Below are 72,089 nucleotides of genomic sequence, written 5' to 3'. Positions count from 1 at the left end.
TTAATAACCTTATTTTTTATAAGTCACTACCTTAAATTAATAAAAACTAATCGTAGATACATATAATCTTAAGTCAGATACGTGAACTCTTAATTAGATACATGCACACATGATATCCACCATTGTTCATATCTAATGGTGTATTTGTTCTGTTACTTAAAACTTGACGTAATTCTTTCATATTGATCCTATACTTAGATCTTTTATCGGCTTGAATGTTGATGGATGAAGAGTCGGTCCCTGCAATTTAATGAGTAAAAATAAACAAATAAAAGTTGTCTTATTTAGTATAATATTGTTAATGTGTAGTACCTTTAACAAGAATAGTTCGATTTTGAGAATAGTCAGCCATAAAAATGTTTGAGAAACAACAAAATCAAAAAATATATAACCTAATTTGTAAAACTTTTTTAAATTGAACTTAAGAACATTATGAATTTTAACTCAGATACAAAATCAAGATACATGAGAATAATAAAACAATAAAGCAAACCTACATGTAAAATACTGATTTGAACATGCAAACATGTATTGAGAGAATGAAGAAATAAATTAAAGAGGGAGAAGAAGAAGAAAGAAAGTGGGTTGTTGGACATGGGGGTGGGGAACGACCGGCGGCAGATGAGAATAGAAAAAAATTAACTTGTTAATGAACATTAATTAAGAAGTTTATATTTAAGATAATTATTCAATTTTAAATTTAAGATAATTATCCAATACCATATTTAAGGAATTTGTGTATCTTAATACATCTTTTAAAATATATGGTATAAATATTAAAAGTGGTAATATGTGTAATTATTTTAAGCTAGAGGTAAATATAGTATATTTGGTAGTGATGTATGTGTGGTTAGGTAGTTTTTCCTGGAAAGAATAAATGAAAGGAATACAAGATGGTTTGGACCTAAAATAGCCCAAAATCTTAATAGAGTACAAGTCTTTTGTAAAAAAATAATCTATATAGAAAAAATTACTTATATACACACATTAACTTACCTTATTCTCCATTTATCCCTATCTTTTAAAAACATTTCACAAATCCCTTATTTCTCCCAATTCCTAAAAAATTCGGATACATAAAATCCACCAGCCAAACCCATGTTTACCACTCCTCTTTCTACTCCTTTTTTTTTCTCCCTAAATTCACTCCACATTCTTAATTAGTAGTTACAATTTTTAAATCAATTTTATTTTCAAAAAGATTCTCTCTCCAGTCAATCTATTTCAAACATCTGAATAGGTAGGGATTGTCTTCTCCATTGTCGTTTTCTTAAAAAAAAAATTGTTCAGTTTTGTTCTTGATACATATGGATCAGGCTCCTTCATTTAGTAACATTTTCAAATCGATTTTGATTCTTAATGTGATTCTCCAACGATTCAGAATTTCTCACAATTAAGTAACTTTTTTGTTTGTTTGTATTTTTTTGAGTTAATCTCGTCATGGTTCCTCTTCGGCCATTGTTGTTTTCAACCTCTTCTTCCTCCATCATCTTCGTTGTACCATAATATTCTAACGATGGGTGTGTATTTTCATATTTTGTGAGATCAAATGAGTTTTTTTAAATCTGGATGTATTTTTGGTGTTTCTGGTGAAATTTTTGTGTATTTTTTCATTAGAAGATATTTCTATCAATATATTTAAGGGTATCAATTCACAATTGTATTCTTGTATCAAAGTAATCAAATGTATTTATTTGTTGATATAGTTTTGTATCAATGTATTCGACTTATACATTGATATCAAGATATTCAAAAATATCAGTTCATTTAGTATCTATTTCTTTGTTTTAAATTTCTATCTTCCCCTCTTATTAATTGCTTTAAATTTGTGATGTATCTTGTCTTAAATCTACCACTTTTACACATAAAATCCTAAATTTGGTCTATTTTGTTGATATATTATGATTAATGTATCAAAGGTTAAAGTTCAAATTATGTGATGAGATGGAATATTCATAACAATGTATCATAATCTAAAATAGTTGAACATATGATACTTAAAAATGTTTAATGAATATATGATCTTAAATTTTGTATCAGATTCAAATAAATGTCAGATTATATACAACATCATTTGGTATTGAGTATCACTTACTATTTGTAACAAATAAAACCCTAATTTTGGTTCATTTTTTGATATTTATGATAAATGTATCAAAGACTAAAGTTCAAATTATATGATGGGTGTAAACTGCAAAACAATGTATCATAGTCGAAAATAGTTGAACGCATGATACTTAAATATCATATTATGAATATATGATGTTGCATTTTGGAGACAAATCATGTGTACATATATCTAGTTAAAAGTTCATGTATTTGACTTAAGATTATATGTATCTATGAGAAAAAATTTCAGATGGTAAAAAAAATCCCTTTTTTTTGGATTAATGATAAACAGATACTCTACCATCGTGATTTTTCCTAAATTTGTGTGTTTCAGTTATATTTCATATTTAGATACACATAATTTTATGTAAATGCTTATTATGTATCTGTAATACATGTTTTTGAATGTAATGTATGAAACTAATACTTGATACATCAAATTAATACTAGATATATATAAAGATACATGAAATTAAAATTAGATCATCTAAATAGATACATGAAATTAATACTAGAGACATATAACAAATACATTAAATAAAGGAAAAATTACTTATATACACACATTAACTTACCTTATTCTCCATTTATCCCTACCTTTTTAAAACATTTCACAAATCCCTTATTTCTCCCAATTCCTAAAAAAATCGGATACATAAAATCCACCAGCCAAACCCATGTTTACCACTCCTCTTTTCACTCCTTTTTTCTCTCCCTAAATTCACTCCACATTCTTAGTAGTTACAATTTTCAAATCAATTTGATTTTCAAAAAGATTCTCTCTCCAGTCAATCTATTTCATCTGAATAGGTAGGGATTGTCTTCTCCATTGTCGTCTTCTTAAAAAAAAAATTGTTCAGTTTTGTTCTTGATACATATGGATCAGGTGTTGTGTCGTAATTTTATTGTATTCAGAAAAATCACTTTTTGAAATGATCTAAGTATAAAACAATTTGAGAAATATTAAGAAAGAGTCGCCACTTAATTTTTTAAAGAAATTAAGAGAACTTATAATTTTCAAAGATTTAAACAGAAAAAATTATTTGAAAATATCAAAGAGAGTTCGGAGTCCAACACAAAGAAAATGACTCATCTTTTTGGGGAATCTAATTAAGTCATTTAAAGTTAGAGTTAAATAAGATTAGTCAACACATAATCAAACACTTAGAATAGTAAACGAGATAATGAAATTGGGCCCCTTCTTGGGCCAATTTCGCTGTATTTTTAAGCCTTAATTTAATTCCCATTTTGCGTATATACCGGATGTAAATCAGTGTATATGAGTATATATATTAGCTCTTTTCATGTATCTCTTGCTTGCGAACACTTGTATTTCGCCTCAGACCTATATTTTCATACTTTTTGACCTGTATATGAGCGTATACCGATGTATATCAATATATACAGGTTGTATCTCAACCTGTTTTCAGCTTTCTGAAACTTTTGTGTCTGCGTACTGTTTTGTGGAATCTTCCGAAACTCGAACAAAGATGAAGGCCGACTCAATAATGGATCTTAACTCAACGAAATGTGGGATGGAGTCCCAAGTGGACTCGGATAAATTTACATACAAAAAAAAAAGAGGAAAACAAATTAGTATCACTCTAATTAATCAACTATGCATGTTTGATAATTTGACTTCCCAAATCAGTAACAACACTTCCAGGTGAATTGAAAATCACTTTACAAGATTGACACTCAAGTGACTAAATACAACAAATTGCCTCCATGATTTGGCATTAATATTTTAACATGATTCAGTACACTCAAGTAATTCCTAAGGCTACTGTTAATGTATATAAAGTTCATATCAAATTATTTTTGATAATGTATGAGGGTACTGTATCAGTTTTTATGAGGGAAATGAAACTAGATACACACTGCCAAGACATTACTGGAAAATAACAATACAACTTCTAGTATTCAAGTAATCTTAAAGCTTCGCAACACTGTAGCACAATAAGAGAAGAACTCAAACTAATTGTCTGCTTTTGAACACCCAGTAACAAGTAAATGCTTAATTTAAAGTAAACCGAGACGACACTCATTGAACAAATTCCTTTCTAATGCTTAGTAAAACTACAAACCATGAAGAGATGTAGAATCATTTACTCATGTACATCTAGAAGAGGCAGCAACATAACCATGTAACACTGAAACGAAATTGAACACTTTGAGTATGAACAAACCAGTAAATAAACTAGTGAGGTATGACAATAATTTGCATAATTTGTTAATATGAAGGAATGTGATTTAAACATTTTTTACGACTTTAGCAAAAGGAGTAGGGGAAGGGATAAACATGATTCATCAATTTCCAGGGCATCAATCCAACAACAATATAATAATACGACTAAAAAAAGAGATAAAGAAAACTACTGATCTAAGCTAAATACAAAGCTAAGGAGATGAACATTTCGAGAGGTCTGACTTTTTTTTTTTGAAATAGAGAAAACAACATTACAGTAGCTAAATAAAGGAAACCAGCGATGTTAAAAGACAGCGGAAACAAGAATATACAGATTCAACGACATCAAACCAAGCATATGAGAAGGAAAATAACAAAGCGCTTTCAAACAGAGGAGTAGAGGAGCAATGATACTAAATACATAACACAAAATTAAATCAATATAAAGACTCAATCATAGTAACCGACTAAGAATAATGCATCATATCAGCATATCACTAACTCGACACATGACAACAGACCAGCCACAAAACAAACATTTTCCGACATCGAAAAATACCACATCAAAATAAATGAATAGACGAGAATACTATGAAGGAGGAAACATTACTTTTTTTTCGGACAACAACTAAGACAACGTGCAGGGGGCAACTTTCCACGACTCTTCTACCACACTAGTGCGGACTTGAGCAGCCAAAATAAAATGAATAAAAATGAAACCAACTGACCTTTTGTATGCTATTTTCGTATGTGAAATCTTGCCCTCAAAATCCAATCTTTTTTTTTCCTCCCCCCATCACTTGAGCGTGAAGAAATATTTATAGGGAAAATTTAGGGGGAAATCCGTTGGATTTTTTTTCCAGAGAAAATTTGAATTTTCTTTCCTCTTTTACAAGGTCAATAATGAAAGACGTTGTGTATCCTGTGACACCATGAAAAGGGGGAAAAATAGACGATTGGATGTGAGGATGACCTGCTTATGGGTGGACACTGTTGCGCTGAGATTTTCTGCTGGATTTCCTTGTTTGTCAGGATTTTCGCGTGAAGAAGAAGAAGACTAACATGGGCAGTGGGGTCGGGGTACTGTTGGAATCGCTGGTTTGCAGCGTTTTTGGGCTTCAATTTCTGGGTTTCTTCGCTCTGCTGGAGAAGAAAAAGAAGATGCAAGGGTGGGGGTCGGGTCGTTTGGAGCGTTGTACGCTGCTGCTTATATTATGTTTTGTTGGGTCTTGTTTGTGTGGAATTGGCTGAAAAACAATTGGGCTGGATAATTTGTCATTGAGTTGGGCATATTTGAGCTTCTGATTTCTAATAGTAAAAGGCCTAAAACAGTCTGAAAATTAGAGATAAGGTATGGAATTGGCTAAAATTTGTAACTAGTCATGCGATAACAATCTAACCCAATAAGGTTCAAAAAAATAAATCTGTGTCCGTTAGAGGCGACTGACTCTATTGGACCAATGACATCCATGCCCCAAGCTACAAACGGCCAAGGTGAACTCATAACATTGGATTCATGAGGCGGAACTCGAATCAAATCACCATTTACTTGACATTTATGGCATTTCTGCACAAACTTGCAACAATCATGCTCCATAGTCATCCAAAAATAACCGGCTCGAAGGATCTTCCTTGACAAAGTGAGTCCATTTATATCAGTACCACACACTTTGGCATGTATATGTTCAAGAAGCTTTGCAGTTTCACTAGCATCAACACATCTGAGAAGACCTAAATCTGGAGTCTTCCTGTAAAGGATTTCCCCACTTGCAAAGAAATTGAGGGCCATGTGGCGTATCGACTTCTTGATGTCAAAATACCAAGGTAGACCACCTGGTTCCGCTTCAACATGCGAACAATGGACAGACTGCTCTTTTACCTCTATATCCACTGGATCAATATAACTTGTATCTGGATGTTTAATCATTGAGGCGATGGTGGCAAGAGCATCAACCAACTCATTCTATGTCCCGGGAGTGTGTCTGAACTCAATCTTTTGCACAACTTCCGTATATACTGCACATACGGTGTGATCTTTGGGTTCTTTACGGCCCATTCTCCTTGAACCTGATGAATCAACAAATCTGAATCTCCAATAACCAGCAACTCGTGAACATTCATATCAATTGCCATCTTCAGACCGAGGATGCAGGCTTCATACTCAGCCATGTTGTTCGTGCATTCAAATCGGAGTTTAGCCACCATAGGATAGTGCTGACCGGTTTCTGACACTAAGATCGCTCCGATTCTTTTCCCATGATGATTCGCCGCTCCATCAAAGAACACTCTCCAACCAGGGTACGCTTCAGAAATATCCTCACCCACAAATGTTATTTCTTCATCAGGAAAATAAGTCTTGAGCAATTCATACTCTTCATCAACTGGATTCTCTACAAGATGATCACCTTCTGAGTCACATACACAATGTCAAACTCACTCAAAAGCATTTGCCATTTAGCAAACTTCCCGGTCGGCATTGCTTTCTGGAAAGTATACTTCAACGGATCCATCCTGGAGATAAGGTACGTGATATAAGAAGACAAATAATGTCTCAACTTTTGAGCGATCCAAGTCAAAGCACAACATCTTCTCTCCAAAAGAGTATAACGAGCCTCATATGGAGTGAATTTTTTACTCAAGTAATAAATAGATCGTTCCTTCTTCCCAGTCTCATCATGTTGACCAAGAATTCATCCCAACGCGTTATCCGAGATCGACAAATATAGCAATAATGGACTCCCTTCTCGTGGAGGGACCAACACCGGTGGATTGGGCAAATAGTTCTTGATGGCATCAAAAGCAGTTTGACATTCTCCGGTCCACTTGGTCGAGACATCTTTTTTCAATAACTTAAAGATGGGCTCACACACCACGGTGGATTGAGCTATGAACCGGCTGATGTAGTTCAACCTTTCTAAAAAACTCATCACCTCTTTCTTGGTCTTCGGAGTTGGTAATTCCTGGATCGCCTTGATCTTGGAAGGGTCAAGTTCAATGCCCCTTCTACTGAGTATAAATCTCAACAACTTGCCAGCTGACACTCCAAAAGCACACTTGGCGGGATTTAACTTCAAATTGTATCGACGTAAGCGATCAAAGAATTTCCTCAAGTGAGTCAAGTGATTCGAACTCTCGCGGCACTTGATTATGACATCATCTACATACACCTCGATCTCATTGTGAATCATATCGTGAAAAATGGTCGTCATAGCCCTCATGTAAATAGCACTAGCATTTTTGAGACCAAAAGACATCACTCGATAATGATATACACCCCAGGGCGTGATGAAAGTTGTTTTTTCTGCATCTTCTTCATCCATCAGGATCTGGTGATAACCCGCATAACAATCCACAAACGACTGCATCTCATGTTTAGCACAGTTATCAATGAGGATGTGAATGTTTGGCAATGGAAAATTTTCTTTCGGGCTAGCTTTGTTGAGATCTCTGTAGTCAACAGAAATTCTGATTTTTTTCTCTTTCTTGGCAACCGGAACAACATTAGCTAACCAAGTCGGATACTGCGTCACTTCCTCTTTGATCTTCAAACTCAACCCGGGCTTGAACTTCCGAGTCTTTTATTTATTGGACTGAAATCTAGGTTAATTGGCAACTTGTGGGACACCATATTCGTACTCTATCCTGGCATATCTCTGTAAGACCAGGCAAACAAATCAATGTACTCCCTGAGCAAACGGACCAGGTCTCTCCTTTGAGCTTCAGTTAGATGGACACTAATTCTTACTTTTTTAACACATTCCTCATCTCCGAGATTCACCGTTTTGGTTTATTTAAGATTTTGCTTATGTTGATTCCCAAATTGTTGAAACTCATCGGCAACATGTTCAGGTACCTCATTTTCTTCTTCATATTCATTGCACTGATCATCACCTGCCTCATTTCGTTCACTCGGTTCATGACATGACATGACATTGGCAGGTTTTAAATTAATATTACTGAAATCATAAACAGACATAGTTAGAAAAGTAAAATATAAACAGATAAATAAACAATTTTTTGATAAAAGAGGCTTTCATTTAAATTGAAAAAACAAGCACAAACTTTAGCCATGGCCGAGGAACATTTTACTTTTTTAAACATCACAAGGAAATTTAAAAACTTCAAACAAATAAAACTGCATAAAGGGTGGATCTCGGGCCTCTTCCGGACTACCACCGATTTTAAAATCAATAAAGACATATGTCTTTTCTACCCAGATGAGCGGGAAATCAGGAGTGGTGTGGAGGTCCAGTTCTGCAATTGCTCTTCAGGTTCTGCATCACGGATGCCTGATGTCCCAGCCCCTTCTTCGATGACCGCATCGATCTCTTAAAAAAGGCACCAGATTTCTTCCCCCAAACTGTTGTCGATGGCATACTCCCGCACTGGGAACGACTGGTAGAGATGAGGAATTGGTCTGGTCAATGCTTGATCAACACTTTTGCTCTTCCCTCCTGCTCCATCAGCCTCTATGGAGACATACCCCCAAACCAAACTTTGCTCCTTTAAGGGGGATCTGAATAGGATTGACAATTCCTTGACAATGTTTTCCCAACTCGAAACCCGGTTCAAAACCGTTCTGGAGCATGACAGTAGCAACCATCTTGTATGCGGCAGGCATATGTGGCATTTACCAGCTTCACCGTGTAGAAATCACAACCTCGAGAGATATCATCAACGATCGGTGCATACCCATTGGAATGACTCCCTTCACCATAAATGACCAATTCCTGGTCCTTCCAAACAAATTTCAACAGTTGGTGAAGGGTAGACGGCACAGCCCCGTCCATATGGATAAACGGTCTTCCCAGAAGCAGATTGTAACTAGTGTTGATATCCAACACCTTGGACTCCACATTAAACTCTGCAGGACCCACCTGAATATCCAAGTTTACTGCACGCAATATGTCTTTTTGCACTCCATCAAAGGCCCTCACCTTGACTTGATTCTAGTGGAGCTTTCCCAAATCGGATTTCAGCTGCCTCAGAGTCGAAAGCGGGCAGATGTTGAGACCGGACCCATCGTCGACCAATACACGATTTATCATTTTATCTCGACATTTGATGGTGACATGCAGAGCCTTGTTGTGCACCTTGCCTTCAAAGGGCAACTCTTCGTCACAAAAGCTGATTCGATATCCCCGAATGACCTGGTTTATCATGGCAGCTAGATTGTCGCTGTTAGTACCCACAGGCACATAGGTGTCATCCAAAGCTCTCATCAAAGCCTGTCTATGCAACTGCGAACTCATCAATAAAGCCCTAACAGATATCTGAGCTGGTGTCTTTCTCCAAATGCTTCATAATTGAATAATCTTTTGGCTGCATTTTCATTTAAAACTCTTCGGCTTCAGCTTTACTAATCGGCCTTTTAATCTGATCCTTCTTTTGCACACCCTAGATCAGCTCTTCTGGCGTGTAGCACCTGCCAGATCTGGTCATACCCTGGTTAACAGCCATTTCAATCACGAACATTGGTCGGGCAAGAGTTTCTCTCGGCACCAAGGCAACAACCTTCACGGGTGTCAGAATCACAAACTCTTTCTTCTCTCTGATGCTCAACGAAGCTACAGCCCTTTCCAGATCATCAGGAGCAATCAGAACTATTGCCTTTAACATGCACCAATCATCATTTGTCTCTATCATATTGATAGTAACGCCTCCATGATTTGGCAGATGATTACTATTGACATTGGGCGCGACCGTCTGAAGAGAGACCATATTCTGATCGATCAGCTCTTAGATTTTATGTTTCAGGTTGATACAGTCCTCGGTATCATGTCCAACACTGTTGGAATGATACACGCACCTCTGGTCGGGTCTGTAAAACTTTGAGCTAGTATCAACCGGCTTAGGCCCCAAAGGATGAATATATCCTGCCGCGATTAATCGCTCGACCAACTTTGTTCGGCTTTCAATGAGCGGAGTGAAAATTCTAGCAGACTTCTTCTCAAATCTAGGACGGGGGTATTGTAATTTCCTTGTTGCGGAGGAGGCATCTGGCGATAATTTGGAGCATTTGGACGGGGGGCTTGATATCTGGGATATTAGTTGGTTTGGTAATTTAGTTGTGGAGCTTGGTAGTTTGGGGGTATTTTGGTAAAGTGGAGCTGGGGTTTGGTACGTCGGGGGAGGAGTTTGGTAATTTGTCTGAACATTGGCACAGTTAGGGGCGACGTTCCGGTAGTGATGATGTGGAGTTTGGTATATTGGAGGGGGAGTTTGGTAAATGGGAGGAGGGGTATTTTGATAACTGGGGGAGAATTATTTTGGTAATCAGCCTGTGTATAACAAGCCGGGTACGAACTCTGTGAAGGTCGAGAATGACCTTGGTATGATGAGGTTTTCCTTGGGGTTTTCTTCCCCTCATAGGAGATAAAAGACACATCTTCTCTTTTCTTCTTCAACAAATCGGAAGATCTGGGCGAGACAGCAACACGGGCAATCTTCTCGGTTCTCAATCCATCTTCGATAGTCTCACCTACCTTGACTATCTCAGCAAATTTTGCTCCAACGAGCAACATGATTCTGTCATAATATTTGGGCTCTTGCACCCGCACAAACACTTCGACGTTTTCCTTTTCTGATATAGGAGGTCTAACTCTAGCTGCCTCCTTTCGCCATCTATATGCAAATTCTCTGTAACTTTCAGTCGGCTTCTGCTTCATCTTCTCCAAGGAGTAACGATCAGGAACGATCTCCACATTGTAGGCGAATCGTTTGATGAAGTCCTTAGCCAGAGCGTTCCAACTAGACCACTGTCTCGTTTCATGAGACGTAAACCATTCTAGAGCCTCTTCGCTCAGACTTCGGCTAAAAAGCCGCATTAACAAAGCTTCGTCTCTCCCAACTCCCATGAGTTGGTCACAGTAGGCCCTCAGGTGTGCTAAGGGGTTCTCCGTTCCTCCGAAGATGTCGAATATCGACACCTTGAACCCTTTCGGGAGGTCCAAATTCGGATGAATGCACAGGTCTTCGTAACTCAACCCGGCGACCTCAGGAATGCAGTTCAACTCATTCATGGTTTTTCTAATTTCCTCCTTCATATCTATCTTGGCGGTCTCTTCCTTTGACCTTCACTCTCTCTCCCTCTCCTTATAATGGTCGAGCTCCGAACCAGGGGCGTCATGCTCATTGGGGACCGATATTTGGAAAGTGGCCTTTTGTGGTAGTGGTGGAGCAATAGAGGGACTCTGGCCATTTAAAGGGGCGTGATAGTTTTGGGGGAAAGTCTGGGGGCTGGTATATTGGTTTTGGTGAAGAAGGGAAGTGCGTGGGTTATTAACGTTTTGGCTGTGAGGGGGTAGGCCAATTTGGTGGTTTGCATTGGGTGGAAGGAGTGGTGCTTGGAGGTAGGTATTTTGAGGAGGGGGTGGTGTTTGATAAGAGGCTGAGGCGTAATAGGGGTTTTGGGTGGTAAAGTCGATGATGGAGGGATTACGAGCAGGGCTTAAAGGCGGGTTCTGAGCTTGTTCCACGTTAGGAATGGGAATTTGAGCTGGAGGTCTTTTTTCTGGTTGAGCGTTGACAACAAAAATCGGAGGAGGCAAATCGTGTTTTCTCTGCATCTCGACCCTTATCTCAGCAATTTGTTGCATCAACTGCAGGATTAGTTCATTCTGATCAGCAAGGGCGGGTTGAGCCACCACGACATCAGTAAGGCTGGTTTCTTCGTTGTTATCACCCATTGCCGCTTTTCCCTTTTGTGAACTTTGATTGGGGAAGGAATTTGTAGGACCTTTAGATCTAGTGAAATAAGGATGATCAACCAGCTTATCAACACAGACCAGTTCTAACTACCTGTTGAGAAAAACAACTCAAAGGCAAATCTGTTAGTTTTGATTCAGCACAAATAATGCAAAATATCACATAGAGGGCATATAAACACATAAGAGTTTCTTCGTTTAAGAACACGTTAACCCACGAATAATGGGGACTGATTTTTTTTTAACAAGCAGGAATTTGGTCATTTTATGTTGAGGCTGGTGATTCAGAAAGTCTAAATTGCGTTGAGCTAAGGTCTTCTTGCTGCATCTTCTGGCATTTGTTGATTTCAACTCAATGTTAACTTGTAGAATGAAGGGGAAAAGAAAATTTTAAAAGATAGGGGTCGGGCCTTGAAAGGCTGCCTACGTATCTCCTAAGGAGAATTCAGGTCCTACGTAGTTTGAATACAAAGGAAGTTTCATTTTCATTCATTCATTTCTTGAAGATTACAAGGAAAGTGAAAAACAGACAATAAAGCTCCAAAAAGATAAAATGTGCCTCCACCCAAGCCATTCTTCTTCCAATTGTCGCATTAATCATAGGGGGGTAAACTCATATTCTTCGAGGGTGGTTTTCTCATTCCCTTCCATCCATCGTCCCTGAAGAGGAGGCCTATAGACAATTTCTTCCCCAGTATCTTCTTCAGTAGCTTTAAGTCCGGTGCCTTCGGGACCACTGATGTTGGCCTCTTGGTTGAAGAAAGAGTGCTTTCCAAGTGGCTTCCAAAGCATCATGGTTATATCTTTGTTGAAGACATCGCGTTCCTTCCGCACATCAGCTATCTCTTTATTCATAACATCACATTTTGTCATCTTTGCTGCCAATTCCGCGTCTAGTGCCGCATTTGTTGTTCGTGCGATTGCGGTGGCAAACTCCACTTCTATTCTCCTTTCTCTGGTTTCTTGGATCTCTTGTTTGAGCCACTGTAATTTCATCCTCAAATCCTCCTCAGTTTGCTCTATGTCGATACCCTTCCCTTTTTCCATCTTAGCAGCAATTTTACCTTTCCTGAGATAATAGAGTAATGTTTTAGGATTTGGTAGTAGGCTTTTATTTCTGGTTGAGAAACTCAAGACTCAAGCAATTTTGGTCGGATTTGGTAGTGAATTGTATTTGGTATTGGAGAAATTTTTTGAAAATTTTCAAAGCAACATATCACATAAAAAGTTAAGTCACACAAATATCGCACCCTAAACATGCATGTGACCCTTTTTTGCCCAGGGTAGGCCTAGCGATTTGAATGATGTATTGCGATTTTTAAAATAAGTTGTTGCATCCCCCAAAATAAGATCCATAAACAATAGAGAGTTCTTTACAAAGTTAAGCAAAGGGATACATCTTTTAGGAAAGGGATAAAGTGCAAATACAAGAACATCAATCCCACGCAGGGGAGTAAGATAACTAAAATGCTAAAGGACCTGCTCCTCCTCTTGCTTTTTCCACTTCTTCACGAATGAGGAACTTGTTGGTTATCACATGTGGCTCAGCAAACACAGCTTTGGAAGACATCGACACGCCTTGGAGGGTGTTAAGATGATCATCCAAGTTCAAGTCCAAACGTATCAGGCAGGCTCTCGCGTCAGCTAACTCTTGCGTGGAAAAGGCTAATGCCCTTTGGCTTTCATATTCTCGATGCTGAAACTCTTGTTCTCTATGCAGGTATTCTTGCTCCCTACGTTGAAACTCTTGCTCTCTTCGGTCCCATTCCTGCTAAAAATGGTAGGCTTGGATTTGGAGCCTTACCTGGACATCTTCAATTTGTCGGCCCGTGCGTGGCGTCGGGTTAAGTGTACGACGCAGATCATCTTGCAACCATTTTTTGTATTCATCCACATACCCGACTTCATATCTATTTTCTGTCATGCTCTCTTTTAGGTTTACCCGTCCAGCCCATTCTTGACAAATATCCTTGGCGTAAGGTATCTTGTCGCACCCGTTGTAGTAAAAAATGTAGCGGCTAGTGTCTACTTTGAAATGTAGAATCTGTCTTCTACCGAATTACCGCACTACCCTGCTAGGATTGTAAGGTCGTACCCCTCTAATCCAAGGAAGGATTAGGAAAGGACACTTAGCCCCCTGAATAGCTATTTTTTCTGACATGAAATCTTGAAACATCCATTGTACGTTTCCATCTTTTATGTCGTGGAAAACTTTAGCCCATGCTTCTCTAGTACTGTGGATCTTGAACATGTTAATGCGCAAATGAAACTCGTAATGGTCAAGATGGCTTTCTTTTTGTGGTTCGGCCAATTTCTGTTTCTGAGTCTCGTATGTCTTCACTAGATGTTTAGACATCCACAACTGTAGCAAGATATTACAACCTTGAAAAAATGGAAACCCATTTTTGCATTGACCCAAAGATCGGTAGATGTCGGCCATAATTATCGGGGCTAGGTTGAAGTATTTCTTAACTTGTCCTTTCTTACCAACGCCCTCGAAGATGGCGTGTGTAACCATGACAACCCGAGTATTAATTTCATTCCCTTCGTCTTGAGGTAATACCATCGTCCCTAAGAGGCATACGACAAATGCTAGAGTTTGAGTTTGACTCCAACTACTGTGACTGTGAAACTTATTTGGAAAATTCTTATAATAACTCTCGTGACCCCATCGTTCATATAATTTCACAAATGTAATACTCAGGGTGTCTAGCCAGTCTGCATTTAGCAATAACAACATGTTTTTCAGTTCTGTGCTGGTTGGCTTATCTGGTAGCAAAATGTGATGATCTGGATGTTTTTTCCTTTTCTGGCACGTTCCGACGTTGTCTAGGCAATCTTTGATTTCTTCAACAGTTGGTGTCATTTCAACATCTCTGAAGCGAAACACCATTCTTTCATCGTCCTAAAATCGAGTGACCACCTCAATGAACTTAGGCTAGACTCTGAGATTCATTATCGACGGGAGGTGACCTAAGTGAATGGAAAGTTCTCTTTTCTGATATGCATTGAGATTGTACCACCATACACAGAGGAGGTTTGGTGTTTCGATGACCATTTTGAAACTCAAGTGTTGCTTAGTCATCTACAAAAACATACAAATAATTAGATACTCCCAAACCCAAGACACAACATTTTGTCAAATAACGCATACATCCTTCAAACACGTAAGTATGAGCGTCCGTTCGGGCCGTGGGCCCTTTGGACTCAAGGTGGTCTTTCTAATGGACCGACACGCCTTGAGTATTGGGTCATCTTAGGCCAATGCGCTAAATTTCAGGGATTTGGTCTTACTCTATCCTAGTATGACTAAGAGTGAGTTTTCTTTAAAGTGAATTGGTGACCCAAATGTACTACTTGAGTTGGGACAATTAACGACCGTTGACTATCCAGTAGCCAACTACATTTGTCAGGGTGCCCCGAGAACAATTTGGTTAACGAACGACTGTGGCCCGCATAATCGTCCTTTGAGTGGAAAAATAAAAAATAAGTGTCGTTTGACTGAAAATGTTATGCCATGAATGCAACAGTTTGTAGCAATTTAAGTATATTAAGCACAAATAAATAATTCAGCAATTAATAATAATTAGTCAAATAGTCAAATCTTATGGTTATAACTTAATTAACTCCTCAGCGGAGTCACCATTTCTGTTGTGTCGTAATTTTATTATATTCATAAAAATCACTTTTTGAAATGATCTAAGTATAAAACAATTTGAGAAATATTTAGAAAGAGTCGCCACTTAATTTTTTAAAGAAATTAAGAAAACTTATAATTTTCAAAGATTTAAACAGAAAAAATCATTTGAAAATACCAAAGAGAGTTCGGAGTTCAATTTACAGTTCGAGAAGGGTTTAACCATTCGAAGTATTCGCTAACATGCGGTTGACCTGCGACTTGACCAAAATATATTTGACTATTTTTAGAAAAATAATGATTTAACATAAAAATAATAACTTACAATAGATTTGATTAACTTTGAAAAAATAATTAAATAAATGACGCATTTTTATTTTTTTATTTTATTTATTATTATTATTTTTTTAGAGAAAGGAACCCAAAAATGAAACATTTGAATTAAATTGCAAGTGAATATAATTTTAACACAATTAGGTTAATTAGGATTTGCTTGACTCATTTTTCTTCTTCTTAAAATAATGATTTAAGCTCAATTGGTAAATTTAAGCATGAAAACCCATTTTTATTAATTGAAGAATATGAGTTTTGACTAACCTTTTTGAGAAAATGACTAAGTAAGAAGGGAACATTTTTTAGTTCATTTGAGAAAAAATATTTTAACTTAAAACCACTTAAAAATAAAATGTGATCAAGTGAATCGGCCTTAAAACATATCTTTTTAAGAACAAAGATTTAACTTAATTAAAATATAAAATTCGACCAATATTTTATTAACAAAATAAGTGAACACAACAAGTGAAATGTATTAAAATAAGCCAACACAAAGAAAATGACTCGTCTTTTTGGGGAATCTAATTAAGTTATTTAAAGTTAGAGTTAAATGAGATTAGTCAACACATAATCAAACACTTAGAATAGTAAACGAGATAATGAAATTGGGCCCCTTCTTGGGCCAATTTTGCTGTAATTTTAAGCCTTAATTCAATTCCCGTTTTGCATATATAAGCGTATATATTAGCTCTTTTCATGTATCTCTTGCTTCCGAACACCTGTATTTCGCCTCAGACCTGTATTTTCATACTTTTCGACCTGTATATGAGTGTATACCGATGTATATCAATGTATACAGGATGTATCTCAGCCTGCTTTCAGCTTTTGGAGACTTTTGTGTCTGCGTACTATTTTGTTGAAGCTTCCGAAACTCGAACAAAGATGAAGGCCGACTCAATAATGGATCTTAACTCAACGAAATGCGAGGATGGAGTCCCAAGTGGACTCGGATAAATTTACATACAAAAAAAAAAGAGGAAAACAAATTAGTATCACTCTAATTAATCAACTACGAATGTTTGATAATTTGACTTCCCAAATCAGTAACAACACTTCCAGGTGAATTGAAAATCACTAAAAGACAGCGGAAACAAGAATATACAGATTCAACGACATCAAAGCAAGCATACAAGAAGGAAAATAGCAAAGCGCTTTCAAACAGAGGAGTAGAGGAGCAATGATACTAAATACATAACACAAAATTAAATCAATATAAAGACTCAACCATAGTAATCGACTAAGAATAATGCATCATATCAGCATATCACTAACTCGGCACATGACAACGGACCAGCCACAGAACAAACATTTTCCGACATCGAAATATACCACATCAAAATAAATGAATATACGAGAATACTATGAAGGAGGAAACATTACCTTTTTTCCGGGAAGCAACTGAGACAACGTGCAGGGGGCAACTTTCCACGACTCTTCTACCATACTAGTGCGAACTCGAGCAGCCAAAAGAAAATGAATAAAAACGAAACGAAACAAATTTCTTTCCTCTTTTCCAAGGTCAACAATGAAAGACGTTGTGTAGCTTGTGACACCGCGAAAAGGGGAAAAAAGAGATGATTGGATATGAGGATGACTTGCTTATGGGCGGACACTGTTGCACCGAGATTTTCTTCTGGATTTCCGGGTTTGTCAAAATTTTCACGTGAAGAAGAACAAGACTAGCATGGGCAGTGGGGTCGGGGTACTGTTGGAATCGCTGGTTTGCAGCGTTTCTGGGCTTCAATTTCTAGGTTTCTTTGCTCTGCTGGAGAAGAAAACGAAGACACAAGGGTGGGGGTCAGGTCGTTTGGAGCGTTGTACGCTGCTGCTTGTATTATGTTTTGTTGGGTCTTGTTTGTGTGGAATTGGCTGAAAAACAATTGGGTTGGGTAATTTGTCATTGAGTTGGGCTGATTTGAGCTTCTGATTTCTGATAGTAAAAGACCCAAAACAGTCTAAAAATTAGAGATAAGGTATGGAATTGGCTAAAATTTGTAACTAGCCATGTGATAACAATCTAACCCAATAAGGTTCAAAACGTAGCCAAATTGAGTTGATTAGCGAATTCGGCCAAAATTTAAATAAGACAAGTTTATATAAATTAATCAATGAGCTTCTTAATCTTAACGAAATAAAATAATTAACTTAATTATAAACTAATCGATTTTCAATAAGCTAATTAATTCAAAATTAAAGCTATAATTCAAACTAAAACCAAATTAATAAAATATTTATTTTAACGAAGCAAAAATCTTTTGTTATGATTTTCAAACATTTATAAAATACACTAATCACTTATATAATTATATGAAATATATTTATTATTCAAATACTATAAAAATCGATTGAAATTATTTACACTAACCTTGAAACTATTTGAATTTGACATAGTTAATTATTTTAAATCGTTTGAATATTAAGAAGCTCAGAAATCAATTATTATCGGGGAGGGTCAAAATTGGGTGTCAACAATAGGCTCCTTCATTTAGTAACTTTTTCAAATCGATTTCAATTCTTAATGTGAATCTCCAACGATTCAGAATTTCTCACAATTAAGTAACTTTTTTTTTGTTTGTATTTTTTTGAGTTAATCTCATCATGGTTCCTCTTCAACCATTGTTGTTTTCAACCTCTTCTTCCTGCATCATCTTCGTTGTACCATAATATTCTAATGATGGGTGTGTATTTTCATTTTTTGTGAGATCAAATGAGTTTTTTTAGATCGGATTGTATTCTTGGTGTTTCTGGTGAAATTTTGTGTATTTTTTCATCACAAGATATTTCTATCAATATATTTAAGGGTATCAATTCACTATTGTACTTCTTGTATCAAAGTAATCAAATGTATTTATTTGTTGATATACTTCTGTATCAATGTATTCGACTTATACATTTATATCACGATATTCAAATATATCAGTTCATTTAGTATCTATTTCTTTGTTTTAAATTTCTGTCTTCCCCTCTTATTAGTTGCTTTAAATTTGTGATGTATCTTGTTTTAAATCTACTGCTTTTACACATAAAACCCTAAATTTTTGGTCTATTTTGTTGATATATTATGATTAATGTATCAAAGGTTAAAGTTCAAATTATATGATGGGATGTAATATTCATAACGATGTATCATAATCTAAAATAGTTGAACATATGATATTTAAATAATATTTAATGAATATATGATCTTACATTTTGTATCAGATTCAAATAAATGTCAGATTATATACAACATCATTTGGTATTGAGTATCAATTACTATTTGTTACAAATAAAACCCTAATTTTTGTTCATTTTTATATTTATGATCAATGTATCAAAGACTAAAGTTCAAATTATATGATGGGTGTAAACTACAAAACAATGTATCATAGTCGAAAATAGTTGAACACATGATACTTAAATATCATATTATGAATATATGATGTTACATTTTGGATACAAATCATGTGTACATGTATCTAGTTAAGAGTTCATGTATCTGACTTAAGATTAGATGTATCTATGAGAAAAAGTTTCAGATGCTAAAAAGGGAAGAATTTTGAAAAAAAAATCCGTTCTTTTTGGATTAATGATAAACAGATACCCTACCATCGCGATTTTTTCTAAATTTGTGCGTTTCAGTTACATTTCATAGTTAGATACACATAATTTTATGTATATGCTTATTATGTATCTGTAATACATGTTTTTGAATGTAATGTATGAAACTAATACTTGATACATCAAATTAATACTAGATATATATAAAAGAAACATGAAATTAAAATTAGATCATCTAAATAGATACATGAAATTAATACTAGATACATATAACAAATACATTAAATAAAGGAAAAAATTACTTATATACACACATTAACTTACCTTATTCTCCATTAGATAAACTACCTTATTAGACATACATCACTACTATATATACTAATATTATCTTTACTTTTAAACAATTACATATATTATCATTTTTAGTATTTTATACCATATATTAATATATTATTTGAAAATACTATTAGATATCCACATCCCTTAAAACTATTATTGATTAATTATTTGCTTAAATAACCCTTTCACTCCAAATCAACCACTATCTCTTAATTCTCCCCTCCCATGTTTATCACTCAATTATGTCTCCTCCTTTCTGATTCAAGAATTTCACCTTACAATTTCATTTCAACAATAGTTAATCTACTCTCTTCTTCTCAAGATATCATCACCACAAATTCTCCTGAACCCAAATATCATTTTGTTTTGTTCATTTATCACGAGTTCCAATCACAGTAACTGCTATAGAGAAAACTTTCAATTCATAGTGGGTCTTGATTGTTTGTCTCCGAAAGAAATGGATCTTAGTTTTGATTATGTTATGCCACAGTGCAAAAGGCAAAGGGAATATTGTAGAGAGTTTTTGTTTGCTGGTGTTCTTCTAAGACTTTCTTTGGTTACTGTGATATGGATGTGGTAGTAACAATATTACTTTGATATAGCCCTTGAAACATGTGTATCCAATAAGTAGTAATCTTAATTAAGATCTGAGTTGTATTTTTAGTAATAGGGTATCTGAACATGTATATGTATCCACTATATATTAAATTTTGAATACATGATTTTTAACAACACAGTGATATTAATGATATGACAGATACTCCACCGTCGTGATTTGTTCATAGATTCATGTGTTTCAACTACATTTCATATTTAGATACACATAATTAAATGTATATGCTTATTATGTATTCAAGATACATATTTTTGGATATAACGTATGAAATTTAGATACACATAATTAGATGTATATGGTTCTTCTTTTTGTATATTCCATAATTAAATATACATAATTAGATGTATATATTTACTATGTATTCGAGATACATGTTTTTGGATATAACATATGCAATTGATACTTGATACATCAAATTCATACTAGATACTTATAAAAGATACATGAAATTAATATATATATAGACATATCCCCAAAATTAATAAATTTACATGAAGAAAATATATTCTTCGAGGGAATATCCTTGATGTATTTTTTTATTGAATTTTCAATTCCTTGGATTATGAAATGGTCAATAGAAGTTAATAATACTTCAGAAGGATTTTCTTGTTTGTAGAGGACCTTTTATACAAAGTTCTGGAGTAAGTTACTTCAGAAGAACCCTGAAGGCCAAATGCATGGCCAAGAGATTATTGATTCAATCAATGTTAAAATCAGCAAGTATTATAATACTGCCACCTCAGAACCACAAGTAACAGAAGATTTGAGTCCATTCAAAAAAATCACAAGAAAACTTCAAATGAAGAAAGACTTATCTCCAAATCAAAAGCCATAACATTATATATGGAGGAAGTAAAAAAAGATTTAATGAGAAATCTTGACATAGATATAAAAGATGATATCTCTATGGTATCAGCAAGCCATACAAATGATGAAGATATATAGATATATAAAATTAATACTAGATACGTATAACAAATACATGAAATTAATGTTAGATACTTCTATGATACATATGAATGTACTTGTATGACACTCATGTATCTAAATGTTTAGTTTGTTGGATACATCATAAATTGATAATAGATACATCAAATTAATGAATTTATTATTTTAAGAGTAATAATTTGAAATTAATCAAATTACATTACCAAGATATACATGTTTTTATCTTGTATTAATAATATTAATGAATTTACTATTTCAAAGAATAATAAAATGAAATTAATTATCTATGTATTTTGAAAATCCTCAATTACTCCTCTAATTAAGGAAATAAGTTACAACCAATTAATTTAAATAAATAAATTTTGTATCTCAATTTTAAAATTCGACAGATACATGTATCTCATGGTTCAGACTCATGTATCCTAATCATAAAATATGGTAGAGGAAGTAATATTTGAAACTATTGGGAATCTTAATAATTAAGACCTAAACTAGTGGGATTTATGTGATTTGCCCTTCTCCATTTATCCCTACCTTTTAAAAATATTTCACAAATCCCTTATTTCTCCCAATTCTTAAAAAATTCGGATATATAAAATCCATCAGCCAAACCTATGCTTACCACTCCTCTTTTCACTCCACATTCTTAGTAGTTACAATTTTCAAATCAACTTGATTTTCAAAAAGATTCTCCCTCCAGTCAATCTATTTCAAACATCTCAATATGTAGGGATTGTCTTCTCCATTGTCGTCTTCCTAAAAAAAAACTGTTTAGTTTTGTTCTTGATACATATGGATCAGGCTCCTTCATTTAGTAACCTTTTTCAAATTGATTTCGATTCTTAATGTGTGTCTCCAACGATTCAAAATTTCTCACAATTAAGTAGCTTTTTTGTTTGTTTGTATTTTTTTTGAGTTAATCTCGTCATGGTTCCTCTTCGTCCATTGTTGTTTTCAACCTCTTCTTCCTGCATCATATTCGTTGTACCATAATATTCTAACGATGGGTGTGTATTTTCTTTTTTTGTGAGATCAAATGAGTTTTTTTTTAGATCGGGATGTATTTTTGGTGTTTCTCGTGAAGTTTTTGTGTCTTTTTTCATTACAAGATATTTGTATCAATATATTTAAGGGTATCAATTCACTATTGTACTTCTTGTATCAAAGTAATCAAATGTATTTATTTGTTGATATACTTTGTATCAATGTATTCGACTTATACATTTATATCAAGATATTCAAATATATCAGTTCATTTAGTATCTATTTCTTTGTTTTAAATTTTTGTCTTCCCCTCTTATTAGTTGCTTTAAATTTGTGATGTATCTTGTTTTAAATCTACCGCTTTTACACATAAAACCCTAAATTTTGGTCTATTTTATTGATATATTATGATTAATGTATCAAAGGTTAAAGTTCAAATTATATGATGGGATGTAATATTCATAACAATGTATCATAATCTAACATAGTTGAACATATGATACATAAATAACATTTAATGAATATATGATCTTACATTTTGTATCAGATTCAAATAAATGTCAGATTATATACAACAACATTTGGTATTGAGTATCAATTACTATTTGTTACAAATAAAACCCTAATTTTGGTCCATTTTTTGATATTTATGATCAATGTATCAAAGACTAAAGTTCAAAGTATATGATGGGTGTAAACTGCAAAACACTGTATCATAGTAGAAAATAGTTGAACACATGATACTTAAATATCATATTATGAATATATGATGTTACATTTTGTATCAAATTCAAATATTTGTCAGATTGTATACAATATCATTTGGTATTGAGTATCAATTACTATTTGTTATCATTAAATATCAACCAAGGCATAAGTGTCAATTCACAACACCAACTCAAGACGATTTAGTTAATGTTGAATAGAGATTATCTATGAGTTCTTAGACACTTTTTTTTTATAGTGTAATTGTTTTTGAGATACATTAACTCTAGTTTTAGAGTTTTTTTTTATTGTTTTAAGATACTCGTACTCAAGGTTTAGAGTGTTTCTCTAAAAAGTTATTTATTTTGAATTTAACTTTCATTATTGTTAGTTGTTATTTACAGTATGGTTTGTCCTACACATTTGTCTTATATAAACAGATACAAAATTTGAATAAAATTAAGTATCAGATTCATAAATGCATAAACACACAATATTATTTCTTCTCATTAGTTTTAGTTAGCTACCGATACATTTTAACACCTAATGATAACTAACTCCAGATAGTTTGTATATTGATACATACCTTCATATATTGATAAAGAAATTCATATATTGATACACAAAAAATCATATGTATCTAATACGTTATAGTAACAACACACTGACTCACATATATAAAAATCCAATACATACACATCAAACTAGAATTGAATCAAGTTGAAATCTATCATGATTTATATATGCATATACAAATTCAAAAATCAAAAAAATAAATTCACATGTATCTGATACTTTATATTAACAGTACACATTGGAACCTCATAGGTTTTTGCTAATGCTTGCACGAAGCCTTCATACTCCATCCACATCGTCAGATTAAAAGTAGCTACATGTTTAACAGTGCAAGCATAATCGTGCTATTGACGGCAGAGTATTGAGACAAATCCAAACTTAAGTATAGTGAAGATATGCATGACCATCATTATATGATTTTTATGGAAATTAGAAATAGAAGCAGAAGTTTTGAAACATTCAAAAAGACAGCAAAAACAAATTATTGAATTGAATACAACTAGGTTTGCAATTCTTGGCAGCTTAGGCAAGAGACTCTCGCTCTTTATTTTCTCTGATTAGCTCTGCTCTCATTCTTCTGATTTTTGCCTCATTCTCCATTCTCTCTTGCTTCTCATCTTGATGAAGAGCGATCCAAACATAGATTTTGTCCATGATTTGCCAGAAAGCGAAGGCTCCTACAGACATAGCAAAGAACGTCGCAACTTTCACCATCTTCGCTAAGGTTTTGAGTCCTCTCAGCTCAGGGTACTACTACAATCTTGCCGCTTCAGATTCATAAATGAGATAGATTGTCGACAATTCCATTTGTAATATTCATAAATCACCTCGCTCACCCAACCTCAATAAAATTGATATATTCATCTATTTTTTCGAGTTATTTGAATTTAGAACTTTTTCGGCAATAATGGTTCCTCGATGGAGAAGTTATGAAACAGGAGAGACAGATGCATTCAAGCAATTTGTGAGTTTCTTCTTTTTATTTTATTTTTCCTCCTCAGTTTTTTGCTTTTTGTGATTTTCTTCTTAAGGTGTGTTTGGTATGAAGGAAAACATTTTCCTTCCAATTTTCTCACGTTTGGTTGGGTTAAATGTTTTGGAAAATGTTTTCCAAATCAACTCATTTTCCTCAAATTTAAGGAAAATGACTTCCCTTCAAAACTTAAGGAAAACATTTTTCAAAACTTTCTTCCAACTTCAAACTACAATTACTTTTTTGTTGAAAAAATCAATTTATTTTGTCCCTACCCTCAAACCAGTCCCCCCCCCCCCCAAAAAAAAAATAATAATTTAAAGCTTGTTTTTAAATTCAATTTTTTTACTCACCCTCACCCCTACCCCTACCCCCACCCCCTCCCAAAAAAATATTAAAAATTATTTTTAAAAGATATTTCTAATTTCAATTTTTTATTTTTTACCCTCACCACTACCCTCGCCACCCCCCCCCCATCAATTTTTTTTATTGTTTTTAAAAAATATTTTCAACTTCAATTTTTTATTTTTTCATCCCGATCCTCGATCACCCACGCCCCCTCCCCGGTCTGCCCCCCCCCCCCCAAAAAAAAAATTGAGTTTGTTTTTAAAAAATATTTTTAACTTCAAAATTTTATTTTTTCACCTCTACACTCGATTCCCCCCCCCCTCCCAACCCACCCATCCCATACTCGCCACCCCTACCCCAAAAATAATAATTTAAGTTTGTTTTTAAAAAATATTTTCAATTTCAAAATTTCATCCTACCTTGACCCCCCTCACGCACCTCCTACCCAGCCCCCCACCCACCCCACCCCACCCCTACCAGCCCCCCCCCCCCCCCCCAAAAAAAATTGTAAGTTTGTTTTTAAAAAATATTTTCAACTTCAAAATTTCATTTTTTCACCCTACTCTTGACCCCCCCACCCACCTCCTACCCAGCCCCCCTACCAGCCCTCCACCCCCAAAAAGAAAATTAAATTTGTTTTTAAAAATATTTTCAATTTCAAAATTTCATTTTTATACCCCTACTCTCGACCCCCCACCCACCCACCCCCTACCAGCCCCCCCCCCCCCCCCCCCAAAAAAAATAATAATTTAAGTTTGTTTTTAAAAAATATTTTCAATTTCAAAATTTCATTTTTTCACCCCTACCCTCGACCCCCACCCACCCACCCCCTACCAGCCCCCTCCCCACCGCCACCACCCCAAAAATAATTTTAAGTTTGTTTTTCAAAATTTCATTTTTTTCACCCCTACCTTGCCCCCCTGCGCCACCCACCCCCTACCAGCACCCCCCCCCCCACCACCCCACCCACCCCCTACCAGAACCCCCCTCCACCACCCCCAAAAATAATAATTTAAGTTTGTTTTTAAAATATATTTTCAATTTCAAAAATTATTTTCTACCCTAGTAAAAATAAAAGATATTTCTCAAAAAAAAAATCATTCATAAATCAAACACTAAAAATCATTTCCGGAAAATATTTTCTACTCACCAACCAAACATAAGAAAATAAGTCAAAAATCAACTTGTTTTCCAGGAAAACATTTTCCTTCGTACCAAACACACCCTTAATTATAATGTTTATGATGTGTGTGCAAGGTTAGGAAATTTTTTTGTATCAGATGATTGTCGCAGTACTCAACGCTATATGAGTTGAAGTGACGATGAAGAAATAAAGGTTTAAAAGATCCATCCATCACTATGGCCAGCTGGGGCAGAACGTTTCCTTGTGAGCAATTTGATTTATCTTAGCAGTTAAGTCCCAATTTGAGTCAAGTTTGACATCTCATATTTCGATTGAAGACCACGATCCACAATATGTCTAACTGCATATATTTCACAGTTTATAGCCTTAATCTGCAAAAGATATATAGATTAAACTTGATTTTGGACTTCAGAAGAAGTCGATTATCATTAGGTTTAGGATGTGTTTAAATTTATCATTAATCTTGTGGCTACAAAACCATTATATTTGCTGTCATTACTTTCTCCACATTTTTAATTGCTAAAAGGAAGAGACAACCTCTAATGTAAGAATCAAAATTAAAGAAAAGCATAACCAAGTTGAATATAATTCATTTGAAGAACAAAAACGTATTTTAAATATTTAAATCTATAAATAATAATAAAATTAAGAGTAAAAAAGTGATTTGACATTTCTCTTTTCACCAAGAAATATAATTATTTTTTCTCCTTTCATTTTCTTTATTTATTTCCTCATTTATGTGTGTGTTAGTATATTATAAAAACTAAAAACACCCACTTCTTTAACTCTATTAAATATACAATAGTAAGAAACTCAACGGCTATTTCTTTAAAGTAAAATTTAATGGTCTTTATTTTCATTACCCCAACAATTATTAACGTAACTTCTAAAGTAATTAATGGTTATATTCATGACATTATTTGGTATATTGTATTGTAATCCTATAAATAGAGATATTGTAAAACTTTGTTGAAATGAGCATATTAGCTTTTAAATTATTGTGTTTCCGATGCTTATTATATACATCATTTAGTTTGACTCGGAGAAAAATATTAAGGCTATTAAATAGTGATCGACTTGTGAGAGTGAATGTCAATTAGAGCTCAAAAAATTGTATATTGATTTTATATTTTATTCTATCAATTAATAATTAAGATTGTAAAAAAATGACATTGCATTATACATATAATTATTAATATCTTATAGTCTTTTATAGCCGCGCTAAGCGCGCTAACAAATATGTGCACTTTAGTTTACTTGCAAATAAAAAAAATTATGCATATTTTCTGTTAAACCGTAGATTAAAGTTTATATTAATTATATTGTAAATAGTGTCACTTCCTTGGGGAAACAAATTTTTTAAGTTAAATATAAGAATTAATTTGAATTATACAAGAACTTGAAATAGGCAATGCCTCTAAGCATTTGTAACAAATATAAATATTTATACAACTTTCTCAAAATTATAAAATGTACTACAGTAGAAATTTAAGATATAATTTTTTTTAATTAAACAACAAAAGAATGTCACTACACCAAAACACAAATAATGATGCTAAAAAATTAAGGGAATTTCTCTTTTGTTTCTTTGGATGAACTTTATTTCCTAACAATCAAGGCTTAGGTAACGAAAGGTTAAACAAAATCAAATAAAATTAAAATCTAATTTATTTGGGTTTGAAGAAGAAATTCTAATTTATTTGGGTTTGAAGAAGAAAATCTAATGAGATATTTATTAACCGCGCAAAGCGTGGTCAAATTTACTAGTATTTACATATAATACAATATCGATGAGAATATTATAAATAGGTTTTAAAAAATAAAAACTCATAGTATACAATTGTAATAATATATCTTAATTGATCAAACTTTATTCTGTTGACTTCTATAATATAATAGTTGAAATTATAATATGAAAGTTAGATCTTTTTTCTATTCAAATTGTCTTGAACTATTCCCCGTATATTGTATAAGAAAATCATTGATCAAATCCTATCTTCAATAAAAAGATACTAATTTTTTAAAAGAAAATAATCAAAAACCATAAGCGCCTAATCTTTTTGAAACAGTACTTCTCCCGACTCATGTTTTACTTTTTTGGTCCATCATTAATTACTCTAGTATCTAACCTATCACAATTCACAGAAGTGAGAAGACTTATTTTAAATTTTTATTAGATTTGTCCCATAGATATGTGAAAAAACTAATGAGTTTAATAATAAATGAGTTTTTATTTTTTAGAATTATCATGCCTAAAAATGCAGATGATTCTTTATAAAATTGATTCAAAAAATAATACAGTTAAAATTTAAAAAAAAGTCTCAAAAAGTATTTACCAAGCAAGTTACAATATATATATATATATATATTGTACGTAAAATAATATATATAAATCTTTGAATTTATAAGTAAATTTTATTTAAATATTCAAATTATTTTAATTGAGCAATTTATATTAAGCACTTCTGATTCGAATTTGCATGTGTTTCAAGCGTTTATAACTTGAACAAATTGTTCATTTAATTTTTTATTTTTTTTTAGTTATACGCATAAAAATATACATATTTACATGATTAATTTATGAGACTTGAATTCGGCGCGAATTATTAGTTTTATTTCTGAATTATTGACAGTCTTAAAAATACTTTCGATCTTGCAACATGGTGAAATACACCTCTAACTTCTCACCAAGTTTAGGAGTTATTTTCAACACTTCTTTCGACTTTTTATTAAGAATCGCATGCTCCCTTGATATATGTCATGTGAACAGATCGGAGATATATCTAACTTTAGTTAATCAAATAGAAAGGTATGTTTAAGACTGTCAATAGTGTAAGGACGAAACTAATAATTTGCGTCAAATTCAAGAATGTTCCATATATATAAGAAAGGGGAATAAGCACACAGCTGGCCGTCAACATGTCAGCTTCACTGTGTGCTTATTCTCATATTGAGCTACTTGGCTTACTGGTAGGGGAGGCAATGGGGCGGAGGGATGCAGATGCTATGCGGGGTGGGGCGGGACAAGTTTAAGGTTGTACGGGGCGGGTGGGATAAGGAGCGGATTGAAGCGAATTTTTTTAAAATTAATGCGGGGTGGGTTGCAGGTGTATGTGATTTAATGTTGGTTCAAAGTTCATTTTAACTTTTTTACATGTTATAAGAGTGATAAAACATTATGTATGAAGATAATTTCTTCAAAGGTACTAAAATGATCAAGATAGTAAATGAAAATGGTTCAATAAAAAATATAATACAATTTCTTACATGTTTCATAATTGACCTCTAGAAATATTTTCAAGTCACTATCCTATCAAATTAATACCACTTGATGAAAAATTAATTTATTTGTATGAATTTTATTTTTATTATCAAACTTAACTAGAAAAAGAAAATATTATAAAAATCATGCGGGGCAGGTTCATGCAGAGCGGGTCTATGCGGGGCGGGTTCATGCAGACCGGGTCTATGCAGGGCGGGTGGGACGGGTTGAAAATGAAAAATATTGTTAGTAGGGAGGGGCTGCTAGCGGGGCGGGACGGGACGAGACGGGGAGGATAAAAAATTTGCAGGTTAAGCTCAACCCTCCCCACCCCCACCCCACACCGCCCCATTGTCATCCCTAGTTACTGGTTTAAGCCAGCTATTTTAAGTACAAGGTTTGGGGTTCGAACCTAAGCAACATTTCTATTAATTTGGAGCTTTTAACATTTCGTATTACGTAAATATATTCCGTATTCATATTTTAATTATACCATCTTTTATTTTACATAAAAAAGTTGTTACTTTTTAAATTTCATCTACATAAATGATTTTTAACTATAAAAAAACATATCGAATAAATACTACTTAATTAAGTGTAGCAGATATGTAACAACTTGGTCCCGTCGTTATAGAAATGCCAACAGGGAAAAATTTTGGGCTGGAAAACTTTTTCGTAGTAACTTGAGATTTTTCAACCTAGTTCAGATTTGGACGAAATCAGAGTCGGTGAGGTCTAGGGAAATCTGGTAGCAATTGGGTGATCTAATTATGAATTCGATCATATGAGTAGATAGCTAAGACGTTAAGGAACCCGTACAACTTTATGGAATTGAATTCGGGCGAGTAGAACTCCCGAAATTGATCTTAGCGTGAGCGGGTGGTTTCTGAGTGTCGTTGGTTGAAGGTGTGTTGTGAAATGGGAGTTTGGAATTCTTAAATCGACTCAAAGATTCCGTGCAAGCCACTGAGGCAGGATTTCTGCCGCCAGGACGGGGGTGCTGTAACGGGGTGAGTGCCACCATGGCGGGGCAGACGCGACATAAAGTCGAAAATAAATCCCAAAAATATTTTATTCTGCAATTTTCAAACTTCAGAGCTAAGGAACGAACCCAGGGGTTTTCTTGACAGTTTTTCACCATTCTTGAGGCTAAAGGTAAGAATTTAACTCCAGAATCCATTTTTCTATCCGTAAAACATAATCTAATGGGTAATTATCGATGGGGGAGGATTTTGATTTGGAATTTATGGTGAAGAAAGCCCTAATCTGGGTATGGGGATCATGGGTATGATCTAAGGTTGATAGAATTGTTAGTAATTCGGGTAATTAGTTATTGTTTATTGATTCCCGTGTTAAATTAATTGTTTGTAGACCAAAAACAAGCGGAACGAATTCGAAAAGGGAAAAATCAAGTTTCTTAGGGGATTCAAACTTGTTTCGAGGTAGGTGATGGTTGTGATTCCATATTGTATGATGTATGTTTGTTCTTGCTTCATTATAATACGTGTATGTATGTGAATGTTGCATTGTTGATCACACTTGTTGTAAATAAGGATAGATGAATGATGAATGCCATGAATCATGACTTGATTGTATGATTATGAAAATGTACTTGTGATTGTGATTGTGGCTTGTTGAATGGGTCGGGTGTTGCGTTCCGATGCACTAACTTGGATCGGTTGCCACGTTCCGGCATAAATATGGGATCGGTTGCCACGTTCTGGCATAAACATTGGATTAGGTACCATGTTCCGGTATGCTAACTATTTGGGTTTGGGTTCCATGAGAGGACCAATGAGTTGACATAACTGTGTATCTTAAGAAATGTGAAATTGTACGTTGTTCGTAAATGATGATGATATTGTATATGTTCGGTGGATGCATGTTATTGTCACACCCCTATTTTTTCCCAAACGAAATGTTTGAAAAATAGAGTTTCTCCAATTAAAGTGACGTTTCGAAAAGGGATTATTTTATTTCAGAGTCGTCACTTGGAATTGAGTTTTGGTATTCCAAGTCACCTAATTTTTACCCCTAATCAAAAGGAAGTTGACTCTAATTTTTAATGGTCTGCGAACTAGAAATCTGGATAAGAAATTCTATTGACCAAGGGGAAGGTATAAGGCACCCCTCGAGTCCCGTGGTTCTAGCATGGTCGCTTCATTGACTTATATATTGACTTGACTTACTCTTGGATATAGTACTTATTAGCTATACATTTACTTATATTCCACCCTCTTTGATTTATTGTAACTGTCTTATTTAGATTATTAGAATTCGAGAAATTTTAGTATTGTCGTTTTAGTGGGAGTAGATATTTGAATTATAATAGGAGGTAAACTCGTATGGGATTTAGGATTAATTTTAGAGAAAGAATATGTTAAAGAGGTTAAGACCAATTTCTTGGAATATTTTTTTATTTTATTCTAATTTTTTTGCACGTTATTTTTGTAGTTTATATTTTATTTTTTATTTTTTATTTTTTATTTTTTATTTTTCAACATTCTGTTTCTTCTTCTTCTTACCTTTCAATTTTTATTTATTTATTTTTTTGTTTTTGTCTAACAAAATGTTTCTCTTTCTTTTTTTCATTTAAATAATTTTTGGTTAAGTTTTGTTTTCCCCTTTTTTTTATTTTACCTATTCTTTATTTTTTACTATTAGTACTTTTTATTCACTTTCATCTTTTGTTTCTTCTGTTTCTGCCTTTTTTATAATAAATGTTTATTTATTTTATTTTTATTTTTTTTACTCTTTTTTTTTATGATCTGTTCCTCTTCTTTTTTTTTTAATTATTATCTTTATTTTTCTATTTTGCACTATTTTCTTTTATTACTATATTTTTTCTCTGCTCACATTTTCTTTTTTATTCTATATATTATTATTTTTTAATTTTCTCTTGTTAAAAAAAATAATCTAATTGAGAGAAAATTAATATACATAGTGATATAATAATATATTCCTTCACAAAGATGATAGTATGAAATTACTAATAACCATCTCACGTTGATGAATTAATGACTCATTCAAATGAACTAATGCTCATCTCCTCCATTTTTAATATTTAGGATACGATAAAAAATATTCTAATAATTAATTGTCTCCGTAAGTATGACAATATTATTTATTTATTGAAATTCAGAAACTTCAAACGATGACTAATACAGAACCTCTAACCAATTTAATGTAATTAAACTAAAGTCATAAATGAAGTTGTCAATTTGTACAATCAAATAAATGTACATAAACATGTTGGAATAAAACTAAGAGTAAACAACAACCATCTTTGGATCAAATTAATTAATTAAATTAGAGTCAGGTGTAAAAATATTTCAATGAGCAAATTTGAACAATAACAATTCATGCAACCAAAAATAAGAAATGCGTCATAAAATAGTGGCATATAACAATACATGTAATTTTAAGGATTTCATAACATCATAATCAAATTTCGAACAATCATTTCATTGAACTATATAAGAAATTAGAATTACCTTTTCGTAAAACTTAATTCTTACAAAAGAAACCGCTACAATCTACTGATTTCCAAAGTTAATTATAATTAATTAACTTTAAGGAGCCACAAACTTGAATCCACGAACAAAAATCTTTCTGACTTAATTCACAAAATAAAACTCGCTTTTCTTCTCTTTGCTTTTGCTCTTATTTTTTTTGTGTGTGCACTGCTATTCCGTATCCCCTATGATTATGATGGTGGTATATATATAGGATACGTTTCTCTTTCTCAGATACGTGGGGGTGTGGGTCTCTTTTTGGGTTTTTTATTTATTTATTTTTTAGTCGTGTATGTATAGGGCTGTCTGTTAGTTGCTGATAGTTTTGTGGGGATGTAGTAGTATAGGGGAGAGTATATGGGAGTGATGGGGTATGGGAAGTTAGATTATTTAGGTTATTTTTACTTTACTTTTAGTTTTATTTTACTTTTTAAGCGAATAATAATTAACTATATAAAAAGCTAATTAGAAAAAGTCAAATAGCTAGTAAAAAAAAATTTAAATAAATACTAGCTTATTTATAAAAACTTAATTTTAAAATAATATAGATTTTTTTTGTAATATTTCATTCCTTTTAAAACAATTGAAAATAAAACTTACCTTAAAAAGTGATTCTATTTTTGTTGTTTTCAAATCTTTTAAAAATAAACTTAACAAAATAAGACAAAGGTCAAATATTTAATTTATATTTATAAAAATATTTCGGCTCTAAAAATGGTAGGTCTACAGTATGCCCCTCTTTGACTGGAAACACGAAGAGTTTTCAGACAAAGAAGTAGACAACATGACAAGTTTTGACCAAACTCTTATTTGAATAATTAAAAAAAATGCGATCGAGTCCTAGTTTTGGACAGCCTACATATCTCGGGTTATAAGGGAATCAGGTCACATGTAGTTCAAGAAGATGAGATCATGAGTTAGAAGTTGAGTGAGGTTCCATCGAGGCTTCAGTTCGCGGCTCCTATTATTACACCAACATGAAAAACAAAGAATTAAAAGAAGATACAAATATCATATTCTAGCTATGTAGCTTCTCTTGATTCTTGACTTAGGTCCTCATGTTTCTCAAGTTGTGAGATATTGATATTCCTCTCGAGTGAGTTCGAAGGTAAATGCCTCTCTCTAGGTAGGCTCCTTCTACTTGGACTTGGATATCGACCTTGTTCTTAAGATGAGCTCTTGCCACTTCAATTGAACATGAGCCTGAGAGTTGACTCCCCTCTAGATAAGATCCTGAACTTGAAATATGGATTGCCCTTATTCTACAAGTGGATTCCTGAAATTAAAACAAACAAAAGTAATAACACAAAGGGCTTATGCATGTAAAAACCAACTTCATTCTTCATGGTGAACCAGTTAAATTAAATTGTGTTAGTCTAGTCCCTTTATCCAGGAGGATCTTGCTAGTCCCATTATCCAAGAGGGTCCTGCTAGTCCCATTATCCAGGAGGGTCCTGAATACTACGTCCAATTATTCAAGAGGGTCCTTGCAATACTACGTCCAATTATTCAGGAGGGTCCTTGCTATACTACGTCCCATTATTCATGAGGGTCTTTGCTATACTACGTCTCATTATTCATGAGGGTCCTTGCTATACCACGTCCCATTATTCATGAGGGTCCTTGCTATACTACGTCTCATTATTCAGGTGGGTCCTTGCTATACTATGTTCCATTATTCATGAGGGTCCTTGCTATACTACGTCCCATTATTCATGAGGGTCCTTGTTATACTACGCCCCATTATTTAGGAAGGTCCTTGCTATACTACGTCCCATTATTCAGGAAGGTCCTTGCTATACTACGTACCATTATTCAAGAGGGTCCTTGCTATACTACGTTTAATATACTAATAATACAACCAATATACTTACCCCCATATGGACTATAACTTTTTTTTTTGTGCAATGTTGCCATTTAGATCTTTGTAACCTAAATTGAACATCCAGGTTTTTGGATCTTTGATCTTGGAAGAAATTGTGCCCCTGCTTCAACAACGTGATGGTTGGTTTGTGGTTTTGCCTTTTGACGAGGATTGCTAGCACTTGTCATGTTTTACTTATTTCCAACCGGCCAATAGTCGTTATTGATTGAATGTATGCACCCAAATTTACTTTCTTTGAGGGACTTAAATCCCATATCCGCCTTCATTTCACGATACTCCTTGTTTAGCTTTCATTAAATCGTGGACTTTTCTGAATCCAGAATTTATCGATAGATGACAACTCATTGGCCTGATGCTTTGCCTTGTACAATCCAGAAAGTTGGTAGCCAGTCTTGAAATCCTTTCTCACTTTCTTGACACAAACTCGACTCAAGGACATGTGAAACCAAGTGATGAAAAGGGGAAGAAAAATATATCCTACACAAGAATAGAAGAAAATGATTCGATGAAAAATCTCTTTTAGAGAGAGAAAGAAAGAAAAACTTATCTGAGTGTGGTAGCCGACTCTACTGATCAGGACATGCAATTTGAATTGATACCTGATTTGTCCATCCAATCTATTCCTCAACCATTATTGATCATTTAATCTTGATGTGGAGCACCAAAACAATTTGACGGACTCATAAATAACTTCAAACTCTTATTCGCCTTGGGATGTCCATGAGGGTTTTTACCATTAAAACACTTCCATTTTGATTTCTTCAACTCTCATTCGCCTCATGGTGCCCGTCAGGGTTTTCACCAATAAAACTCTCTCATTTTTATTACTCTCAACTCACATTCGCCTTATGGTGCCCGTTAGGATTTTTACCAATAAAACTCTCATTTTTATTTCTCTCACTCATATTGGCCTTATGATGCCCAGTTAGGGTTTTCACCAATAAGACTCTCTCACCATTTTTTTTAATTTTTTTTTCACTACTCACTTTCGCCTTACGATGCCCACTCATGGTCTTCACCAATAAGACTCTCATTTTTATTTCTCTCAACTCACATTCGCCTTATGACGCCTAGTTAGGGTTTTCACCAATAAGACTCTCTCATGGTTTCATCACCTGTACCCTTAACAAACCTTTTCTTGACATCTCAAAGGTTGATCCAAAGGCCTTTCTTTGATTAAAACACGACTTTTATACAAGGTTAGAAAGAAATGACTGGAAGAAGGCTCAAATATGGCTTTAAATGATGGGGTTGACTTTAGCTTCAGGATAGAAAGAAAAAATAAAATGACTTTTGCCCCAGTTTTTGCAATATGGAATTTTGGTTTTTTATTTGGTTAGACTGAACCCCACACCAGGGTTGCCTATGTATCTTATCGAAACAAGAATCAGGTCAAACGTAATTCGTGTTGATTGATTTTCTTTTTTTTTCTCTTTTTTTTATATGGAAGAGCTAAGGAAGCAGAAGAACCAATAAAGTAAATTAACTCTCAACAAGGGTGACAACATATGAATTAATACTTTGACACAGAACCAAGAATTTCCATTACATCAACCTTTGAAATGTCAAGTCCAAACATAAAGGTTTCTAATACCGAAAAATCACATCATATATAATATCTCTTCACAGCATCAACATTGATGACCATTTCTGTCATTTTGCCTTCTATATTTGCTAAGTAAAGAGCACCATTGGATAATACATTCTTTACAGTGAATGGTCCTTTCCAATTTGGAGAAAATTTGCCTTTGACTTCAGCCTAGTGTGGCAGAATACGTCCCAACACTACTTGACCCTCTTCGAAACGTCTGGGATGCACCTTTTTGTTGTATGCTCGTGCCATTCTTTTCTGGTACAATTGTCCATGGCATACTGATGTCAATCGCTTCTCATAAATCAAAATTAATTGCTCCAAGCGTGTTCTGATCCACTCATCATCATCAATTTCAGCCTCTACAACAATCTGCATGGATGGAATCTCAACCTCTGCAGGTATAACTGCCTCAGTCCCATATACCAGCGAATAGGGGGTGGCACCCACTGACATACGAACTGTAGTGCGATAACCCAACAAAGCAAAAGGCAACTTTTCATGCCATTGTCAAGAACTTTGCACCATTTTACGAAGTATCTTTTTTATATTTTTATTGGCAGCTTCTACAGCCCCATTTGCTTTTGGGCGATAAGGAGTCGAATTTCGATGTTCAATCTTAAATTGACGGCATACCTCTTGCATTAAACGACTGTTGAGATTTACAACATTATCGGTAACAATTACCTTTGGAATACCAAAACGACAGATGATGTTGAAATAAATGAAATCCACCACGACATTCTTGGTCACTGATTTGAAAGTTATTGCTTCCACCCACTTTGTAAAGTAATCAATGGCCACCAGGATGAACCTATGACCATTCAATGCTTTTGGTTCTATTGGTCCAATCACATCCATTCCCCATGCCACGAAAGGCCATGGAGCAGACATCGCAGGTAACTCGGAGGGAGGGGAATGTATCAAATTACCGTGTATTTGACATTCATGACATTTACGAAAAAATCGTATAGAATCCCGCTCCATGGTGAGCCAATAATAACATGCTCGAAGTATCTTCTTTGCCAGAACATATCCATTCATGTGAGGTCCACAAACTCCTGAGTGTATTTCAATCATTATTGTTGAAGCCTCTTTAGCATTTACACATCTTAGAAGACCCAAATCAGGTATTTTCTTGTACAATATGCCTCCGCTTAAGAAAAAACCGCTAGCTAGTCGCCGAATAGTCCTTTTTTTGATTCCTAGTGGCATTAGTAGGACATTCTCCAGACTGAAGATATGTTTTAATATCATGGAACCAAGGTTACTGTCAAATTCTTCCTCCACCATGTTGCAATAAGCATGCTGATCACGAATCTGTATGTACAAAGGGTCGATATAAGCTTCATCAGGATGTTGGAGCATCGAAGATAAAATTGTCAATGCATCAACAATCTCATTATGAACTCTAGGAATATGTCTAAACTTTATTGACACAAATCGTCGACAAAGATCTTGTAAACAATGTTGATATGGTATGAGCTTTGGGTCACGAGTCTCCCATTTTCCTTGAATTTGATGGACTAGTAAGTCTGACTCTCCTAGCACTAGCAACTCTTAGATGCCCATGTCAGCAGCTAACCTCAAACCCAGGATGCAAGCCTCATATTCTGACATATTATTGGTACAATAGAATCTAAGTTGGGCTGTTATAGGGAAATATTCCCCTAATTCAGACATAAGAACTGCTCATATCCCAAATCCCTTCTTGTTAGAGGCACCGTCAAAGAACAACTTCCATCCTTGATCCTTATCATGAATAAATTCATCAATACATGACACCTATTCGTCTGAAAAGTAGGTCTTAAGTGGTTCATATTCATCATCAATAGGGTTCTCTGCCAAATGATCTGCCAATGCTTGAGCCTTCATTGCGGTCCGCGTCACATAGATAATGTCAAACTCTGTGAGTAATATTTGCCATTTCGCAAGCCTGCCCGTGGGCATGGGCTTTTGAAAAATGTATTTTAACGGATCCATACGAGAAATGAGATAAGTAGTATAAGATGAGAGATAGTGCTTCAACTTTTGTGCTACCCAAGTTAGGGCACAACACATTCTTTCGAGAAAGGTGTACTTCGATTCATAAACGGTAAATTTCTTGTTGAGCTAATAAATGGCCTGCTCTTTCTTCCCAGTGCCATCATGCTGACCCAATACACAACCAAAAGCATTATCCAGTACTGACATATATGATATCAATGGTCTGCCCGGCTCGGGAGGAACCAACACAGGGGGATTTGATAAGTAATTCTTAATTATTTCAAAAGCCTCTCGACATTCTTCGGTCCATTCGACTGTGGCATGCTTTTTTAACAACTTAAAAATGGGCTCGCAAGTTATTGTAAGTTGAGCAATGAATCTACTGATGTAGTTTAACCTTCCTAGAAGGCTCATAACCTCAGTTTTGTTCTTTGGAGGTGGCAGTTCCTAAATGACTTTTATTTTTGAAGGATCTAACTCGATACCTCGTCGACTGACTATAAACCCCAAAAGTTTTCCTGACGGTACTCCAAATACACATTTTACATGATTAAGCTTGAGAATATACCTGCGAAGCCTTTCGAAGAATCTTCTTATGTCTTGCACATGATTTGACTGCTTTTTTGATTTAATGATCACGTCATCCACATAAACTTTGATTTCTTTATGCATCATATGGTGAAACATAGTTGTCATTGCTCTCATATAAGTTGCCCCCGCATTTTTTAACACAAATGGCATGACTCGATAACAATATGTACCCTATTGAGTGATGAAAGACATTTTTTCTGCATCTTCATCATCCATAATAATCTGATGATAACCCGTGTAGCAATCCACAAAAGATGCAATCTCATGTTTAGCACAATTATCCAACAAAATATGAATGTTGGGCAAAGGAAAGTCATATTTTGGACTTGCTTTGTTCAAATCACGATAATCAACACACATTCGAACTTTGTCGTCTTTCTTAGGGACAGGTACGATGTTGGCTAACCAACAAGGATATTGAGCGACTCGAATGACTTTGGCCTCAAGTTATTTTGTGATTTCCTCTTTAATTATTACACTCATGTCAGTTTTAAGCTTTCTCAACTTTTGCTTTACCGGAAGGAACTTAGGATCAATCGGCAACCTGTGAACCATCATGTCAGTGCTTAATCCCGACATGTCATCATAAGATGATGCAAAAACATCCTTGTAATCAAACAGAGCCTAGATTATATCCTCTTTTTGATGTCGAGCATGTATGCTTATCTTAGTCTCCTGAATATTTTCAGGATCCCCTAAATTTATCATCTCAGTTTCACTCATGTTGGGATTTGATTTATTCTCAAAATGTTTGAAATCCCTGCTTACTTCTTCAAATACTTCGTCTTCATCATATTTGATTTCTTGACTTATTATTTCAAGATTAGGTCGAAGATTAGATTGGATTTTATTATCTAGCGAAAAAATTTGCATTCATGGCATATCACTAGAATCGGCATCGAAAGAACTGTATAGAAGAAAATAAAATAAATATATTAGACTAAAATAAAAACACGATTACATCCTATTGTAAAAGAAAATAGAGAGTTTGAAATAAAACGGCGAGATAAAATCCGAATTACAACCCTTGAATAAATCGGATGACAAAAGATAAACAAGATAGACTACCAAGATTCATTCTTAATGGGGAGAGGAGTGGCCTCCCAATTGTTCAGCTGGACATCAGGACCAATGAATTGCACATCTCTGTCGCTAGTGCCTTCTCCGAGTTCAACCATATCAGCCTCGACAAATAAATCTTGAAAATAGTTGATCAATTCTTCATGAACCTCCAGCACTGGCTCTGGGAATGGTGACTCAGAAGATTCTATTGTGCGGGCTTTGAGGAAAGATTTGTATATGGGTGGTATAGGCTTGGTAAGTGACTATTGTTGACACACAATTTTGACCCTCATTTCTTCTAATTTATTGTTTTAAAGTTTCAAAATTAATGATATATAAAATTATCTTTTTGACAACTATGTTTACTACTATAACTACTTATCTGACAAATTTTATATTCTATTATTGAAATTTTTATTATTATCACTTTTCACACTCTTTTATTAAATAATCGATTTGTCATTGCTTTATTTCAAGTTTCACACTTATTAAAGTAATTTTAAGTTCATATTTTGCATCTATATTTTTATAATTTTATTTTGTAAATTAGTATTTGTCATCCTATAATATCATATTTATGGTTTTAGCTATTAAGTTATAGGCTCAAATAAATTAATTTAAAGAAAAAAAAAGCCCAAAATGCTCCAGCAATTTAACTATGTTCCAGCTCATTTACAAGTTTAAATATTCAGCAATTTGGCTATCCAAATGCAGCCCATCTCGGCCCATTTTTTGCTCAAAATGTAGCAGCCCAACTACTCAATTCAACGGACCCATTTCCACTAACATGTCAATTTAACCCTATTCTTAAACTCTAGCAGCCATATCCCACCCCTCATTCCATTTTCAACCATAGTAGGTAGCACCATAACTGTGGATAGTTTTTGTCCAACCTTTTGAGCAAATTTCATTCATTCACTGTGTTCTAGCATATCCTAACGTTCAAAATTTCCTTCTCACTCATATTCAACAATTTAGTCAACACAAGAAGCCAAATAACTTTTTGATTTTTGATTCTTTGGGGCAGAAGTTCATTGTTAAAACAACTTGATCTACGGAGTCCAAGATCTTCATGTGATTTTTCTCCAACCAAGACAAATTTGAAATTCAAAATAAATCCCGCTCAAACTCTAAGCTCTGGGCTTTATTTTTTCTTTCTATAAATACTCTCATATATCTTCAGTTGAAGGGAGGGTTTATGGGCTGGCAAAAGAGATCACGAAAAAGACTTGAATATTCAAAAGAATACCACTTTTTTTTTACATTTCAATATCTCCTACTTTACTTTCTCTTTTGTTTGACTTTGTTAGAGGAACAACGTAGATTCTTGATCGAAAATGACTCAGTTCACTGCCCCATAGCAGGTGATATTTGCGTTCTTTCTCCTCTAGTTCTGCTTTTGTTATGCCAATTTTTTTTTTGAGAAAGTTACGGGTCAAGAGTAATCTTTGTTCGTTGGGCTATAATAGTAAGTAAGGTTAAAAGATATTATGTTAAGTTTAAGTCATGTGAGAACATGGCAGTTTTATGTTCGTTTTTTAGGTAGAAACATACTTAAAAGATATTAAAAGATATGACTATTACTTTTCTTAGTTTAGCTTACTATATATATATTGTGCAGATTATGTGTCTTTCCCTAATTAAAATATGGATTTATGCTTGTAAAAGCACATCACTCTCCTTACCTATATCTTTCTCATTTTTTTTTTAAATATATACAAAACATAAGTTGAAGTTTTCCTATATATATATATATATGTGTGTGTGTGTGTGCGCGCGTGCGTGCGTGCGTGTGTGGGTGGGTGGGTGGGTGTGTGTGAGTGTGGCATTTTTATAACCGGAAAGCTTATGTCATAATTTTTATTATTGTTCAAACCTCTAATGAGTAGTACTTTTGTAGCTTAAATATGAAAAGATTTATCTATTATTCTTATACTTTAAAATTGTTTGTAGTAATGGCTTTGAATTTGTTCTGCATTTGTGTGTTTTAATGTTTTGAATAGTAAGATATTGTGTCATTTAACCCAATTTTATATCTAGTTTATTTGATATTGAGCATTGTTGATTTGTCTTACTAACTCTTCTTTACTTTTTTTTTTTACTTTCTTTGCATGAACAATTTTGGAGCAAAATTGGAGTTCCTTTGAGAGACTCTCACTACAACATATCCTCTTTCCATCGAGCTGAAGTTAAACAAGACGAGCGAAGAAATCAGGAAAAAATATTTATATAAATATTTATATATTTTTTTAATTCTAGTCGTTATTATGATGTGTTTGTTTTGGTTTGTTTGTGAACTTGTGTCTTGCTATATCTTTTGCACTTTGTTTGCTTTGATGTGCTTTTGGGGGTGAGGTTAGCTTACTTTTTTTATTTATTTTATTATTATTATTATTATTATTATGATTTAGTTGTTATTTTGTTTAAGGTTTTCCTTTGTTTTTTTTTAAAAACATTTCTTTTACATCATTTTAAACCCACTAGTTTTTCATTAATTTTATTCAACTTGGCAGTGACCCTTTAAAAACAAACAAATAAAAAAAAATGTTTTGTTGTAATTATATTTTTTTTCAAAAAGGAAACATCTCATGAATTCATGAATAAAATTTTTTATACTATATCTTTTAATCACATATTACGGATCAACAACAAATTAGTTTAGACAAATTATCCTTTCTTAAATCTCCATCATTTTAAATATAAATATAAAAGAATTTTCAAATGTGGAAATGTTTTCCAACTTACTTACTTGACTTTTCTGATTCTTTTACTATTCACTTTCTTTAAAATTAAATAACCTAAGTTTGGCCGGTTAACAGTTTTTAACTGATCTTAGAGGATGTCTTATCCCTTTCCTTTAGGATAATTAGAACTCTTACCTAGAATCACATAGGTTTAGTAGACCTTAATTGAATTCAATTTTAGCAGTAGTTACTTAAATATTTAGGTGTCCTAATTCACCATAATTAATTAGGTGGCAACTTCTTAAGTTAGTTAATAATTTGGAAATCACCAATATGTGTACACCTTTTGGACCTCGAGTTAGGGTATAACAACTTGAAGACTTCACTAGGGAATTAATAGGTTCTAATCATAACAGACTTAGATTAATTATTAATGTTTTAGCATATGCTTGCTTGCTTGCTTTATTTTACATGCCTAATGCTTTATTTTTCGTGTTTATGTGATATAAACTGTTTATTTGTTATTGTTTATCTAAAATGTCTATTTGTTACTGATTTTATATAAATTGTATATTTGTTACTGCTTTATAAACTGTCATTTCGTTCATACTTCTTCCAATTCTGGAAAATTCACACAATCACACGTACACGCGAGGTGTGTTTTGCGCACCCGCAAATTTCTTTCAAAATCCCAAAAGTTAGGAGAGTTGGCATATGCGCGGGGTGTTCGGATCTTTTTCTGTGTGACCGCGTAGCCTCCTCACTCGAGTTGTCCACTCGGGAACCTTGTGTCTAGTAAACCAAATCTTAGAAAAAATAGGATAGAGCTAAGTCACCCTTCAATTTAAGTCATGCATGCATTCACCTTAGGTGGATCGATCCCGGGTATCGAATCCACATTTAAGAAATCCACTTTTTTTGTCAACGGGTTTCATGACCCAACGACCAACAAGCATGTTTTGTGCAACGTGATAATGATAGACAAATCCAAGTCTAATTTTGACATAGTAAGTTTGGGAATTATGTGTTCATTTTATTTCGATTTGTAATGTAGGATGAGTTCAGTCCCCCGAGTGCCCAAAGTTAGGATGGTCGAGGGTTTCCCGCCCAAATTGAGGATGTGGTGGGAAAATTTCACTCCAATTAAAAAACTAGCAATTACAAGAAGGTTGGGGTGCTTCCCTTTGCTATTCAAAATCACCCCCGACAAACATGTGATCAGAGCACTAATTCAGTTTTGGGATCCAGACCGTGTTGTGTTCGCATTCAAAGACTTTGAACTAACACCTACATTGGAAGAAATCCACTATTTCACCAGTTTGAAGTATCAAAGAATGGGTCAAATTATTCCGCACAGTCAATCAAGGAGGAAATTCCTTCGCTACTTAGGGTTGAAAAATTAAAAGAAACTTCGGTGCTTCGAAAATAATTGGGTTTCTTTGGACTACCTATATGAGAGGTATGGATGCTCGAATAGTTACAAGTTGTTTAGGAAAGAATTCTCTTGCACTCAAGTTCATTGGCAAGTTAGACGCCCTATTGCATTTGATGTGACTTTACTAGGGACTTTGGTATTTCCACGAGAACACGAATACATTAGCACTTGCATATGTTCTGTGGCTCGAGTACTTTTCGAGAGAGTAGATGGCGAAGAACTCACTGTGGTTCCCATGATTTTAGCAGAAATATTTCGAGCTATTGGGAAATGTCAAAGAGGGGAGTCAAACTTCTTTGAAGGTTGCAATCTTCTTTTACAAATATGGGCAATGGAACATTTGCACTAACGTAAAAACATGGATGACATATGCTTTAGTAACACAAATCATATCAACAGTTTTTACGATAGGATGAAAGAGTTTGTGTATCCGGTTGGTACTGATGATTGGTATGAGTTCCTGGCCCACCGTACTAGTGACCGAGTTCAGTGGAAATATCCATTACTCCCACGTTCCCCTGCCTATATAAGATGTAAAAGGTTTTATTATATTGAGCTTATTAGGTTGAAAGGTCTCCAGCCATATGCTCCAGTGAGCGTGCTTCAACAGTTAGGTCAAGCACAAGTGATTCCTCTTCGAGCAAATATGAGGAATTCTGAAATTTCCTTTAGACCAAGTTTTGAAGTCCCTAGAGCCAGAGAGATTCTTCATGAGTGGGACAATATCCTCACGATAGATATCGGAAATAAGACTGAAAAGGAAATTCCAGAATATCAGGTATGGTTTCGAGAAGATCGCAATAGCATAAGTCCAGAAGGTGAGCAAGGTTTTGACGATATTGGAACGACGATCTGGATAAGACATTCTCGTTTTGGAACCAAAATAGTTACTCCTGAAATGTTAGCTCAAATGGAAAATTTAATGCGATATTTGGATAATGCGGGAGTAGGACCTAGCAACGTGGGAGCATCATCTTCATTTCCTCCACCAGCGTGATTGATAACAAATTTAGGCCAAGTCTTAGATTTGTCTTTATATTATGTCATCTTTTATGTATTGTTATTTCTTTTAGTTTCTTCGTTGTACTCTCCTTTTTTTTTGTATTAATGAAAACTTGGTCTTTTGTTTCCCAAAACTCGAGTTGTCACAAATTAATGGTTTGGATCAATCTATCATAATCACGTTATGTTTGACATTTAGGCCCACCTCTGGCAAAAAGAGGTCCCGTGCATATTAGGATACATTTTCTTTTGAATATTTTGTTTATTATTTTGTTATGTGATTTACTTGTTGTGCAATACATGCTTATTCTATATTTATTTATTGTTATTATTTAATTATCTGCCTAATTATTAATATCATTGAAACAACAATCACCCACTTGACACTAATATTTCTCTCTTTTTGAAGGTTTTCTTTCTTTCGATTTATTTTCCCCAAAGGTTGATTTGCGTTAACTACGAACTGGCGGATCATCCATACTTTACGAGATCAAAAGCACGTGCAGACATGACTGATTCAGGTGCGTCTGATCAAAATGGTTTGGGGCTTGTCACTGTCCTGAGAGATGAACCCGAGACTTCGAAAGGAAGGGAACCAATCCTTTATGATGAACACATTGCTAATTTGATGCAAAAAATGGCCAATATGCAAAGTGAGATTGATCGACTTCGAAACCTCACCAATTTGTCCATCACTGTGAACATGCCACTTCCCGAGAATGGAAAAACACAGCTACTCTGCCTCTTTTTCCATATGTTGACTGTCCTACTCCTCAATACTTTCCACCAAACCCTTCCCTTCACAAGACCAATCCAACTGCTTCCAAACAATCCACCAACCCTCAACAACCCAACTTTCCACAAAACAATCCGCAACAAGCCAACCTTTACCCTTCACTACCTCATATGCGCCCCACACTTCACTTATCAAACTCCAGTCATCCAAACTAACTCACTTACCCAAACTACCCCGCTCACCCAAACCACCTTACCTACCCAAAAATACCAAGCAACCCAACATGTACCGGTGGCACACACTACAATCCCGAACGTCTAATATGTACCTCAAGTATATGTTGCGGAAGCTCAACCTTTCCTTAATCCAATACCAACCATGCCAGAAGTCGATCCATATGAAGATATGGAGAAAGAAGTAAGGTCAAGAACAAATGACAATGTAGCAAGGGAGATTCGTAATTTAAAGGAAGCTTTCAAAAGTATCCAAGTCCATAAGGGGGTTGAAGGTCTTGAATATGAGGATTTATGCGTTCATCCCAATGTTGAATTACCCGTAGGGTATAAGGTACCACAATTTGATGGGAAGGGAAATCCTCGAGCTCATTTAAGGTCATATTGTGACAAGTTTATTAGAGTGGGGAAAGATGAGGCCATTAGAATGAAGTTGTTTATAAAGAGCTTGACGGGAGAGGCCCTTGATTGGTACACGAGTCGAGACCCACAAAAATCGAATAGTTGGGGTGCGATGGCGCAAGAATTCATGGATAGGTTCAAGTTTAACACTGAGGCAATTCCGGACAGGTTCTACTTGATGAAGTAAGAAAATAAGTCAACAGAGTCATTCAGAGAGTATGCAATGCGGTGGAGAGCAGATATCGCAAAAGCTCAACCTCCAATAGCAGAAAGTGAGATGACCTCTCTTTTTATGCAATCCCAAAAAGATGCAACGTACTATGAAAAGATGATAAGTGTTGTAGGGCAAAAGATCTTTGATGTTGTCAGGATGGGAGAATTTATTAAAGAAGGTATTAAAACTGGGAGAATCACTAATTTGGCAGCCCTGCAAGCAACAAGTAAGGCCATTTAGTCAGATTTAATCGGAGGAGCCCTTAAGAAGAAGAAGGACGGTGTGTCTGCTGTCATGACCATCCAGGAGCGTAGGCCAAACCAGATGTTAACCTACCAAAACCCTTTACCCCAACCTTCTTACTATAGTCAGTATACCCAAATTCCTCAACCTTATTATCAACCTTCATCTTCCACCTAGAGCACCTGCCTATCAAAATCCATCACGATACCAACTCGCATATCCATCCAATCCTACTACCAACCACAAAACTGTCCATCAAATTCACCCAGACCCCCCCCCCCCCAAACTTTGAAAACAGACCAGCCAAAACTTATATGCCTTTAGCTGAACCTTTAGCCCAACTATATAAATGGTTGAGAACTGCAGGAATACTCCAACCAATCCAAGGATGAATTCCCAATCCCCTTCCTGGATGGTATGACGAGACTAAGCACTGTGCATATCACTTCGGAGCTGCTGGACATGATACTGAAAGTTGTCTTACTCTCAAAAACAAGATTGAAGCATTGATCAAAGAAGGAATCATTCAACTCAAAGGTGTTTCCCCCAATGTAAACAATAACCCACTGCCAAATCATGGCAATGTTAACATAATCACCGTTGATGAAGATTGCAACTTGGAAGGGACCATAGTACCAGTCAAGATAGAGGAGAATGTCAAGACATCGACCTTTATTTCTCCTGTAATCAAAGTCCAAGCTTGAGCGCCAATTGAAGTGGAAGTTTTTCTTCCCAAGCCTAGGATTATGGCCCTTGTCGCTCAATCATCCCCTTTTGACACTAAAGCAGTTCCTTGGGATTATTCGACTAATGCAAGTGACCAAGGAAAAAGAAAGATAGTTGTATAAGTCGTTGCTGCATGAATGACAAGATTCGGGCGTTGTTATGCCCCTGAAGAAGTTGTACGAGGAGGACCAAACAAGGAAAACAACCAAAAAAGGGTTGTGACAGAGGCTGAAGTGGAAGATTTCTAGAAGAAGATGCCAACTAAGGAATATTCAGTTGTTGAACAGCTGAAGAAAACTCCTGATCAAATTTCCTTAATGGCGTTACTGATGAATTCTACAACTCATAGGAACGCTTTGGTGAAGGTTTTAAATGAAGCTTATTTTCCAGCTGAGACCACTAGTGAGAAATTTTCTGTCATGGTAGGACAAGTTTTGGAAGCTAACAAAGTCACCTTTCATGAAGATGAGTTTTTGCCTGAAGGTTTGGGACATAACAAAGCGTTGAACATTACTGTCAGATGTAGGGATAAGTTTATTTCAAGAGTTCTAATTGATAATGGTTCAACTGTTAATATATGCCATTTCACTACTGTTCGAGCTTTGGGAATCGACATTGGAAAGATTCGTGAAAGTCATGTAAGGGTTAGAGGCTTTGACGGGACACAAAGGGGAGTCATTGGAGAAATCGATTTGACATTGCAAATTGGACCTGTGAAGTTCATTGTGGAATTCCAAGTGTTGGATATATCTGCTAGTTATAATTTATTACTTGGCAGGCCATGGATTCATATGGCTGGTGTGGTCCCTTCCACTTTGCACTAGACCTTGAAATTTTTTTGGAACCATCAGGAAATTGTTGTTCATGGAGAAGGTAACAACTCAATATATCCTAAAAATTCATCCATGTTATTGAAAGTATGAAAGAGTTGGATGGGTCTGTATTCCATATTAGGGAAATTGTGTGTGCTACTCAAGTTGGAAAGGCAAATTTGCCACGTGTGCTTATGATGGTGGCTTGGGAAATGTTGAATAATGGTTTTATCCCGGGTCAAGGTCTTGGAGAGAAATTGGCTAGAATAGTGGAACCAATTCAATTGCCTGGTCAGAAATACACCTTTGGTCTTAGATATGAGCCTACTCCTGAAGAAATCTCATCGGCTAATCTCAAAGGAAAAGTGACATTCCCTTACCACAACCTATCCCGCCCTTAATTCAGTCATTTTCCAAGGCGTTTGCTGCACAAGGATTAGAAGAAGCTGTTGAAGATAACCTCACAGAAGGACTCAAAAACTTGTTCATTGAAGAAGCTGAATGCAATATGATTTTGAAGGACCGCACCGAGGCCCCGACCATATGGGATGCTATGCCTGTAGATGCTTTGAACAATTGAACTTGTAACCCGTCCCCGGTTCTCTTGGAATCTTGGTAGATAATTGTATTAGAATTAACAAAATAACATGATTCAAATTGAGGCCTGAATCGTGTTTTTGAATTTGATGTGTTTTGCCTCTATCTTTTGAAAGCTTAAATGCCAAATCTATGTTACCTTTTTTTTTCTGCTTTAAATTTTAAAATTTGTCCTTGATTTTTTATTTTATTTTTATTTATTTTCTCTCTTTCAGTAAGCAAACTAATAAATCTGTCAATGCCGAGAATCTGACATGTAAAGAAACGAGCGAACAAACCCCAAACAGTGAACAAACTTTTGCAGAATATGAAGAAGATGTGCAACCTGGAGAGTTGACTAAGGAGTTTGAACATTTTGAGAATAAAGAAAAGCCAAATTTGGATGAAACTGAGACGATAAATTTGGGAGATTCAACAGAATTGGTGAGGGAAAAAAGAATTAGTGTCCATTTGACTCCGTCCCAAAGAAAAGAAATTATTGATCTTTTGAGACAATATATGGATGTGTTTGCATGGTCTTATGATGATATGCCGGGTCTAAGCACGGATATTGTTTCACACAGGTTGCCAATTGATCCCTCTTGCCCCCAAGTAAAGCAAAAGCTGAGAAAGATCAAGCCTGATTTGAGTTTAAAAGTTAAGGAAGAAGTCTCCAAGCAATTTGATGCCAATGTCATTCGGGTCACCAAGTATCCCACGTGGTTGGCCAATATAGTACCAGTGCGTAAGAAAGATGGAAAAATCAGAGTATGCATAGATTATCGAGATCTCAACAAGGCTAGCCGGAAGGATGATTTTCCTCCCCCAAATATTCACATACTTATTGATAATTGTGCAAAGCATGAGTTGCAGTCATTTGTTAATTGTTTTGCAGGATATCATCAGATTCTAATGGATGAAGAGGATGCGGAGAAAACCGCATTCATCACGCCTTGGGGAGTATATTGTTACCGGGTAATGCCTTTTGGACTCAAGAATGCAGGGGCAACATATATGAGAGTTATGACTACCATATTTCATGATATGATCCATAAGGAGATTAAAGTCTATGTGGATGATGTCATCATCAAGTCACGGAAGAGCTCAGATCATATAACAGATTTGAAGAAGTTCTTTGACAGATTAAGGCGGTACAATCTGAAGTTAAATCCCGCAAAGTGTGCATTTGGTGTCCCTGCCGGGAAGCTGTTAGGTTTCATCGTGAGTAGGAAAGGGATAGAGCAGGATCTTTCAAAGATAAAGGCTATTCAAGACTTGCCTCCTCTAAAGAGTCGAAAGGATGTAATGAGTTTTCTTGGTCGCCTCAATTACATTAGTCGATTCATTGCACAATCCACTGTAATTTGTGAGCCAATCTTCAAGTTGTTGAGGAAAGATGCTGCAACCAAATGGATGGAAGATTGTCAGAAAGCTTTTGACAAAATCAAAGAGTATTTATCTAGTCCACCAGTCTTGGTGCCCCCAGAATCTGGAAGACCATTGTTGTTGTATTTGTCAGTGTCTGACAATGCATTTTGATGTGTGCTAGGACAACATGACGAAACTGGAAAGAAGGAGCAAGTTATATATTACTTAAGCAAAAAGTTCACTCCTTATGAAACTCGGTAAAAGTTAAGACATTATTTATGTGTGTATACCACTTTTCTCATCTCAAGGATGGATCCACTCAAGTATATATTTCAGAAGCCTATGCCCACTGGCAGGTTGGCGAAGTGGCAAATTTTGCTATGTGAATACGACATTGTTTATGTCACTCAAAAGGCCATCAAGGGATAGGCGCTAGCTGATCATCTCGCTGAAAATCCCATGGATGAAGAGTACAGGCCACTTAAAATTTATTTCCCTGATGAAGAGGCTTTATTTATTGGAGAGGATATTTTCGAAGAATATCCCGGGTGGAGAATGTTTTTCGATGGTGCTGCAAATTCCAAAGGAGTCGGTGCTAGAGCAGTATTGATTTCAGAATTAGGTAAACATTATCCTATCTCAACAAAGTTCAGATTCTTATGCACAAATAATATGGCGGAGTACGAGGCTTGTATTCTTGGGCTTAGAATGGTTGTTGATATGAATATACAAGAATTGTTGGTTATAGGTGATTCCGACTTATTGATTCATCAGGTTCAAGGTGAATGGAGCACCAAGAATGTGAAGATACTCCCATATTTGTTGTGTGTGAAAGAATTGTGCAAGAAATTTGTCAAGATAGAATTCACACATATACCTCGAGCTCAAAACGAGTTTGCAGATGCGTTGGCAACCCTGGCTTCTATGATTTAACATTCAGACAACAACTACATAGATCCAATCAAGGTCAATGTGCAGGATCAGCCAGCCTATTGTTTCCATGTAGATGAAGAACCGGATGGACAGCCTTGGTACTATGACATGAAGAGGTATTTCAGAGAAGGAGACTATCCAGAAGGAGTAAACAATGTTCAAAAGATGACACTTCAGAGACTCGCAAATCACTTTTTCCTAAGTGGGGAAATCCTTTATAGGAGGACTCCAGATTTGGGATTGTTAAGATGTGTTAACTCTCAAGAGGCAAGCAAGTTGATTGAAGAAATACATGGGGGTACAGGTGGGCCGCACATGAATGGTTTCACTTTGGCAAAGAAGATTCTACGAGTTGGATATTTTTAGATGACCATGGAAACAGACTGCATCCATTTTGTGAGAAAGTGTCATCAATGTCAGATTCATGGTGATTTGATTCGAGTTCCACCGAATGAGCTAAATGTGACGAGTTCTCCTTGGCCATTTGCAGCTTGGGGCATGGATGTCATTCGCCCAATTGAGCCAGCCGCCTCAAATGGACATAGGTTCATTCTGGTAGCTATTGATTACTTCACAAAGTGGGTAGAAGCATCTTCATACAAGTCTGTGACAAAGAAACTGGTGACAGATTTTGTTCGCAATAACATCATTTGTAGATTTGGGATCCCCGAGTCAATTATTATAGATAATAGAGCTAATCTCAATAGTGGCTTGATGCATGCGATATGCGAGAAGTTTAAAATTATTCACCGCAATTCCACTCCTTATCGACCTCAAATGAATGGAGCAGTTGAGGCCGCCAACAAAAATATCAAGAGGATATTGCGGAAATTGACTGATAACTACAAGCATTGGCATGAGAGTTTGTCCTTTGCCCTTCTTGGCAACCGCACCACAATCAAGACTTCGACTGGGGCGACACCTTATCTTTTGGTTTATGGAACAGAAGCAGTGTTACCAATGGAAGTTGAGATACCATCTCTGAGGATCATCCAAGAAGCTGAGTTAAGTGATGCCAAGTGGACGCAAAACCGATATGAACAATTGATGCTCATTGATGAAAAAAGAATGAATGCAGTTTGTCACGAGCAACTTTATCGACACAAGATAGCTAAAGCTTTCAACAAGAAAGTAAGACTGAGACAGTTTGAACCGGGACAATTGGTGCTGAAGCGAATATTCCCGCACCAAGATGAAGCTAAGATAAAGTTTGCACCTAATTGGCAAGGACCTTACATAATTCACCGAGTACTGACTGGAGGAGCTTTGATTCTAGCAGAAATGGATGGAAAGATATGGCCAAAAGCTATCAATGCAGATACGGTTAAGAGATACTACATCTAGAGGTTTCTATTTCATTTTCTTGTAATCTTTTTGTCATGTATTGGAACTACGTTTTGACCTGATTCCCATGGCGGGATACGTAGGAAATCCACATCGGATTTGGTCTTTTAGTAGGTTTTGCAAAATTTTCTTTCTATGTAATATGAACTACGCTTGGCCTGATACCCTTGGTAGGATACGTAGGCGGCCTATATCGGCTTTGGTCACTTTATTAGAATGTTTTTTCATTTCTCCATTTCTTTGTGTAGCAAACTACGATGGCCTGATTTCGTTCAGATACATAGGAAACTCAAGGAGGGTTCGACCCCTTTATTTCAATTTTAATCGTATCCTTGGGTTATGTTTGGTTTGGTGCCTTGATAGAATATTGTGCATCCTATAGAAGGTTCAGTATCATCATGACCAAAGGACAACATATCCCTTTCACCAAAAACTGGGACAGTTTTAAGGGAGTCATTGCTAGAAGATAACAAGAGATTTGAAGAGTAGATGGTCAACCAAATCACCCGACAGAACAAAGACTTCAGATAAAGGATGTTCGCTTTGTCTCACGACATGTCACAATTTGAAGTTCGACAGAAATTCTTTATTACTATATGCGTATATTATTTTATCTTATTTTAAAAAAATGATTTCCAATTAAATGTTTTGTTGTTATTTATTTTCCTTGTTATTCATTAACCAAGATTTATTATAGACGAAAGTTACAAGTCCAAGAAAAGCGGGAAGAAAGAAGTATGAAGAGTCAGACCTTCAAAGTCAATGCAAATCAATCTCCCCCAAAACTTATAATTTTTCTTTGAGTGCAGGTTTGTCAGGATTAGCAGAAGCTGAGAAGTGAATAACGCCTATAAAATCGAAAAGTCTATATGACTGGGTGGTTTGAATTACTCACTCATAAATTTATGATACGAAACTTATAAATAAAGAATTACAAAGGTTTTAAAATGTGTTGATACACAAATATTATTTAAAAGCATTGCATAAAGTTTTGCTCTGCATAAATACTTTTAAATGCACTGCATAAATGCTTTCAAATATTCTCAAGCGCACTGCACAAATGCTTTCAGATGTTCCGCATAAATGCTTTCAAATATTTTCAAATGCACCGCACAAATGCTTTCAGATGTTCTGCATGCATGCTTTCAAATACATTAAATCCACTACACAAATGCTTTCAGATATTTTCAAATGCACCGCCCAAATGCTTCACACAAATGCATATTTTCAAATGCACTGCACAAATGCCTTCAATTATTTTCAAACGCACCGCACAAATGCTTCTAAATATTTTCAAATACTTTATATTTCGCACAAATGCATATTCTCAAATGCATAAATACTTTCAAGTATTTAAAAGGATCCTACATGGCTTTATCACTTTTCTAATACATTGCACAAATGCTTTCAGTTGATTGCACAGATGCTTTCAAATATACTGCACAAATGTTTTACCAAAATGCGTTGCTTTCAAAGACTTCTTTTTCATAAATCACCAGGCTTAAAAAGTCTCATTCTTAAATCATTTGGCTAAAAGCCTCATATCCAGAATTTATTTGGTTAAGGCCCCGTTTTCATTAATCATCACTGAAAAGCACCATTCCTCATGAATCATCGGCCTTAAACCTTTTTTTTTCTTTCTTTCCATAAACTTTGCAAGATTTTATCTCATTAAATCATTTCGGCTTGCAAGGCCGCATTTTCATAAATTCACATCCAGGAGGTGTTATTTCCATGTGTTTATCGCACCATGCTTTATGTTTAATATTATTAACTGTTTTGTCAAAGTTTGAGTTCTGCAGGAGCTTTAGCACAACGTGGAACTTTATCTAAGCAGTGAACTAGGGCAATTTGTGAAGAAAGTTTAGCTTTCCAACAAAGGTCAAAGATCTACCTCAAACTCTGCTCGACTCCACTCTCAAATACTCTCCTCAATCACACTAACCCGTAACATCATAATTCACTCTGCTCGACTCCACCGTCAAATACTCTTTTCAATCACACTAACCAGTAACATCATAATTTAACACCGGGGCAAACTTTGTAAGCTCGTGCCTACCTTGTTTTCAAGATCCTCTGCCACATACTTTATCTAATACCCCTATCTTTTTCGCCTCAAAGGTTGCATTTGTTGGTCGGGACAAAATAGGCTATTACATCATTTTCTTTGCCCAAAAACTCTTACATCGTCTCTGGTCAAAGAGGGACAAGCTGTTGACACACAATTTTGACCCTCATTTCTTCTAATTTATTGTTTTAAAGTTTCAAAATTAATGATATATAAAATTATCATTTTGACAACTATTTTTACTACTATAACTACTTATCTGACAAATTTTATATTCTATTATTGAAATTATTATTATTATCACTTTTCACACTCTTTTATTAAATAATTGATTTGTCATTGCTTTATTTCAAGTTTCACACTTATTAAAGTAATTTTAAGTTCATATTTTGCATCTATATTTTTATAATTTTATTTTGTAAATTAGTATTTCTCATCCTATAGTATCATATTTATGGTTTTAGCTATTAAGTTAGAGGCTCAAATAAATTAATTTAAAGAAAAAAAAGCCCAAAATACTCCAGCAATTTAGCTATGTTCCAACCCATTTACAAGTTTAAATATTCAGCAATTTTGCTATCCAAATACAACCCATCTCGGCCCATTTTTTGCTCAAAATGTAGCACCCTAACTACTCAATTGAACGGACCCATTTCCTCTAACATGTCAATTTAACCCTATTCATAAACTCTAGCAGCCATACCCCACCCCTCATTCCATTTTCAACCATAGTAGGTAGCACCATAACTGTGTTCTAGCATATTCTAATGTTCAAAATTTCCTTCTCACTCATATTCAACAATTTAGTCAACACAAGAAGTCAAATAACTTTTTGATTTTTGATTCTTTGGGGCAGAAGTTCACTGTTAAAACAACTTGATTTACGGAGTCCAAGATCTTCATGTGATTTTTCTCCAACCAAGACAAATTTGAAATTCATAAATTCCGCTCAAACTCTAAGCTCTGGGCTTTATTTTTCTTTCTATAAATACTCACATATATCTTCAGTTGAAGGGAGGGTTTGGGCTGGCAAAAGAGATCACGAAAAAGACTTGAATATTCAAAAGAATACCACTTTTTTTTTACATTTCAATATCTCCTACTTTACTTTCTCTTTTGTTTGACTTTGTTAGAGGAACAACGTAGATTCTTGATCGAAAACGACTCAGTTCACTGCCCCATAGCAGGTGATATTTGCGTTCTTTCTCCTCTAGTTCTGCTTTTGTTATGCCAATTTTTTTTTTGAGAAAGTTACGGGTCAAGAGTAATCTTTGTTCGTTGGGCTATAATAGTAAGTAAGGTTAAAAGATATTATGTTAAGTTTAAGTCATGTGAGAACTTGGGAGTTTTATGTTCGTTTTTTAGGTAGAAACATGCTTAAGAGATATTAAAAGATATGACTATTACTTTTCTTAGTTTAGCTTACTATATATATATATATATATATATATATTGTGCAGATTATGTGTCTTTTCCTAATTAAATATGGATTTATGCTTGTAAAAGCACATCACTTTCCTTACCTACGGCTTTCTCATTTTTTTTTAAAAATATATACAAAGCATAAGTTGAAGTTTTTCTCTCCTACTTTGTTAGTATATATATGTGTGTGTGTGGAATTTTTATAACCGGAAAGCTTATGTCATAATTTTTATTATTGTTCAAACCTCTAATGACTAGTACTTTTGTAGCTTAAATATGAAAATATTTGTCTATTATTCTTATGCTTTAAAAGTTGTTTGTAGTAGTGGCTTTGAATTTGTTCCACATTTGCGTGTTTTAATGTTTTGAATAGTAAGATATTGTGTCATTTAACCCAATTTTATATCCAGTTTATTTGATATTGAGCATTGTTGATTTGTCTTACTAACTCTTCTTTACTTTTTTTTTTTTTTACTTTCTTTGCATGAACTTGGAGTTCCTTTGAGAGACTCTCACTACGACATATCCTCTTTCCAACGCTAAACTTGGAATATGCACTTCCCCTTTATTTCCCTCTCTCGCTCCCTCGAATTGGATTCGAGCTGAAGTTAAAGAAAACGAGCAAAGAAATCTGGAAAAAGTATTTATATATTTTTTTTAATTCTAGTCATTATTATGATGTGTTTGATTTGGCTTGTTTGTGAACTTGTGTCTTGCTATATCTTTTGCACTTTGTTGCTTTGCTGTGCTTTTGGGGGTGACGTTAGCTTACTTTTTTTTTTTATTATTATTTTTATGATTTAGTTGTTATTTTGTTTAAGGTTTTCCTTTGTTTTTTCTATTAAAAATATTTCTTTTACATCATTTTAAACCCACTAGTTTTTCATTAATTTTATTCAACTTGGCAGTGACCCTTTTAAAAACAAACAAATAAATAAATAAAAAATGTTTGTTGTAATTATATTTTTTTTCAAAAAGGAAACATCTTATGAATTCATGAATAAAAGTTTTTATACTATATCTTTTAATCACATATTACGGATCAACAACAAATTAGTTTAGACAAATTATCCTTTCTTAAATCTCCATCATTTTAAATATAAATATAAAAGAATTTTCAAATGTTGAAATGTTTTCCAACTTACTTACTAGACTTTTCTGATTCTTTTAGTATTCACTTTCTTTAAAATTAAATAACCTAAGTTTGTCTGGTTAATAGTTTTTAACTGATCTTAGATGATGCCTTATCCCTTTCCTTTAGGATAATTAGAACTCTTACCTAGAATCACATAGGTTTAGTAGACCTTAATTGAAGTCAATTTTAGCATTACTTAGTTAAATATTTAGGTGTCCTAATTCACCAGAATTAATTAGGTGGCGACTTCTTAAGTTAGTTAATAATTTGGAAATCACCAATATGTGTACACCGTTTGGACCTCGAGTTAAAATGGGGTATAACAACCATACATCTCTCTTCTACTTGTTGGCCTTCATTTTGTCCTCGACTTTGGGCTTGTATCCTAACCCAAAAGTACCAAGGCTCTTCTGTGGACTCACCGGATAAGCTCTCCCTTGCAGGAATATCCCCAAGCCTTTACTTGGTTCAAACCCATGTTTCAGCATTTCATTCACCATCATCACGGATGCCATGGGCAATTGTGGTTTTGAAATGAGATTTGCTTCAAGGATATGCTCAACAACCACAACCTCGAAAGCTTGCTAAACCAGTGCCCCATTCTCATTATTCGCCTTGACAAAAGGGAGGGAACAGTTTTTGTAGACTGACAAGTCCCCCTCACCATGAATAATTACTTCTTGCCGATCGTATTCAAACATAACCATTTGATGCAACGTAGAGGGTACTGCCCCAACCCTATGCATCCATGGTCTCCTCAACAATAGATTGTAGGATGCATTGATACTCAACACTTGAAAATTCACGGTGAAATCGACAGGCCCTAATTTTAGTATGAGCTCTATCTCCCCAAGGGAATCTGTTTTGGACCCATCAAAAGCCCTAACACATACGTTGTTGGGTCGTACCCTTTCAACATTAACATTCAATTTTTGTAGAGTTGACAAGGGACAAATATTTAACCCAGATCCTCCGTCAATTAGAACTCGAGTGACATATCAAAGCTCACACTTTACAGTGATATGGAGGCCTTAGTTATGTCCGGTACCTTCCACTGGTAGTTCATCATTTGAAAAGGTGATGTGGTTTACCTCAAATATTCTCCCAGCAATCTTCTCTAACTGATTCACTGTAACTTCATTAGGAACATGTGCTTCATTCAGAATCATCATTACAGCTTTACGATGTTCATCTGAATGTATTAACAAAGACAACAAAGAGATTTGGGCTGCAGTTTTCGTTAACAGTTCCACAATGGAGTAGTCTGACAATTTCATCTTTCTTAAGAACTCTTCTGCCTCCCCTTCAGTGACTGAATTCTTAATTTGCATTTGGTCATTTTTAGTTTTCCTTAATTCAGTCGGGGCATAGCATCTTCCCGAACGAGTTATTCCTCTTATTTCATCTACTTCTTCATTGACTTCTTTCCCCTTGTATGTCACAACAGTAGGCTCATAATTCCAAGGGACAGCCTTGGGATTAGTCATTGGAAGTTGGGACACTGGCCTAATGATCACAGGTGGAATATAGAATCCTTGCACGATCAAGATAGGCTTGTTTGGCCCTCTTAGAACAACCAATCTTGCTTCTCTCTGACTTGCCCAAACATCTTCAAGTGCTCCTTTCACAGTTAGGATGGGTGTATTTGATGGGCCTAACTTTTCCGACATCCTTTTTGCCCCTGAAGGCACCATTTTTGTCAAGTCAACAACATTCGCCGAATTTTTCTTACTAGTTCCAACCTAAAGGATTGGCTTGTATAGGACTGCAACTTCTTCGCAACTATTCATCATTTCTAACATGTTTGTTTCAGTATGCTTGGCCAATGGATTTTGATTGATGTTTGGTCCATTTGGGTTTTCAACGATAATTCGATGAGTATTGATCAAATCTTGAATTGCCTCTTTCAAGTACCAGCACCTCTCTATGCTGTGCCCTAGGGCATCAGAACAATAGGCACAGTGTTGAGAATAATCTAGATTTCTCAAGGGAGGATTCGACATCTTTCTTTCAATAGGACTCAAAACATTCAACGTCTTTAAATTTTTAAACAAGCTAGCATATGATTCTCCAATAGGGGTGAACTCGTCTTTAGCTCCATTTGCCCTCTTGTATTTTTTTCTAGGACGAAAAGGAATTCTAACGGTATTTTGGTTAATTTGCGAGGGTGGTGGATGATTTTGAGGAAATGGTGCACCCTATTGCGGATAAGAAGGGGGTGAAATTGGCTGTGCACTAAAAATGGGATATTGAGGGTATAGGACATGATATTGTGGAGTTTGGGAAGGAAAATAGTGTTGTGGGTGATTATCTTGGACATAGGTTCGAGGTGTTGGTACAACAGTGGCTACATCTTCCCTTTTTTTCTTCCCTCCAATATTTCCAGAACCATTTTAAAGCGCTTGTGTTGTCGCTTTTAAGGCAGCTTGGCTTACGATCTTTCCACACTTGATGCCATTTTCCACCATTTCCCCAACCTTGATAACTTCGGTGAATATCTTCCCGACGGTAGAAAGCAAGTAATGAAAGTAATCAGGTTCTTACGCTTTGAGAAAAACGTCAATCATCTCCGACTCCTTCATTGGTGGTTTAACCCTAGCAGCTTGCTCCCTCCATCTAATGGCATATTCACGAAAATTTTCCGGGGTCTTTTTCCTCATGTTGGCAAGTGAGGAGCGGTCTGGCACAATGTCAATATTATAATGGAATAGTTACACAAAACATCGAGTCAAATCATCCCATGTATGTCAATTGGCTATATCCTGATCTATGAACCATTCAGACGCAATTCCCACTAGGTTTTCCCCAAAATAGGCCATGAGCAACTCTTCTTTGCCCTCTACACCCCTCAATTGATTGCAATATCTTTTCAAATGAGCTATGGGGTCTCTGTGACCATCATATTTCTCAAACTTTGGGGTTTTAAAACCAGCAGGCAAATGGACGTAGGGAAACATGCACAAATCACTGAATGAGATGCCTTTGTGTCCCCCTAGTCCCTACATATCTCCTATACTATGTTCCAAATTCTTCATTTTCTTAGCCATTTCTTCGTGCGCCTCATTTCTAACTGTCTTATCAATTTTGAAAGGGGAACTATATTGATAAGTCTGGGGATAAGAACTTGGAATTTTAAGGGCCTCGTTAAGGGTGTAGTCATGGTTATGAAGAACTTGGGATGAAGGATCATTGTTGGATTTAGGCACCACTGTTGGATTTGAAATGTTATTAGTCGGCGTAGTTGGCACAAAGAGTGGGCTACTCATCATAGGTGTACTCAAGGGGCACACCGTAGAAGTTCCAGCGATGTTGGATGCGTTAGTGTAGGGGCCGAATCCAGGTGGATAAATTGGATCATTGGTCGATACGTGGATAGGGAATGGCATATTCGCATTCAGGTATTCTCGATTGAAGATGGAGGAGCTTACCCAATCATCCAAGCTTCATACATTTTGGCCATCTATTGTCGCAACATTTTTACCTCATCCACAGACAACGATTCTTGTGCAACCATTTGACTTTGAACGTCATCATTTCTCGACTCTGTTCCCTCCTTGCACGTCATCTTTCCTTTACCTCTTAATCTTGTGTAGTATTGATGAGATGCCAGCTCTAAACACAAACCAACCACCTTAAATTCTTTCTCTTTCTCTCTCTTTAAAAAAAATGTGTTAGGGTTTAGTGTTTTGCAAACGATAATCACACGTTGTATATTATGCACCTAAATTATTTATGTTTCAAAAATCAGTTTCGGAATGCTTTTATGTTTCATCCCGGCTTTAGACAACTTGATTATGTCTTTTAGTCACGTATTTTACTCATTTGCATATTTTTTGAATGTATTTCGATCGAACCCATTGAGGGTTGCCTACGTATCATGTTGAACATGAATCAGATCATTTCGTAGTTCGTGATGATAATAATGTTTTTATTTTTTATTTTTTTAAGAATAATATATGTAAATGAGTTGACCGAAAGCAAATCTTTTTCATTCATTTTCAAATATTCTTAACACAATGATTTAAATAAACATGAGAATAGAAGTAGCTAAGACTACGATAGACTCAAAAATGATTAACGAAAAATAAAATAAAATAACAACTAATAACTAAGAAAAGAAAACAGACTCGGAAAGAAACTAAATCCTCGGATCTCAATCATCTCCAAGAACCTTATAAATCCTAGGCAAGGCTTTAGGTAGATGTGGCGCAAGAACTCGTGCATGTCAGTCCAACCTCTCATCATTTTGGTGTAAATAACCAGCATAAACATCATTGAGTGCATCCCTGAGTTGAAGTACTCAATCTCTGGCTTCATTCATATTGTCATAACAATTCTGTAACCAATGTCGTGTAGTATTGACTTCACGCATCAAATTCTCCCTTTGTTCCTGGAGCTCTTCAATTTGAAAGTAGAGTGTATCTCGCTCAGCTATCCTTTGACCTCTCTCAACCTCACATTCTGCCTGATAAGCACTGAAACGCCTTGCTATTTCCCTTCTCGTTCCATAGAAGCCTCAACTTGATTCTGGAGTCTAGACTATGCGCAGATAAGCTGGACCTTTTCTTTTTTATACTCATCCTCTTGTTGCTCCATAGCACTTGTGACAATGCCCAAGTTTTCTTGTAAGGTCAAAATGGTAGAACGATGTTTTCTAACTCTCACTTCAAATATCGCATCACGTTGGGCCAACTCCTCTTTAGCATTCTTCAGGTCATTACTCAGGACATCCAGAGTAGATCTATAGCTTCTTTCAACTTCGAGGCGAACTTGCTTAATCCTAACCTCAATTTCTGCTTCTCGATTTACAGGTCCTTTCACCGATCCTTCCGACAATACCTTAGGAGGGGGTTGATCGTGAACCCATTCTAAGTATGCTTAGTCCACCTCACCCTTGGTGCGATCCTCCACCCTATCGCGGGGACTTGAGAGCATGCATCCCACTCAAATCTTGAATATCTCTGATTTCCTTAAAGGAATCTCGAAATGAAACTCATACATAAATTCCCGCATATCTTCATTAGGTGGTAAAAACTGGCATCGACCAAGTTGTCGCATAACTCTAAGTGGCATGTAAGGTTGGACACCTCAAAGACCCATTAGGACGATGAACGATCAAAAGGTAAACATGTATATCACCTCGGCTGATGGAAACCAATGATAATTCCACACAATCTTGTCAGCAGTCAAATTATTAAGGTATTTCTTCCAAGCCTCAATATCCTTCGAAAAACTATGATCTTTGATTCTTTCCCATGGCCCCCAATGTAATCATTCCATTCTACTTTGAAGTCCACTACATAAGGGTGATGACGAATGTGCTCAATCATCCATAGTTGTAGTAACATATTGCATCCCTCAAAGTAATCTCCTCCATTCTTGCAAATTGTCAAAGCGCGGTAGATGTCTACCAGAATCATGCGTACGAGGGTGATATTAGGTTTTTTCTCAAAAGTCGTAATGACTGCAGCCAAATTTATGTTGATTTTTTCTCTCTTTTTTGGAAACACCATGATCCCCAAAAAAGCTACTGTGAAGGCATCATAACTGTGTGCTTTCCAGGTCAAATGACATCCATTATGACGAAGTTTCTTTCCATATAACTCAAACCCATCCTTTCGCCCAGATCTTTTGTACAAAAATTCTAATGGAACCCATTCGTTATCAAGACAACCACTTATTTCATTCTCATTTATGTACAATAACTCTAAAAACCTCCTACCACTGATATGTTTTGGTATCATAGGCTCTCTTTTATGAAGATTTTTACCCCTTCCTATGAATGCGCCCATCTCTTCCAGTGTGGGGGTGAGTTCAAAGTTAGAAAAGTGGGATACATTTTTTATCGGATCCCAAAAATGAACTAGTTTTCTATCAAGTCTCATCGTGGCTCAACATACAAAAGGTTTCGTAGAAATCCCAAGTGTTTGAACACCACTCTTTTCCCATAATTCGTCATATTTTCATACTACGTCTTCAAAAGTGTCGGAGCTTTATCTAATGTCATTACGCGAGGCGATTGATCCTTCATTGGCCTCTTATCTCCCTTTCCATATGGATTCATATTTTCTTATATTATGATAATGACAAATTAGGACTTAATAAAACACATTTTTATTTTTTATAAAATTAAAAATAAAGTAAAAATTATCGTATATAATAGTAACAACATGATTGGATACTAAGAAAAATAAACCATCACATCATAGTATTTCTTTATAAAGAAAAAAAATCTTTTATTAAATAATCTGATTAGAGTTGAAAGGAGAAAACAAAATTAGTATAAATTTCTTTTTTTTCTAAATAATTATTATTATAAGAAGAGAAATCGAAAAAAAAACACATAAAAAAATAAGCACTCAAATCTTTTTGTTGTAGTCTAAACCTCTCTAATTAGATAATCCTGCTAGACTTTTAAAATAAAAATAAAAAATAGTATAGTTGGTTTTATTTTATTTTTTCTTAATTTATTTTTACCCTTTTAAAAAAAAATAGTAATAATAACTAAAATAAAATAAAAATAGAATCTTATATTTATGATAGAAGTACAAATTTTTGACAAAGTAAAAATGTTTAATAAAAGGAGGACACCAAGAACTTTGTATTTTTATAAAAAAAAAATTAATTAATTCATCCAAAGCGGGTCGACATTTTGTATAGCCTTCCCAATAATGCAACAAGTAGAACAAAATATGTACATGATGGTCTTAAGTGGGGGTACCTGTCCTAGAAGGACTCGACCCTTGTGTCGAGCCCCATTAATTTAAAAATATGCATGATGCAGATAAATCAGATCCTATTAGGGTTAATCATCGCTGAAACTTATTTTACTAAGTTAGCAACCAAATGAAATGAGTGTCTAAACTGGTTGTAAAACGGGTGGACTACTCGAGTCGGGAAGGGACAGCTTATTGATAGTAGGGCTTTCCGGCCTCACTATTAGTCCTTTCCATCCTAAGATATTTGTCACTATAGATTCCTTCCCAGGAGCATTGCTGCATCTCTAGTATCTCATGGCTCGGGAACGCAATCGCATCTACGAATAAAGTATCTCAGAAAACTCAGATGGGTGCGCGAGGAGAGACAGTTATATAACAATTCACATAATATCAAAGTGATAATCAAGTAGCAAAAAACACATTATACTAACAAACACAATATTCAAAAAGAATAATAATAAAAATAAAGATCAAAGCCATACGCAAGTCAGTATTTTGAAGCTCGAATTCTGGTTATCCCCAGCAGAGTCGCCATCTGTCACACCCCTATATTTTCCCAAACGAAATGTTTAAAAAATAGAGTTTCTCCAATTAAAGTGCGTTTTGAAAAGGGCTTATTTTATTTCAGAGTCGCCACTTGGAATTGAGTTTTGGTGTTCCAAGTCACCTAATTTTAATCCCTAATCAAAAGAAAATTGACTCTAATTTTTAATGGTCTGCGAACTAAAAATATGAATAAGAAATTCTTTTGACCATGAAGAGGATCAAGGCACCATTCGAGTCCCTTAATTCTAGCACGATCGTTTCATTAACTTATATCTTGACCTAACTAAGCTTTTGGATATAGTACTTCTTAGCTATACATTTACTTATATTTCACCCTCTTTGATTTATTGTAGCTGTCTTATTTGAATATTTAGAATTTGAGAAATTTTAGTATTGTCGTTTTAGTGGGAGTAGATATTTGAATTATAATAGGAGGTAACCTTCTATGGGATTTAGGATTAATTTTAGAACAAAAAAATGTTAAAGAGGTTAAGACCATTTTTTTGGAATATTTTCTTATTTTGTTTTAATTTTTTTGCACGTTATTTTTGTAGTTTTTATTTTATTTTTTATTTTTTATTTTTCCAACATTTTGTTTCTTTTTCTTCTTACCTTTCAATTTTTATTTATTTATTTTCTTGTTTTTGTCTAACAAAATGTTTCTCTTCTTATTTTTTTCATTTAAATAATTTTTGGTTAAGTTTTCTTTTCCCCTTTTTTTATTTTACCTATTCTTTATTTTTTACTATAATTACTTTTTATTCACTTTCATCTTTTGTTTCTTCTGTTTCTACCTTTTTTATAATAAATGTTTATTTATTATTTTTTTACTCTGTTTTTTTATGATCTGTTCCTCTTCTTTTTTTTATTATTATCTTTATTTTTCTATTTTGCACTATTTTCTTTTATTACTATATTTTTTCTCTGCTCACATTTTCTTTTTTATTCTATATATTATTATTTTTTATTTTTCTCTTTTTTTAAAAAAAATCTAATTCAGAGAAAATTGATATACATAGTGATATAATAATATATTCCTTCACCAAATGATGATAGTATGAAATTACTAATAACCATCTCACGTTAATGAATTAATGACTCATTCAAATGAACTAATGTTCATCTCCTCCTTTTTTAATATTTAGGATACGATAAATAATTATTCTAATAATTAATTGTCTCTGTAAGTATGACAATATTATTTATTTATTGAAATTCAGAAACTTCAAACGATGACTAATACAGAACCTCTAACCAAATTAATGTAATTAAACTAAAGTCATAAATGAAGTTGTCAATTTGTACAATCAAATAAATGTACATAAGCATGTTGGAATAAAACTAAGAGTAAACAACAACCATCTTTGGATCAAATTAATTAATTAAATTAGAGTCAGGTGTAAAAATATTTTAATGAGCAAATTTGAACAATAACAATTCATGCAATCAAAAATATGAAATGAGTCATAAAATAGTGGCATATAACAATACATGTAATTTTAAGGATTTCATAACATCATAATCAAATTTCGAACAATCATTTCATTGAACTATATAGAAAATTAGAATTACCTTTTCGTAAAACTTAATTCTTACAAAAGAAACTACTACAATCTACAGATTTCCAAAGTTAATTATAATTAATTAACTTTAAGGAGCCACGAACTTGAATCCACAAACAAAAATCTTTCTGACTTAATTAACAAAATAAAACTCGATTTTCTTCCCTTTGCTTTTGCTTTTTTTTTTTTTGTGTGTGCACTGCTATTCCGTATCCCCCCTATGATTATGATGGTGGTATATATATAGGATACGTTTCTTTTCTCAGATACGTGGGGGTGTGGATCTCTTTTTGGGTTTTTTCTTTATTTATTTTTTAGTCGTGTATGTATAGGGGTGTCTGTTAGATGCTGATAGTTTTGTGGGGATGTAGTAGTATAGGGGTGAGTATATGGGAGAGGTGGGGTCTTGGAAGTTAGATTATTTAGGTTATTTTTACTTTACTTTTTAAGCAAATAAAAATTAACTATATAAGAAGCTAATTAGAAAAAGTCAAATAGCTAGTAAAAAAAATTAAATAAATACTAGCTTATTTATAAAAACTTAGTTTTAAAATAATATAGATTTTTTTTTTGTAATCTTTCATTCCTTTTTAAACAATTGAAAATAAAACTTACCTTAAAAGGTGATTTTATTTTTGTTGTTTTCAAATCTTTTAAAAATAAACTTAACAAAATAAGACAAAGGTCAAATATTTAATTTATATTTATAAAAATATTTCAGCTCTAAAAATGTTATAAAATTTTAGATTCGATCAAAAATTATGTGTCTACAATTATTATTATGTTGTATTGCCTTATGTATGTTGCACTTAATTGGATAGCCGTGTGATCCTACCAGTACATTGTGGTTGTGTACTGATATTGCACTTGTTCTTTCTTTGTTGAGTACAAGGCATCGTCAGACAACTATTGACAGACCTCGCTTAGAAGATCAGTGATCATTCGAATTCAAGGGTGAGCCAGTTCTTCCGTGCTGCCATGAGTTTTCTTTCCGTCTATGTCCACATTTCGGACATAGACTAGTACTTCAGTTAGTCTTATGTTCAGTTTGGGGTTGTACCCTTCTTGTTTAGACTTATGGTTGAACTTTATATGTTTTGGTACATTGACTTTTAGGTTCTAGACATATTTTCCACATTTGTTTAGTTGTTAGACTATTGGTTTGGAGTTTATGGGGACTTTCTAATTCTTTCCTTAGCATTTCACTTGCTTTCGTAACTTAAATGTTTTAGTATTTTGATAAAGTTGGTTAGCTAATTAGTATAAATGGTTTTTCCATCATAGGGTTAGTGTGGGTGTCAATCACGATGGTATGGGTCGTGACAAAGTTGGTATCAAAGCCTAGGTTCATTGATCTCAATGTACCAAAATGAGTCTAGTAGAGCCTTGCGGAAAGGTAAGGAGACGTCTGTACTTTTCTTCGAGAGGCTATAGGACTTTAGGAAATCTCTCTATTTTCTTTTGTCTCCTTTCTTTCTGTAATTTGATTCGAATTGGTATCTGGCGATTCAAATTAGTATCTAACCTCCTTCACTCTTCTGTCCACAGATGGTTAATACTAGATTCAACGGCGTCAGACCCGTAGCTCCCGTCAATGCTCCAGTTGAGGAATCTATAGCGAGAGGTCGCGGTCGAGGAAGGGGTAGAGGAAGAGGTAGGGGTAGAGGTCGAGGAAGCGCAACACCTACTAGGGATGGAGAACCGGTTAGAGATGCTCCCAGAAATGAGGCCCCTTCTGCGCATCATAAAGAGGTAGATGAGAACATAGAGGTTGAGGATGAGGATAATGTTGGGCAAAAGAAAGAGGTGCAGGCTGAGACTACAGGTATTCCTCATTTGGACCCAGTGTTAGCTCAGCAGATCATGTCATTCTTGATAGGGTTGGTTGGTCTTGGAGTGCTTCCCTAGGTTCAAGAAACTCAAGCTCCTGCCAATTCCCCTATTGCAATCACTGCGCCCAAGGTGGGTGAAACTAGAGGTAATGATGATTTCTTTCGTCCTTTATTGGGTCTTGTTATAACTGGTAATGAGCATGAGATGTTGACTAAGTTCATGAAGTTGAAAATGTATGTGTTCCTTAGTTCTGAGAGTGAGGATGCATATGAGTTCATCCTAGATTGCTATGAGAGGCTACATAAATTAGGAATTGTCCATCAACATGGGTTTGAGTTCGTGACTTTTCAACTTCAAGGTGAGGCTAAGCAGTGGTGGAGAGCTTTTACCTCCACTTACTTGGACCCAATTCCATACTCTGTCTTTAGAGAAATATATGCCTAAGACTTTGAGAGGTCGCAAGAAGGATGAGCTCATGGCTTTAGAACAAGGTGGTATGTCTATGGTGACTGCTGAGGAGGAGAGGGTTCGTTTATTTATTAAGGGACTAAACTCTGAGATGCAGGTATTATCTGTTTATATGACCTCTGTAGGGAGGAGCTTTCATGAGGTAACAGACTTTATTAAGAAAGTGGAGGGGGTGAGGCGAGACGGTCAGGCTAAGGCAATGGCTAAAAGGGCCAAGAACTCGGGTAACTTTCAAGGTTCTCATTCCAAGGGGTCAAAAAGGCCAACACTTGCAGCCCGGCCTATTCAGTCCGTTATGCCCGCATCTACAAGTAATTACTTCGGAACTCCACCTCAGAATTTGATTCAGGATGGCCAGGGAGTTGCACCTTCGGCGGGCAGCAGACAATCTTTTGATCGTAAATGTTACAACTGTGGAGAACTTGGGCATATGAGGAGAGATTGTCCCCATACGCACATGTTGGATTTCGCACAACAGCAATCTAGAGCAGTGGTACCCGCGGGAAATGGTAATAATGGTCGAGAGCGTCCACAAGGTGAGCGAGAAGGAAACAAATGAGGTCGCGGAGGTAGGGGAAATGGTAATGCAGGCAGAGGTACAGTGCAGCTAGGCAGGGAAGTCGCCCGTCAAGATGACAAGGCTCAGTGTTATGCCTTTTCGGGCAAGAACGAGGCAGAGACATCTGAGGTAGAGACATCTGACGCAAAGATCACAGGTACTATTCTTGTCTGTGACCGGATGGCTAATGTGTTATTTGGTCTGGGTTCTACTTATTTTTATGTATCCGTGCGATTTACCTCAGAATTTTCTATGATTTGTGATATACTTGATGCCCCCAACCATGTTTCTACCCCAGTTGGAAAGTCTGTCATAGTCACTCATGTCTATCGTGCTTGTCCTATTTTATTTATGAGTTTCAGACTTGGGCTGATTTGGTAATTTTGGATATGACTGACTTTGACATAATTCTAGGCATGACTTGGCTATCCCCCAATTATGTTGTGCTGAATTGTAATACTAAGTATGTGACTCTAGAAATTCCGGGAAGGAAAAAATTAGAGTTGAAAGAGGTGTACAGGCCCAAACAAGCTAAGATCATATCCTCCATACGGGCTAGAAAACTTGGGTTGTTTAGCTTATTTGGCTCATATTCAGGATGTGGAAGTTGAGTCTCCATCTATTGAGTCTATTTCTGTGGTGTCAAAATTTAGAAAAGTGTTTCCTATGAATTTGCCTGGTATGCCTTCGAATAAGGATATAGATTTTTGCATTGATTTAAAACCTGGTACCCACCCCATTTCTATCCATCCATATCGCATGGCCCCGGCAGAGTTAAGTGAGCTTAAGGCTCAAACCCAAGAGCTTCTTGATAAATAATTTATCCATCCTAGTGCTTCCTCGTGGGGTGCCTCAGTTTTATTTGTTAAGAAAAAGGATGATAGTATGATAATGTGTATAGATTATCGACAATTGAATAGGGTCACCATTCGAAACAAGTACACATTGCCTCAGATAGATGATTTATTTTACCAATTGCAAGGTGCATCAGTCTTCTCTAAAATTGATCTAAGGTCTGGCTACCATTAATTAAAAATTAGGCCTGAGGATGTGCCCAAGATGGCGTTTAGAACCCGTTATGGGCAATATGAGTTCCTAGTTATGTCTTTTGGTTTGACTAATGTGCCTGCAATTTTTATGAGTTTAATGAATGGGGTGTTCAAGCCATTTCTTGATTCATTCGTCATAGTATTTATTGATGATATTTTGGTCTATTCGAAAAGTGAGGAAGAGCATGCCGACCATCTTCGTATTGTTCTAGATGTTCTTGGGAAACAAAGGTTGTACGCAAACTTTTCGAAGTGTGAATTTTGGTTGACTTCGGTTGCATTCTTGGGGAATGTAGTTTCAAAAGAAGGGGTAGTGGTATATCCTCAAAATATTGAGGCGGTTCAGAATTGGGTTCGGCCTAGCTCAGTAACGAAAGTTAGGAGTTTTGTGGGACTCACTAGCTACTATCGTTAGTTTGTGAAGAACTTTACTTCTATTGCCACTCACTTGACAAATTTGACCAAAAAGGGGATACCATTTGAATGGATTGAAAAATGTGAGGAGAGTTTTCAAAAATTCAAGAATCTTTTGACCACCGCACCTATTCTAGCACTACCGGTTGAAGGTAAAGATTTTATTGTTTATTGTGATGCTTCACATTCGGGTTTGGGTGTTGGGTTAATGCAGGATAAGAATGTCATAGCCTATGCATCGCGAAATTTGAAGGTGCATGAGAGAAATTATCCAACACATGATTTGGAGTTGGCAGCGATAGTGTTTGCTCTTAAGATCTGGCGACATTACATTTATGGTGTTAAGTGTGAAGTGTTTACTGATCATCGTAGTTTGCAGCATGTGTTCACTCAGAAGGATTTGAATTTGAGACAGAGAATGTGGATGGAGCTTCTTAAGGATTATGATGTCACCATCCGGGTAAGGCTAATATAGTGGCAGAAGCTTTGAGTGGAAAAGCAGTGAGTATGGGTAGTCTAGCTTGCTTGAGTGTAACCAAGCGACCCTAGGCTAAGGAAATTCAAACCTTGGAGTCTAAGTTCATGCAGTTAGGCATCACAGAAAGAGGTGGGGTGTTAGCTAACATTGAAGTTAGGGCCACATTCATTGAGGAGATTAAGGCCAAACAGTTTAAGAATGAACATTTGAACGAACTTAAGAAAAAGATTGCGATTAGTAAGGCACAAAAGACCACTCTTGATGAGGAAGGTGTGGTCAATTTTAAATGAAGGATTTGTGTCCTTCGAGTTGATGACTTGATTCAGAAATTGTTGACAGAATCCCATGGTTCGCGATATTATATTCATCCGGGTGTGACCAAGATGTACTGAGACTTGAAAAGAATTTATTGGTGGCCGGGCATGAAGAAGGATATAGCGACGTTTGTGGCCAAGTATCAAAATTGCTAACAAGTAAAATATGAGCATCAAAGGCCTGCATGTTTGCTTTAGAGAATGTCAATTACAGAATGAAAGTGGGAAAGGATAGCCATGGATTTTGTGGTTGCTCTTCCCAAGAATTTGGGTAAGTTTGATTCTATTTGGGTAGTGGTTGTCAGATTGACTAAGTCAACCCATTTTATTCTGATAAGAATAGATTATAATGCGGAACAATTGGCTAAAGTGTATGTGAAAGAGATAGTGAGATTGCATGGGGTGCTCCTCTCTATCATTTCAGACTGTGGTACCCAATTCACATCCAAGTTTTGGAGGAAATTACATGATGAATTGGGCACACAACTCACTTTTAGTATCGCTTTCCATCCACAGACGGACGGGCAGTCAGAGAGGACTATCCAAGTGTTAGAAGACATGTTGAGGGCATGTGTGATTGATTTTAGAGGGCATTGGGATAAGTTCTTACCTTTTTGTGAATTCTCTTATAATAATAGTTATCACTCCAGCATTGATATGGCACCATTTGAGTCATTATGTGGGAGGGGATGCATATCACCCATATGATAGTTCGAGGATGGAAATGTGAAAACCTTTGGGGGTTGATTTAGTGAAGGATGCTCAAGATAAGTTAA

At 35.2% G+C, this 72,089-nt stretch overlaps 1 protein-coding gene and 1 pseudogene across 1 annotated transcript; both read right to left on the bottom strand.

Annotated features, from left to right (window-relative positions):
• Window positions 1-24,203: 24,203 nt before the first annotated feature.
• Window positions 24,204-24,438, bottom strand: LOC125833030 (uncharacterized). The gene has a single exon (XM_049512192.1). The coding sequence runs from the start codon at window positions 24,393-24,395 to the stop codon at window positions 24,204-24,206; it is 192 nt and encodes a 63-aa protein (XP_049368149.1). The 5' UTR covers window positions 24,396-24,438.
• An 11,976-nt stretch (window positions 24,439-36,414) lies between these two features.
• Window positions 36,415-59,161, bottom strand: LOC125833029 (uncharacterized; annotated as a pseudogene).
• Between the last annotated feature and the right edge of the window lie 12,928 nt (window positions 59,162-72,089).

Source organism: Solanum verrucosum, unplaced genomic scaffold (assembly GCF_900185275.1).
Source record: "Solanum verrucosum unplaced genomic scaffold, falcon-dt-bn FXZP01000070.1, whole genome shotgun sequence".
In the NCBI taxonomy this organism is placed as follows: Eukaryota; Viridiplantae; Streptophyta; class Magnoliopsida; order Solanales; family Solanaceae; genus Solanum; species Solanum verrucosum.
The sequence above is the reverse complement of the archived record's forward strand: the minus strand, read 5'-3'. Positions and strand labels throughout refer to the sequence as shown.

What these genes read in the sequence shown, in the direction of transcription:
- LOC125833030 (XM_049512192.1), bottom strand. Translation starts at nt 24,395, where the DNA reads ATGGTGAAAGTTGCGACGTTCTTTGCTATGTCTGTAGGAGCCTTCGCT.